This window comes from Falco rusticolus, chromosome 4, assembly GCF_015220075.1.
Source record: "Falco rusticolus isolate bFalRus1 chromosome 4, bFalRus1.pri, whole genome shotgun sequence".
Lineage (NCBI taxonomy): Eukaryota > Metazoa > Chordata > Aves > Falconiformes > Falconidae > Falco > Falco rusticolus.
The window spans coordinates 53,920,552-53,978,570 of NC_051190.1; the positions used below are offsets into that span (position 1 = coordinate 53,920,552).

Consider the following 58,019-nt stretch of genomic DNA (forward strand, 5'->3'; position numbering starts at 1 on the left):
GCTGCTCTATTTTTGCCATGGCGCGCCCCAGCACGGCGCCCTGCCTGCAGCCGCCTCCCCGCACGTGCTGCTGAGGCTGCCTCAAGGTGACGGTGCCACCGCTACGGCAGCAGGTCCGCAGCACCCGAGAGCAGCCCCGTGAGCCTCACGTTTAACTTCTGCACAGAATAGGGCGCTTTTTTTTTTTAAGCACAAAAAGCACCATTATGCATTTCAGAGAAAGGTGGTCAATGGCTTCTCTCTAACAAGGCGCTGTTTTACAGAGGCTGGCTAATGCTTCTGAACACTGTTCCACCTGCTGCCTTTGACACAGCCATTCACCCTTCCCCTGCCTTAAATTATCATTTTTACACCTTTCATCATTATAGCTTACATACACCTGGAGTTCCTACTTTTCCTGCCACCTCCTCAAAGGCAGTGCTCCAAAGTTTGGGAAATGCCAGGTTACCCAGATCACGCTAAAGACTAATATCAAACAAGGAAGCACTTCCACTCAGCCTTTTTACCTCCAACCAAGGCAATTCGCCTTTCTATTAGGACAAAGCCGGTATTTCCAACAAAACCCAGTTTTTCTGGAACACAAAGTCTAAAAACCTAATGTATTAGTTCACTGAGCCACTGCATCTGCTGACTCAAACTAATACCGCGTTTACCAATATGCTACGGAAATGATGTGGGAATGTGTACTTGGGGAAGAATATTTAGCAAAGCACTTAAACTCAGCACATTTAGAGATTTCCGTGTAGATCTGTCAAGTGTATCTTTTCACAAAGGATTGGAACCTTTTAAATATCTTGAGGAAATGGCAAGACCTCCAATCACTTTGAAATTTCAAAATATTTGTTCCTCCAATGACTATTATATAAACCCAGTACAAAGTCTTGCTGAGGAATCATTCTCTATGTAGGTCAGGAAAAGGAAAGGCAACTCGTATGTAGTCTTGTAAGGGACAGAAGCGGATACAGAAATCTAAGTGTATTTTTAATTTTCCTGCCCGTTTCCCTCAAGCAGCAACGGATTTTTCCAGATGTAGAGAAAACAGCGTTTGCAGATATGTACAAAAGTTTATTTTACAAACAGCAACTACTTTTGAATAACAAAATTGCAAAAACATAGACCAATATTAGAAAACCAGCTCAGGGGTACATTTTCTATCTGAAGCACAATTTAACAGACTTCACTAAGTAAAAATACTACCCCCCTACTTCTCTCACACCCCTCCCCAGCCATCTACCAGATGGAGTTTCTTTATAAAGCTTTGAGTCAAGATATGGTAACAACATTAGTGACACTGCAGTAATTTTGGACAACTACAATTAATTGATTTACTGTACTTTATTTCCTTTTCCTAGCCTTAGAAATAGAAAGTCAGCTCAGATCTGGAATAAGACTTAAGTCTGATTCTGGAGAAATTTTTTCTCCAGTAAGTGTTGAGCCACAACATTTGTGTTTGATTTTGTTACACCACTAGCCCACTAGTCCTATTTCTCAGTCAGGGAAAAAGCAAGTACTTAAAACTATGAAACTGCAACAAGCATTACCTTGAGTTAGCAATGAAGTATTTGTTCAGGACTCTGAAATGGCTGCTACTGTTAGAAACCTGTTTGTAAATGTATACTGACTTCAGTAATAAAAGTACTTAATGTTAAAAAGCATAAGAAGCTTACAAAATATTGATTCAAAAGGATTACGTGCACACATTTTTTCATTGAACTACAAGAGTAGCAGAGTGTGCAAGTCCAGAATTTTGGGTTCTTCTAGAAAGTGAAAAACCTGTATGACAAATTCAGTTTTAGGAACCTGTGTACAAATGTCTTACTCAGCTGTTCATGGACAGAAATGGAGGGCATCATTACAGTCTTCGAACTTCACTTTGAACTCGCTTTTCATGTTTCAGAAAAGTACCAAGAGCGAATTTGGGATAGCTTAATTCAATCAAAGACAGTATGAATTGACGTCTAAGCAAGAAATTACCACTTTTAATTTTCAAAGCTGTTGGGTCTTGATGAGATTTTTTAAAAAAATCATTTTTAATATTTGAAAACATTAGAGAAAACGAAAGCATCTCAAGATATTACAGAAAGTCAGTAATGAAAGCTATTATAATACAACAGTACTCATTAGCTGTAATAAAGCTGGGTTAGTCCATTTTTCACTATAGACCCCACTTTTCAGGTTACATTATGCCATTAAAAAACTGTTTCTTAGTACACAACTTTCTAAACACTGAAAAACTTTACAAATTGTTTTAAATTAACTCAATCAGAATATTGCAAAAATTTCTCAATGCTCTTCAGCTTAAATTGATGGGATTTTTGCAAACCATTTACCTGTAACATGGAGTAATTTTTGGTATTGAAGTTTACTTTGAAAGTATTGTCCATGCTTTTTATCAGGCATACCAGTATTTTTGTAGTCATATCACTTCAACAATATATAGTTCAATACCTGCAATATCAGTATCTGATATTCCCTATGGCAAATGGGATACATCTACAGACATTTTATAAAGGAACCATTATTGTTTGTTTTCTCAAAAAATCATCATCACATAAGTTTTCTAAAAAGTGTTTTGAACAAACTCATTATATACTCAGTTTACAACATTCAGCTTCAACATGTGTGTTGAAGTGTGCCAAGCACTGTAATACGAGCTGAACTGAAATTCAAAAAGCATTCAGAAACACTTTTTTTAGACTCTTAAGAACATTGCTGTTTATCAGAAAATTCGCTTTTCAGACAAGTCTGATATTACGATCAGAACTCATTCATCACACTTTTGCTCACTGCTTGTCAGTTTGACAATTCCCACCGTGTACAATCTCACCCTTCTCAGCAGACTTCCGTAATGTCACAGTACAGGAAGGATTAAGACAGAGTGGCACTCTTTGTTTTCATCACCTAGCTGTTGTGTATATACTGTATATAATGCAACAGTCAACAAACAAGACAGCATGGAACCCATCTTCCAGCATTAAAAAAGCATTTTAATAAACTAGAAATGGCAGCCTTTTTAAGAAGTTTTCTTCACAGTTTTATAATTGCTAGCACATATTTAATAGTGACAGGCAGGAAGCCCCAAGGTGTTGATAAACATACTTGAAGACAGTACTGATTGCTGCATCCAGAAAAGTGGTGGCAGCAAATTCAGCTAAGTGTCATTCATGGCTTGGAAGATCCAATTCAAGGAAATAAAACCTTCCCCCCCACCCATTTGTAAAAGTAGCATTTGACAGAAAAAAGCCAACCCAAAATAATAATACTAATAAAAAAAATATCAGTTGAGTTCAGTACTTCTCTCCATAAGCAGTCAGTTGAATTGGTAAAGTTTCAGCAAACTCAGTAAACATCCTTCAACTTCAGTTGTGACGCTGTCAAAAGAGTTTTTTCCTAACAGAATACTGAAAAAAAATTATTAAATACAGTTTCCATCGTCAAAGAAACCTTTTCAGCTATATCTGCTGCTTTCACTAGGACTTCGATTGTTGGAGTAACTGCGATCGCTTTCACTGTCAGAGCCATAAGATCTACAAAGAAAAGATTAAAATGCCTCAAAGTTGTATTTCGAGCTTCAAATTAAAAATCACATCACATAAAAAAAAATTGTCAAGACACATGAGACTAGAAGAAACATACAGGTAGTCTTTTACAGGATCGTATTTCATATAACCGAAGTATTCATTAATGGACACTTAAAATTAATATAATCATTAACTCTATGCGATGAGAACCCTGTGTAATTCAAGTCAAACTGTTTGTAACGACAGGATTTCTTGCCTTCTCTGATACAGCTAAGAAATCTTCCAAAATAACCATTTTTCTAAATGCCGATAGCTGACTGAAAGTATATTCTAACAAATACAGTTTTATATTGCAAGCATTTCTCAACTAAGGTAACTTCACAAATCCTTGCTTTATATTACTGCTATTTTTTGTTTGAAGAAGGGTCTTAAGAATTAGGCCCTGTAACAAACAACAGGACTGTGTGAGCATCTGCAGAGTGGAAGCTATAGATTAAAATGTTTTGGCTTATCCAGAAGAATTCCAAGCTCAGCACCTGGCCAAACAGCAAGACAGAGTCCAGATGGTTTCAGACAAGCCACAGGACATATTCAAATTACACAGAATAAAATTACACAGAATAAACTTTCATTAGATTTTTCTAGCCTCCTGCCTGTGAGGAAAGCTTTCTAAATGGAAGGTGAGTGTATCCTAATCGAACATTGTTTCTCTGAAGCTTCCCAACATCCTAAACCAATAATTTTCCAAGTCTATTTCCACACTCTGGTTAATCTCATTAATTTCTCCTTAAACACAAGATGAAAGTTGTCTACTACTGTCAGAATTAAACAGGGAAATGGGTGAGAGCAAAGTCCATTAAGATGTGGTACAAAGTTGTGGAAAAAATGAGTACGAGGACAGCAGAGGATGAAAATTTACAGTAGTCTTAAGAGATCTGCCAGATTTACCACTGACTAATGTGGGATATAATAAAAGGTACAAAAGAAATCACTGATGTTCACTATATGTAAGTGTGTGTATATATATATGTACACACACACATCCTGTTCCACTTCTGATATTTGTGAAATGTGCTCACTTATACCTATAATTATAATTCCCCCTAGACAGAACAGAATGAAATTTGTTCTAAATTCATCAGAAGCACAGTGGATTTGCAGGTCAAAATGTTCTTTCAAAATATGTTCCAGAAAGTTAAAAATTAATTCTGCATAGCACTGCAATTTTTAATTTCCCTTCCAGATTTTTTTTTTTAAATCCACTTTTGCAGTCTAAGCAAAAAACACTTTATTGGCCAATGGAATTCTTTACATACCAGGTAGCTTTTAATCCATAACAGGGCACTTGAGTCAAATCTTGAGAGCTAGTTCATTATAGTTTTTAAGAAACATTTAAAATTATAAAAAAACCCTCAAACATGCTTATTTTGAATGCATATATACAATGAACTGGACCCTTCTCAGATCTGTCTTACACCAATTTCTTCCCCATCCTCAAATTTAGTATGTCAGAAATTCCAATTTCCTCACTCACACACTTGCTCTAATTATTATTGGTTTTAATTATTACTTTTGGTAACAATGTATTTCATATGCTATGGAGAACCCCCCCACACACATTAGCCTTCATGAACATCATAAACATGTATTTAGCAAATCCTTTTGCATCAATACAGTGTCAAAGCCATGGTAGCAAAAACATACCTGGACCTTCTATCGTAACTTCTAGATCTTCGATAGCTGTCACTCCTTTTACTTCTACTTCTACTTCTGCTATAGTAACTATCATACGTGTATGACCTACTTTAAAGGGAAAAGGAAACTATTGTAAATCTACAATTTCTTGTCTAAAATGCTATTTACTATAAATGTAGGTTCTAAAGACATTTATATGCAGAGATGAGTGGCTACACAGAAATTACTTTGGAAGCAAACAATAATCCTACATTTTACAGAAGTTTAAACACAAGAATCTTCAAACCAACAGTAAAAATCTGAAATTTATCAACCTAGAAAAGACCTACTAAGCATTTCAAGTTAAGTTTAAACGCGCTAAGCTTTGTGTTCCCTCTACAAACTGTAGATGCAGTAAAAAAATCTTGTTTGCTAATACTTCTGAAAACAAGGAGCAAAGTGCTTCTGATACCTCAATTTTATTTTAACAATAAAAAGTAATAGTGAATACATTTCCCATCTCAGATAATCACCTTTAATGCCAGGATGATTTGGTTATTTTCAGCTTTTAAAAGCACCTTATGTTAATTTTGCTTTGATTCAAGTTGCTATCATGATATTATGTTTTTAAGTACCAGTGATAAGGAGTATTCTTATACTAAGTATTTTTACAGTAAGTGTATCTATTGTCAAGTTTGTATAAAACTATAATCCATACCTGGATCGACTGTGATGACCATAAGAACTACTTCTGGATCTACTTCTACTATAGGTTCGACTGACAAAAACAAAAACACAGAGACATTTTAAGTTAATCAGAAACAAGTGCTGAGAAGAACTCAGGGTAGAAGGGCAGTGAGAGGAGAGGAACATATTTTGCTCAGAATTCCTTATCTATACTACAAAATATTAAATGAAATAATTTTTCAGTTACAGAAAACATTGACGTCTGACTATTCTAGTTTGCACATTTCAAGCAGATACTTCAGACTGCAGTATGCATAGCTAAGCACATTTCCAACTTGCCCAGAGCCTGAAGCACTGGAATGCTGTGCCTAATTTACTGGTTTTGTAATACACCCCAAAACTATCTCCACTTATGTAAACCTACCTACGACTCTTGTAACTGTGGTAAGAACTGCTTCGACTTCTTGACCGATCTCTACTATACCATCCTCTGCTTCGGCTTCTTGTATAGCTCCTTGACCTAAAATCAATGAACAACTTTAAAAAGCACAAAATGGAATATAACGGAAGAGAAGAGCAGCAGAAAACAGGAAGCAAAAGTATTCTAAAGCCTTATCTTAAGCTAAACATTTATTGCATACTTGCTAAATGATACAGTGCTGTTTAAAAGAAAAATCTGAGTTGAAAAAGAAACACATGTCTTAAAAATATCAGAAACTCCAAGTTAGCACGGTAGGCTATAGGAGTAGCACAAACTTCTTACCTATATGAATATGTAGAACTTCGGGATCGACTCCTTGAGTGACTGTAAGATACGGACCTTGTTCTGTGTCTGGATTTAGACTCCGATTTACTTCGTGACCTACTGAGACTCCTGGAGGGGCTATTGTCATCTCTACTGGGAGATTCTTCCTCACTGGAACTTTCTTGGTTCCTTGGCCTTCGATTTAGCCGTGCTGTTTTTCTAACTTCATCAAACAGAGATCCAGGTCTTACTTTATTTTTAGCTTTTATTTCAATTCTTAAACCTGCTGGTTTAGGCTCTGATGCTGAAGCTACATTTTTAACTTCTGCAGCAGGACTAATTGTTGCTGGCTGTAAATTACCAACACCTTGCAACGGCTTCCATTTATTATCTGTCATATTGCTTTGCGTATTTTCAGTAACTTCACTTTTTATACTACAGTCCTTAGCACTAGACACAGGAGCAGAGTTATTTTCTTGCCTTCCTGCTTCTTTTTCTTCTTTAATATTAATAAAGTCTATAATATTGTTTCCTAGCTTGACAGTATCTTGTTCAGGGGTCTCAACCTGTAAATCTTTGTTTCTACTAGCACTTAAAGCCTGAGGTTTAGCAGAGAGAATGACAGGAGACAAAACGTCCACATCAACCTTCCCTGGTGAATTACGATCAGGAGTACAAATCTCCATGTTGTCATCTGTCTGAATAACATCTTCCAATCCGTTCTGGTTACTTTCCTCAGCCTGTTTAATCTCATTCTTGCAAGTGATCACATTTATTCCTGAGTTTAAAATACTGGTTGAAGCATTTATTTCAATGCTATCCTTATTGAGGTTACTGCGATCTGGTGAGGCACCACATGTAGTGTTTTTACCTAAAAGGTTTTCATCCGCACAAGCCTTTTCACCATTCCCCATTTTATCTTTGACTATTTCATCCTTTTCATAAACTTGCTTTTTATCCTTTATGTCCCTGGTAGGCTGCCTCTCTTTTTTATCATCACTGGTAAGTGGCTTTTCATTTATCTCATCATCATCTTCTTCACCAAACTCCAGAGGGGGTTGCCAATGAAACATTTCTTTTCTTTTCTGAACTTTGTGTTTCTTCTCCTTTTTCCCTTTTGATTTTTCTTTTGCTTTTTTGGAGTGTGATTTTTTAAGAGATTTTTTCAAGCCCTGTTTGTGTTTTTTTGACTTTCCTCTAATGTTTGTTGAGCTAGAACGAGAACTCTCAGATTCAGAAGATGACAACTGTTTGCTTGTCTTCCATGTACAATCAGAATCCAGAAAGCCTTCTGAAGAATTTGATTGCTTTTTTATCCTTTTGGTGACGCTAAGCTCTGTATCAGATCCTGATGTGGCCTCTCCTTCCTCTTTACTAGAGGAGGGTCTGGAATCTCCCCTATTATGTCTTGCCTCTCCTCTTTCAGAATTTGATTCAGAGTCCCATTTACTACCCGAATAGGATTTTCGTTTAGTTTTTGCACCACCTCTAGGCTGCTCAGAAGATTTCTCCTTAGCTGCTTTCTTTTTAGCATGATCAGAATCCTGCTCACACTTAAATTTCTCCTCCCCTCTCTCAGAACTTAAGCTATTTTTATCCTGCTTCTGAGTATCTCCTTCTAATCGAAAACGGCCTTCTTTTTCTTGGACTACTTTCATTTTGGCAGAACGCTCACTGTCAGTAGAGAAGTCTGAAGATGATAAACTGTCACTCTCTTTCAGTCCTTGAGAAGATTCATCGTAGTCTTTTGTACACTTATAAGGGAGAGTACTTTCAGAGCTCGTTTCTTGCCTCAGTTTAAGAGACCGAGCTTTTTGATCACTTGATATGGATTTTCTTTTGTTTCTGTGTCTATCATCATCACTAAGGGAATAGTAAGATGTTGATTCACTACAGCCTGACCTATCACTGTGGTATTTACTCAGTGACGGTGATCTGCCAGAAGAACGAGATTTTGTCCTAGAGCTAGATGGACTTCTGGATCTCGTGTAAGATCTTGAGTATGACCTGCTTCGAGAGGACCTGCTTCTTGATCTCTGCCAACTATCTGAGCTTCTGTCACTACGATATTTGGAATAACCACTTCGATCGCTATCAGAACTCCTTTGTTGCTTACGATATGAGGAAGAAGTGTTAGCCTCTTTAACAACTACTAAATTGTAATTAGTTTGTGTGGGTATTAAATGGGTTGTTTTAGCTTTCATCTCCTGAATTCTCTCATAAGATGGCTTCCATGGTTTCTGCCCAGGTTTCCACCTTGAAGGCGGTGGACTATCACTTAAGGGTATAACAGGGAGGTTTTCTGGGACAACTGGTGGTACGACAACTTTATCACTTGGGAGTATAACTGCTCTTACAGGCTCAGCAGTCTTGCTCAACTTATTTTCATTTAATCGTACTGAAATGTTTCGTGGAGAATTGGAAACTGTCTTTTGATGCCTAGGGTTAGAACTTGACCTTGACCTACTTCGAGAACGTGACGATTTAGAGGCTGATCTTGATCTAGAACTTCTTCGGGAATAAGATCTTGATTTAGACCTAGATCTGGACCTGTAGTATGACCGAGTCCCTCTGCTTGATAAAGTTGATGAGCTCTGATCTTCCTTATCAGATTTAGACCAGTCTCTTCTGGATGAACGTCTAGAAGACAATGAAGAAGAACGAGATTTCCTCTCATGATCACAAGATGATTTTGTCCTCCTGAGGAAGGAATGAGAAGATTCTACATCTGATGAGGCTGATGTTTTCTTTTTTTTCATTTGCTTGTGCTTCTTGAAATGCTTTTGCTTTTTAGATTTCTTTTTATGTTTCACCTTCTTTTTCTCTTTCCTGTGCTTTTTGTGATGGCTAGAATATCTCACAGTACTTAGATCAGAATAACCGTTATGTGACCAGGATCTTGATCTCCGGGATGCACTTCTTTCATCCCATCTGCTTGTACATGGGTCACTCAACCTAGAAAACAAATAAGCCCCACACTAAGTGAAGAGTCTAAAATTTTCAGATAAGCTAAGTATTTTCCCCACTTTCAATGCAGCTCAGTTTTAAAAAAATTAACATACACGCTCCCCTCCTTTACTACCAGACAACTGTGTTTTGACTGAGCTTGTCAGAGCTACTTACAGAGAGCTACTTCTCTGTAAGAAATGAATCAGCCAACATCAGCAAATTTTGCATATTGTAGAACCTGTGTAAAGAGATTTAGTGTTTTAACTACCTTAGTCCACAGGACTTTGACCTCCGCAACTACAGGATTCTTAAACCACATTTAAATACAAATTTTAAAACATCTTATTTGGTATTCTTTAAGGTGGTACACTGCAATACAGTGATAAACTGAATGCACTCAGGATATAAAAAGAACTATCAGAAACACATGCAATCATTCAATAATGATTTTTCAGTTTTCCTTTTGAGGTTTATCTATCATCATTTGATAGAAGCTCATATTTAGTATCAAGTAACCAGAAATTCCAGAGACCTGGCTTCCATCACAGAATTTGCAATTGTAGGGAGAACATATATATCTAGAACAATACAGGACTGATGGATTTGATTGTCTTGGTATCCAAAGAAGCCATATAACCAAGTTTGAGACTAAAGGAAATCTGACTTGACTAGCTCTATGGAAAGCAACAGGACACTGGACAGATCAGTTAACTACTTATTTAAGAAGTATCCAAGATGGCACCGTCAGAAACAACTCTTCTGATATTTTTCAGTGTGTGTTCATCTGGTGTCACATTAACAAAGTAGAAAGGTTTTAAGAAAGTTTTCCACTTCTAATTTTCAGAATTTAAATGGAATGTGTTAACCACAAAGATATTTACATTTTTTATTCAAACATGGAAGACATGGTATATCTACAAAATCTATTAAGGCTTCTGTAAAAAACCCAAGGTGTTTTAGATTTGTAGTAAGGATCTTACTTATCGCCTTTGCTCCATTTTTCTCCACTAGGTGGTCTGTACGTTCGTAATCTCTGCATTTCCTCTTTCCAGTGAGGAGGGGTCTCACTGCTCTCGTCATCATCTGATTCGGAACACGATCGTGATCGAGGGGGTGTGTGATATCGCTATGCAAGCAAAGACAGACAGTTGCATAATGCATTTTTCTTTAAAAAGAGACCAGTTAATTTAGATAAATATATGGTGCCTCTTAGACAGATTTTGCATGCATCTTGTAACACAGGCCAGTCAACATTATGCACACAGGGTCCACAAAGAAAACACAAGTTCTAGCTTTCCTGACAAAAACACCCAGTTTTGGTATGCATACATCCTTCGTGTGAGAGTGGATTATACAGCTAGCTGCCTTTTCATACTCTGCAAACATTTATCATAACTTGAGAGGGGCCAGCAGTTAACCCATTTTTTCAAAACACAAGAGGAAGAATCAAGGAACAGGTCATGGATTCCCTTCATGTAACCCACTTGGAAAAACACAATTATCGCAGATAACCAAGTGGTTTTTTTTTAGGATACTAAAGCACAGATGTTTCACTTCAGTTAGCAGACACTTAAGTGCTTGTACGAGTAAAGACAAGCCCTATTTCAAAAGTTACTGCTGTTCAGATCTTCAGCAACGAGAACCCAGTTTAAGACACTTCCCAAGGGGAAAAAAAAAAACCCCAAAAATTCACAAAAATGAAGTTACATACTTAAATTATGCTTAGGCACAGCATTTAAGTAGGCAATAAGAGCTACTTGTGCAGCAGAGAAAAAAACTCTAATATTGCTAACTCATTATTTTCCATTACCCAGTTGGATATACACTTAGGCAAATTCTGTGAGGAAATTAGATGCTCCTTGACTCAATAAAGGAAAACATCTGGATTTTACCAATTATTCTGAGCCATTTTAAAAGCAACTAATATTTGAAAAAGAATAACATATTGCCCCCCAGAATAAAAAAACCTGAAAGATGCATGTATTGGTTTGTTCAGTTAATTACAGGCAGAAGTCTTTAAGACATTCTGTTTATATTTAAAAAAACCCAACACCACCACCTGCCATGAAATTTGGAGCTTCCCTATCCTTTGAGCTGAAGCAATGACTACTTAAAAACCCCCGAAGATTGTATAGATGAATGGTATACAATAGGTTGTGAAGGTTTTATGGACCTCCCTAATTCTCTCATATTATACTCAGGAGTCTCTCAGAACTTAAGAGGATTCAAAACTACAAATAAGGATTCTAAAAGGCATCAAACGGTTTCACCCTGGATAGAAACTGTTGCTAATCAGACTATTAGAAATGGCAGAAAAATGTTTCTTCAACTAGTTGCTATCCCTAAATTATTTATAGTATTACTGGGTTTTCATTCTTAATTCTGCCAAAAGGGCACCAGAATTACAAAAGCCAAGACAGACACCCAAATGCCTGGCAAAATCCAATTCCACCCAGCTTTAAGCTATTTTTTCCAAAAGTCTTTATTTACATAAATATTTCAAAGCATTCAATTTAAAAGGCTTCCTTTAGTGTATTCACAAGTATTAAATAAATAAAAGCTGTCAGATGCAGCGAACACAGCTATCAGATTTAACGTCAAGGCTGGCAAATAAAGAGTTGGTTCTCGGGTGAGGCTGTAATACTCCAACACCCAGGTCCACACTACAGCCACCTAAGCTGTTTATTTTGTGGCTGAAAATAATTGCATCACAGGGCTCAGCAGAAAAGTACTTCTTAAATCCAGTGGCTACCACATAAGAAAATCATGCTCAGAGGAGTCTCAGTTACGACCATGCTAACGAAGAGTGTCCTCAGCTATACAGATATTGATCTCTATAGATAAGATTTTTTTTTTTTGGTAGGACTTCCACTTGCAAAAAAACTTGGCAGGACCAAGCCTTGTTTTGGTTTATGGTTGCCCAAATGCTGCCTGCTAAACTGCTTGAGGAAAACATTCTAAAGGGGAAGAATACTCTCAGTCACGGTACACCATAATCTGAAATACACCAGAACCAAATGCACAATTACAAAAGCTTTTACTTTCTTCACTCTTTCCTTAACTGAAAAACAATAGCGTAGCTGTGCAGTGTTTTGAGCCTTGTATTGTGGGTTACTAGAGAAGAGGCAAGTGGAACTAAGGCAAAAGCAAAAGTCTTCAGGACACGAAAGATCTGAAGTACAAATGAAATCTGCACATAAACAGTGGCAGTCCTTCAGAGAGAAAGGTAGAGGGGGAAAAGAAAAAAAGACAGAGTCTGCACATCCACAAAAATGCTTCACTACCAGCACTGCAAAGAAGCAACTTCTAGCCCATGCAGTGTCATCTGTGAAATTACACGGACTCGATCTCAGCCCGGACAGCTGACTAAATTTGACAAACTACATTAAGCAGCTAAAAAAAGGAAACAGAAAGGTGACATAAAATGTCAAAAAGTAAGTGATTCTGCCAAAGCTTACAACAAAACCGTTGCTTCTCTGCAATGTATGTGCAATCATGAGAAGATGCAAATACCAGAACTCAGGAAGACAGGCAATATAGGTCAGAAAGGGCTGTATACACTTTGGATGCTGCAGAACAGCTTTGTCTACTATTATGTGTTACAATCCTAAAGCTTAACAGAAACAGCAAGGAAATGCAATGAATGGAGATGAGTAAAAGCTCTTGTCACTTCATTACTTTAGAACTTGTGGCTCATGGAGGACAAATTTGGTTGAATTAGTTTTGATCTATAAAAATAAATAATTTTATTCTTATCTTTGAAGCATTCTCATAGCTGAGGATCAAGCATTTATTTTCCCAAACAATCTTTAAGTAACAAGACAGTTAACAAGAATGGGAAAAAAAAAAAAAAAAAAGCGCGTTATAAGATGGACTACCTGACAACAGTATTTCAGCTTCTAAGCTAGAATCTGCAACATGTCAACAATCGTTAAATTGTCACACAAAGCCTCCAAGGAAATTCAAAGATCAAGGTCAGAGAAGATACTCTAGGTGAGAAGAAAGAAAAATAAAAATTGTTACATACTATTGTGCCTCTTCCTTTTATTTTTCGTCCAGATTTAGAGACTGATGGTTTCTGGTCAGTCAGAACTGGCGTAGTATCAAGAACTTTCCTACATTAAATTAATAAAATATGAGCTTACATGGGAAAAAAAAAACAAAATTAAGTTAAGCTAATCATAAGTCAATCATGCAAAACATTCATCTTAATTTATTTTCAGATAGCAGACCTAAGAATTCAGTGAATTCTCCAAGAAATAAAGCAAGACATGCACAGTTCTGCAACAAAAGGCAAATCAACATATACTTGCTTGCAACCAAATGTGTAGCCTATCTGACTCTCTACCTGTAAATAAATGATAATAAGAAACTCGAAGTACTCTTAAGTGGTACGTGACTTTTCTAAAGAAATTAACTGGTGTTTGGTGCACAAATCATGAAGACAACACTGACAGAAGAGTTTCTTGACAGTTAAACGACGTCTTAGCACAGGGAATGGCAATTTACAATAGTCCACAGGTTATAAAACCTTGCGTCCTTCCTAAGCAACAAGAGGTAATTTGGCATCCTTTCTGCAGTTTGTGTAATATCCTCAAAAGTAGCAGTTACTAAGGCTTTGGAAACATGAGTAAAGTGTTTGAAGAAAACAGGAGACTATATCATTAACTGAAATGAAAAACCAAAAAGACACCAAACTGTTTTTAGAGATATCTGGCAATGTATTAGTTCATTTGAGTGCAAAAGGAAAGAAATTTCATAGAAAAAGCACCTAACCAAAACTTAGCAGAGGTACGAAAAAAAATAAAATTGAAAGCAACTTGTGAATTCATGACTTCCTTTGTATCAAAAGAGTATTTTCTCATATTCTCAAATATCGTAGACTGGTTATAAAATTCTGGTTGACTGATTTTGAACTGAAGTTTCTTCTTCAGTTTAAGAAAAGTGAAAAATGACCTCTCTCAATCCCAAGTTTCCCTTGCAAGCAAATATTTGCTGTGGTTTACATTGCAAAATATCTTCTGGAATTAGTCATTCTTTTTTTGCATCATCTGTAATTGAGTTGAAGGTCATAACATGCATGATTCTTATGGACCAGTGAAATTAACTCATTAGATCTCACTGAAAAACCCTGACAGGTTTGTCAGGAGTATTACAAGGAAAACTATAATAAAGACAATTAAATCACCTCATTTAGAAATTCTGACATTACAGTTATCATTTGCCATAACTAGTAATAGAGCATTAGTGGGAAAATTTTTATGCATCGTTTCCATCCAGTCAATAGTAAGAAAGCTCAATGTTCCTTACGGTTCGGGTTCTACATTGACAACAGGCACATCTCTTCTTAGCAAAAATCTATTTTCAGGCACTGGGGGAATTTCTTCAGGACGTACCACAGGTTTGTCCCTCTTTGTGCTAACATCGACTGCTTTTTCTGTTATATCACTCTTGTCAGAAAGGCTGCTATGGGGAAAAATAAGTTAATAAATCAAAATTAACTACCAACTGATGAACACCACTTTTCAAAGTGAATTCCAAAATAAGCCCACATGATGCATCAAACTAAGATGGCTTAACAACCAAAACTTGTTTCATTAACAACCCATTTCAAGTTAAAGGAAGGATGGTGCACTATTATTGGAAAGAAGGGTCAGTTCTCGCTTTACAGCAAATAATTTGGCTTTTAATCTGCCATTTGTCATGAAATATTTTAAAACTATATTCAAATGTATATCGAAGATATTGTTTGCCTAATGTCTCACTTTAACACAGGTATACCAACTCCCAGATACTTCAACATGCTGAGACTTACTTCAAAGTCGCTCTGGCTTCTATAAACAAAGATCTTAAACTCACACAAAAATCTACTTGCCAAACTCAGCTTTAGGTGGTTTTTTTTGTTTAGTTTGTTGGTTTTGTTTGTTTATAAAAATAAAGCATCAAAATCCAAACTTAATAAAAGCATTTTCATATTCATTGCTTAAATACTTCATGAAAGCAAACCAGAATTTCTGAGATTTCTCTGAAATTCTTAAATTTAAGGCTAGTCACCGTCTTTGGTTTGAGGTTCGCTTGCACCTTGGATCCTCTTTCCTCCTCTCTTCTTTTCTTCTTTTTCTTGATTGTTTGGTTTTAGCTCTTCTTTTACGCTTTCTCCTTCTGCTTCTTTCATTTTCAGCTTCACTTCCAGATGAAGTTTCTGAAGAGCTTGATGCACTGGAGGAGGAGTCTGAAGCTTCTGAGTCAGAACATACTTTCTTCTTCTTCTCCAAAGCTTAAAAGAGATATTTTAAATTTACATTGTGTACATTTGTGTGTGTAATGTGTATATATATAGCATAAAATATACAATTTTGTATATGTGTATATATACACACACGTACTGCTTCAGAGCAGCTCTGTGAACTTTTTTTTCACAATGTGTTGCATTAAAATACAATAATAAAAATTTAAATAATTCTGTCTGGTCTAAACCCATACCATTAAAATTATACAAGTATTTTCCAGCAAAGATAGTTGCAAAAAAATTCCTTCAGTTCCTATGAAGTAACTGTAAGAACTTCCATGCGCAGCTTCCACCATGTAAGAACACATATCACTGCAAAACCAAAACCTTTTTAAGTTAATATACAGTAAGTTTATAATTGAAGCTGAATATTAACTTGTGCCAAGCTAATATAAATGCTGAGGAATAAGAATTTTAAGGCAGTTTCCCCCCCTTTTCTATTTTGAAAATGTTATTTTAGGTTATAACAATGAATTCACACCTTTGGGTTACAACAGAATACGCAAAGATCATTTATATTAAAAAAAAACTAATTTCTTTAGAAAGCAACACGCAGGTTACAAAACAAAGTTTAAGACGGTTAATCGCAGCCTCGGTTGTATATTTCTTATTCTAAAACTTCTGTCATTCTCTCCTTTCTGCATCCTCATATTTTTTACACTAGCTATACTCTTGACTTTCTCTAAAGGATGTAAATAACTACATTATCCTTAAGAAAAGTCAAAAGTGAAGTAGCAAATGCAAACTTATAATACTCCACTACTTTACAGTAAGTGTCCAAACATATATTCAAGATAATTTATTTGCTATGAATTCTCATGAAAACTATGTTGACTACACATACAGCATATAGTAACGTTACATGACCTTTAAACAAACCTTTGGAAATTGCACAAAATTCACCTTCAAGAAAAGCATATGTTTATGTCTCCATCATTCAAATTCAGAAAAATAAGTTCTAATTACTTTTTGAGTACATCACATTAACGTCAAACGTTAATTAACAAGAACAGGAAGCAGGCGTATGTTTTCCAAGGCACAAAGGTTTAGGTCAGAAAACCTTTGCCCTTGCTGTGCCTTCCTCACCTATACCAAGACTTCATTCTTACAAGCTTTTCAAACTTAAGATTCTACAGATTTACCATATGATTTTTAGACATTAGCAGAATTTTTATACTCTCCAAAAACAATGCCAACATTCAATTAACTTCAGGTATATGTATGCTTACCATCTTTTGCCGATTTTGTAACAAGCACTCCACAGTCAATAACTCGCACATCTGCATAGGGCCTACTTGCAGTATCAGTTTTCAGATTTTCTATTTGCTCTATTACTTCAAAACCAGAAATAACCAGTCCAAAGACAACATGTACACTGCAGAAATAAAATATTTTGAAAGTACAAACATTTATATATTGCTGTAATTATTTTCCAGTGAATGTCAGATTTAAAAAGTCATTCTGAAATAGAAACATACAGCTCTTAAAAATGTATTAAAGTAATAAAAATCGTATTTTTGAAGTTTTACATTTCCAACAATGCCAAAATTTCATGCAACATGAAACAGAGGCCCACTCTGCCTCAATTTGAAATACTTGATGTTATTGTATTCTCTTTGACATAGGCAGTGTAAACGTCATAATTTCTAATCTATCCTTCTATTTCTGAAATTTTATGTAATAGAGAGAGTAAGAGTCTATATATAAACATGACAAAGTAGTGCAGTTTTCCTCAGAGAAGAAGCATTTATAGGTCTTTATAAACTCAGCGTACAAACTTGCACTGGCATTGCAGGGACAGTAATAATTAAGGAATCCCCAGTTTTGTTCTACAGTACCATACTGCTCTTCCCTCCTTCCACTTGCCCCATAACTTATACTTCCAGGAATAATAGATTTGGGGGATAAAAACATGCCACAAGTACTATCCAAATACATTAAACCTGACATTTTAACTCACTGATTTATGGACTGAGGGCAGCAACCAGCTTTAAAGAAATAACCATAGGATCTAAGACCTTCCAAGTTTTTGGCCAGATTTAGGAAGTAAGTTGTGACTTGAAAATTTTATAGAACCAGAACTTGTTTTCCATCTTGTTTTGTTGTATAATCTTTCACAGAAATAAGAATTTTCCTCCATTGTTGCCTACTTTTAATATAACGCATGAAGACTTGCAACCTTCAAATTTTAGCCATCATTGGAGAAACTATAAAGGATTCTTACCCATCGAGATGAGGAGCAGGTTTTGTTGTTCTGTTTGACAAACAGCAAGATGGTAAGATGGTAAAAAAAAATAATCAGGGATTCAGATGAAGTAAAAGAAGAGAATGGCACAGAAAAAAAAAAAAAGAAGAGGTGAAGGTAAGACAAAAAAATAGTGAAAAAATCCAGTTACATACATGGAATTAAAAAAACTTTACAGATCATAAACACAGGCTTTTTTAAACTTTTACACGGAATTTGTTTTTAGTTTAGCTAACTGCATAACTGAAAATTGTACCAAGTATCATTTTAAGCATGCAATAAACAATTTTCAAATAAGTGTCTTTATATACATATTCAAATATAACTCATGTTTTTAATCACAAAGAAGATACAATTTGGCAATACATATTGGGTAACTAATGGAATTTAAATGTTTCTGAAATTGTTAGGTTATTCCATTACAAGGACACTTTAAAGTCAGTTTATTTAAAAAAAAAAAGAAGAGAGTTATGTGACAGATTCTCTGCTTCACACCCCCCTCTCCACCCGACTTCTTTCTTACTCTCCATTTACTTGACTGGCCTCATGACTCTGAATACAAAGCAATACTTCTACGTGTAACCATCAAGACCTACAGCACTTCAGCTCGTAAGCTCCCAGGCTTCCCAAGCCCACAGCAGCACAATGCAAGCAGACATTACGTGTGCTACCCTGCAGTTTACTCAGTTGATAAATGCAGATTTCCTCCCTGTTTTTTGGCTTCCCACATTTAGCCATTTCTAGCCTGAAGGGGAAATGCAACTGCGTTACATTTTGTACGCTATCCTAATAGGCAGTTGGAGTTATGCCAAATTTCTGAGTTGACTTCCAATTAGAATATTCAAGGCTGTGTATATATAATTATACGTTAACATTCACCTTTTTGATGATAATGCTATGACCTAGCATCTCTCTATATCCTCTTTCAAAAAGGACAGAAAATTACTTCTACAAGTAAGCCTGCACTAAAGTTGCACAGGGAACCTTGCTATGCAGACAAATTCAGTAAAGAACATCAGAACATGCTTATATATTGGGGGAGAAAAAGACACCATAGAAGACAACATAATTTGCATTTGAAGTTATTTTGATATTTGAAAACATTCTTCATCTCTTCTCCCCAAGCAATATTTTGCCATTCTAGCCTTCTTCCAATAAACTCCCTTCTCTCAAAATGAGTAATCAATCACAGATGCTTTTTCTAAATTTATAGTAACACAGATGTGGTACAATGAAGTCAGTTTTTCACTGCTCTAATAAAATACTACTTGTTAAGCACATATCTTCACTCAAGCTCTGAACTATGAGGTCACAAAACACTGCAGTGCTGGAACACATGCCAAAAGATGGAACTGTGAACCAGGAGTGTTTACACTCTTCATTTTTTTTAAGCTCCAAATGTCAACCAGACATTCCACTTCTGTAATACTAAATAATACAGAAAACTTCTTTGGTTTAACACAGGGAAAGAAATGCTATCAAGACGATATTTAATTTCTCAGAGGTAAGGGGTGTTCTTTGCTCTTCCCTTGCTAATACAACATATTGCTACAAACAGAAAAATTCTTATAGCTTTCAAAGTTCTTTAAGCAAGAGTTAACTGCATTTAACAACCAGTGGCCTTAATTATAAAGCTGATTTAAAGCAGTGAAAAAATAGAAGTGGGTTTCCTCAGTGAAACCAATAATAAACAAGACTTGGTGTTCAGCATTAGCTAGAAACAGCACTAGGTTCAAACACCAGCATACGGATGCTGTAGTCATGTGCTCCTGCCATACAGCAGCAGCGCTCGAGGACCAATTGAGCAAATTACCTAAGCATGTCTTTCCTTTAGACTAGTCCTCAATAAGCAAAGAAAGGGAGAGTTGGAACATTAAAACCCATGTAGAGGTTTCTTCCATTATACTGGCAATTTGATAAAACGGATAGGATTTTCCTCATTTGCTTGTTCATAAAGTGAAAACAGAAGGGAAATCATTATCCAAAAAGAAAACTTTTCAGATGCATGACAGAGTTAGGAGACTTAACAGACTTCCTATGGGAAGCAGAAACCCAACTCCTCATGGTGCTTTTGAAATTTTTTTCATCTCAATGTTACAGTTGGAACATGACATTTATTCTGCAAATGTGCACTTTAAAAGACCACTTCAAAAGTCTTATGCTGTGTTCTGCCTTTTTTTGCTTTGGCTTCAAAACTTAATCAGGAGAAAACCTACTTACTGCCTTTGCACTACAGATCTAGAGTCATGATGAGTGCTTTCCCCCAAATAATATTTTAACAAAAGTTTTCTAATACAACACTTTTATAACTTAAAACATTCAAAATCTGCCTTACAATATATACTGTTATCCAAGTTATTTACTGAAGGACAAATACCTTTCCTCGCTCAAGTTTAAAGTAAATTGGTAGTTAAACTGCTGAAGAAAAAAGCATCTTTTTGATAAAAGTGTGTTATCACCCCACCCACCCCAAGAACCTCAGTCCTAACAAAGGATTCAATGCACATAACAATATGATCAGAAAAAACAAGATAAATAAAAACAGAAAGAAAAGGAAAGGACACAGCCTTAGAGGAATGAGACATTACCTTTGGAGCGCACGATGTAACACTGTTTCTGTAAATTTTACACAAAAATGGCAGAAATAAATTGTAATACATTTTCAGACAAAACTGAGTCTATGTTTATTAAATACAAGTTTAAAATTAATATTAATCAAGTTGTATGCAGAACAAGGATGCCTAAAAGAGGGCTCTAAATTTTCTTTAGAACACAAGGTACTTTGAAAACTACAGTAAGCTCTCCTTAAAAACAAAAAGAAACCTATGGACATAACCTGCTGGCATACACTATTACAAAGATAAACAGTTAGAAAAGAGAATCCTCCCGCTCCCCTCTAAGTCTCAGTCTGGCAAAAGCCTTAGAACACATACACAACTTTAAGCAGACGAATAACTGATTTCAGCGGGTTTATTCACATGCCTGCAGTTACATAGGTGTTCAAATGCGCTACTGAATCCAATCCTACATATATGCTTTGTAGGATGGCATACAGTTTAAATGTTTTGATTTACAAATGAAATGTGTTAATAAGTCTATAACTTCAGATGTTTCATACTTAGCTGACATGTTCCTTGTATTATGAAGTGTTTCTAGAACTAAGAAAAATAGGTGTTCTCTCCGATATGTGCATTGCTATTGTTCAGAATCATAGAACAATGAACACACTGTAGATGCAAAAAAGACAAAAAAAAATTATGCACCAGCTAATATCATACTTTTGGTCTGGTATAATTCTGCACAGCAGCAATGTTTTAGAAATGCATTATCAGTTTGAGCTTATCCATATTTTCCCCTTCCAAATAAACTACTATTTCTTAATTATGCCTCTGCATATTCGAGCTTTGAAATGATCTGTTTGTTACTCATTACACATAAGAGCAGCATCCTGTGAATGCTTTCACACGGGCTGTGCTTTTACATAAACTTTTGATCAAGCCACTGGGACCTGCCTGTGTGATAACTTCATACAGACCACTTCTGCTCAAACACAACACAACATCAGCTCCTTTCATTTGAATTTTTTAGAGTTCTGTATTACTGTCAACTGTTCAATTAGCTCAAAGGTATTTCATTCACAGTACACACCCCCCCCCCCCAACTGTTTATTAGAAAAATACCTGTTTGGGACACCAAAAAGACTTAGAAATTAACCACTTTTAATAAGCTGGTAACATTCAGAAATTGTAAAATCAAAACAAGAGAGTCCTCACTATTGTATCCTTCATTTATCAGATCAAAGTTGTTTGTTTGAATTTAGTAACTAGGCATGGCACCACATTAAAAACATTTTTAAAACAAAAAAGCTATTCAGTTTTGAGCAAGAAAGCAGAGGCTTGAGACACATTAAACCAACAATATCCTCAATATGGAAAAAAAATAAATCTAGCAGTAATAACAAAACAGCCTCAAGTTTTAAATAGCTTTTGAACACAGAGACAAGAACTCCAAGCATTTGAACCGATAAGGACCACAGCCTAGGACTCCTCTAAGTTGTAATAAGGACATATTCCTCAGTAAACTACATGGCTAAAAACCAAGGCAATAAATCAATTATTACACAAAACTTCCCAATGACAAAGAGGGTGGTTACTTTTTTTTTGCCTCCTACTGTTTTCTTTATGCTTCATTCTGCAAAGCCGCTTCTATTTCTCTAATAAGTGTAGCTTGACAGATTTTGGGTGACAATGGAAGCAAAGTTAAGCCCACACAAGCATTTGTAGGATTAGGAGTCTCATTAATTTTTTAGTACTTTATATACTTATTTTCACATGATTTGCACTTATTTTGTATTGCGACTTTCCTTACTAGCAGGTTGGGTATGGCCACATGCATGATGGGAGGTGCACTAAAGAGACAAGATACCATTATCAGATCCGCTCAACTGAGAAGCAGAATACATTACTCAAGAAGAACATCACCCAACAATACAGCCAGTGAGCTGGAACATCCAAGAACAGGCTGACTATTCCCCTCCCAACTCTAAATCAGGGACCTAAAGACATTAGCTGCATTTGTGCAATGCTCTAGATGCACTCCCCCAGTAACCAATAACAATGAACCTTTTCGGCAGCAGTTCAAAACAGATATTGGAGTATATAGGAAAAGGAAGAAGATCCTAGAGTGGTTTCTGTCAACCTCTACCCCATCCTAGGGATTCCATATATGAGTATCAACATGGAAACAGGACAATTAAAAAGATTAACACCCTCAGGTGGTGGTTAGAACACTACCGAAATAACTGATAGTTCTAAAAGAAATTAGTCCTAGAAAACAATCAAATTAAGTAGCAGTGCTACCTGAAAACACAAATAGCCAATTTATAACCTGTGCCTTACAACCATCTTCAACACAAGTCTGCAATAAAATGCTACAACAGATCCCTTTAGTAAAGAAAAGTGTAATTCCAGTATTTTTCACAAATCCAAACATTATACAAGGATGGTCTCTGTGTCTTTTCTGCTGGATTTCAACAAGATGCATTTCTTCAGACTAGAAAATGTTTCTTAGACATAAGTGTAAATAGACTTGGCCTATTTAAAGTACATGTGCACAAAACCCATAATTCTTCCTCAGCTAAACATTCTCCTTTCAATCCAACTGTTACTCCTATTGGAGTAACAAAAAAAAGGTGGGGAAAATCAGTCAACTAGCATTAAACAGCACTTCTGAAAAGATACATACACACATCTCTGACTCTTTATTCTACTTTTGCATCTTGTCAGTTTCTACCAGTGCTTTAATTTATGTTCAATCTTTTACTGGTCTCACTGGAGCTTCCTAACAATACTTACACTGTCTCTTCCATGCTCGGCTCTCTATTGTTGCTTATAAATGCTGCAAGCTCACTCATGCCAGAGAAATTCCTGATGAACCAAGGCAAGCTGATGATACTTTAGGATTGGTCAGATGCTTGTTTACATTAAATTTAGTCTGGAGCTTCTATTTCAAGTAAACCTGATCATTTTAGCTCAACTTTTAACAATTTTTAGGCATTGCATAGAGTCTAGTTGTGACCAGTTAGTGCAGTCTGCCAAAAAAATATTCACTGCTTGATTGCGCTCTGTAAAGACTGGTTGTTCCAAATGACACTTTTCTGTGGGGTAATTAGGGAAAGCACTTCTGATTGAATAAGCAAAACTGTTATAGTCAGGGTTTTTGCTGTTATCTTAGTCCTGCTTGGACAAATACTTATATAAAAGAAAGTAACTTATTTACATCTCTTATCTGTTACATTAGACATGTACAACAGAAATAGTTTTCTCATCTCTGAGGTTACCTATGAAAAAAATGCAAACTGTTCTAAAGAAGGTCAGCTGGAGATGAACTACTTCCCTTTCTAAAATTCTAATCAATAAAATTCAACACGTTCAAATCAATAAAAAAAAAATATTTAAAGGCTGCCACTGAAGACCGCCTTTCACACATTTTCAGGTTATATTTGAAGAACATTTTTTCCCCAATGATAAATGACTGAATAACTGAGCATTCTTTCGAGTATAAGAAACATATTTGAACTTCAGCTTAAAGTGTATCACTCAAGGATGCAAACATATTATTAAAGAAAAGCTGTATAGATGCACAGTACATTCCCTAAAGTAATCAAACAAATGTCATGCAAGACTAACTGCTTTAATATACTGCATTTTAAAGTTCAGTCAGAAACTGCCTAAATAAAATCCTTAGTAGTTGTTTCCTACTTTGAATCTTGAAATCCAAACTCTCCATGTTATGAAGCAGAAATGAAGTACCACCATTAAAAAAATCGGTACAAAAAGATTGTTGAACTATGGGTTTCACCACCCATCCTTGCCTATTTGTAAACCAAGTTACTAAACATGAACCTGACTTTGTAACTCACTGCATACCTACACACATGCTGTAACAAGCAGCCTCAGTGGCTTCTGTACAGATTCTGGAATTGTATGGTATTCATTCCGAGGATCAGCTGCAGTACCAGAAGCCAAAAGTGGGATTCAGCTTAAATGCTTAAACTTTAACAGAGTAAAAGCATCCTCAGGTGAGGTAGGCATCTCAGCTGCTGGTCAGATCCAAGGAGAACACTCAGCTGCCAACACATAGGCATCTTGAACTGTACCCTGTCTGGCTTCCAGCCGCTGTTTCAGGAGTGCAGGGTGTCTTACAGGGGCTACATCATATTTGCACTCCCTGTCTTGGAGTTCCCAATGGTGTCTCAAACACTAGATTTCTGCATGCGGTAAAATGAAAAAAGCCCTTGTCAAGAGGGTCACAGAAGTCAAGAGCATTACATGCTTGAAAGACCTGACAGCAGCCTACCTAAACCTCACTGGTTATACCAGGAGTTTACCTCTGGTCTTGGTTCACTTGCCTGACTCTAGGGCAAGCTGGTGCTGTTTAAGACATTACAGGATATCCATGAAATCTGCATGGGGCAGGCAGGTAAGACACAAGACCTTCAGAACATCTATATATACTTCTCCCCTGGCAGCTGAATTCCAGGTTGGACACCCCAGAACCCCGAGGTCAGCTTTAGACTCCTACAGGCAGCTAAAGTGAATCTAGCTTACATGGAGACAATTATGTTTAGCTATCTTACTCTGCCTGAGTTCCCACCAAACTAACACTTTCTCTTTAATGGTGATTTTACTAAAAAAAACCTCAGAATGTTTGAAGAAATCTGAACCTTTCAAAATACTTCTGCATTCGATGAAAGTGCTCATGAATACTGTTCATTTTATGTCCCATGTAAATTACAATTTAGCATCCAACACAACCTTAGGTTGTTTTAGTATGTGGGGAGAGAAAGTGTTTATGTCTGATCAATCTAATTGAACAAGTAAGCAGAGTCTACTAGGCATAAGGGAAAGAAGATGACTTCTGAATCAAATCCAAGAAAGAAAAGAAACTTTAGAGCCCTCAAATGATAGCTTCTTGACAGATGTGACATCCATTAATTTTTCATGTATGCTGTTCAGATAAGCTTAAAAATGGAAAATTATGACAAGCAAACCAAAAGATAGGTAACCAAGTAGTAAATAGTGAACCAATGTCTTGCAGAGATCTTATTAAGCCAGAGGTTGGTTGGTGGGTTTTTTTTTAAAATATAGATTGTTTTCCATATGAATGTATATAAATACCCATTCAGATTTACTGTAAGGAATCACATAATTTAAAATTTAGTTTGAAGGTAACAGAAAAGAAGCTTTTGAGATTATTTCCTCTCTACGGAAAGTCAAGACAGTGGTAACTGTGAAAGCCTTCCTCTTAGGTTCCTATTAATTTTCCATTTTTAGGGCATTCTTTAGGAAAAGACCTAAAAATGTCTCATATCTGAACTTCATATCATACTGAAGATCTTTTTCAGGCAAAGAAAAAAATATTCTTGAGGACAATTTACTCCTTTACTGAAGACAGTGAAGCGCCATTCATTCTTATCCCCCAAGAAAGATGGCAAAGAAAAAATAGTTTTTCCAGTTAAGTAACTACACTATAATTTACTTTGGAAAACACCAGTGTTATTTCACAAAGTTCTTCTCAGCACAAGCCCAAAGTTATAATCCCAATTTTTCCAAATACAAACTGATAAACATTAACAGAAGACAATTTTTGAAAGGGAGTTACCAGGAAGAATAAATCACATAAAATTAGCAAGTTTAACAATACTAATACTGAACCTAGAATGTACCTACTTTAACCAGACGACCCTGGCATACCAGACCTGAACATTTATTGATGGTAGAGTCATGCAATTTCTACAGTTATAACAGAATATGGCTACACACTAGATGACTAGGTTTATTTTTACGTTTTTTTAAGGTAATGAATGAAAAATCTGATTGTCAGCACATCATTTTACACAGTGTTGGTACCAAAGTAGTTGGTATATATGCACAAGTAAACAGAACTATGCAGCAGTATAGAAGAAAAGCATGTCAGGAACAAGCACTCCAAAATAAAAATGAAAACCCAAAACAATAAACAAAACCCCACTCATCCTCCCCATACTTCCCCCGAAACACCCAACTCCCTGCAAAACTAAATCATGGTATTTTAAAGATTTATATGAATCATTATATTTTAAAGAGCAAATGCAAAACCATACAACCAACCTCTAGATCTCATTCCCTTTTGCATACAATGCTCAACACTAATCTGCAGATAATCTGTTAAGATTTGGTTGTTGCACACACAAAGCCAAAGAATCTATTTTCTGGACACTAAAAACTTACTACATAAGTCATATTTTTAGGGTAAAAAGCAACTACCAAGGAACATCCATGTAGTACCAGCTTCTAATCCAAATGAATGTCACAAGCAATTTGTGATAACTAATGTTTCCTATTATAGCTTACATTGCAGGTGCTCACTTAAACCTATTTAAAATAAAGCGGGTAACATTGTTATAGATAATTTAGCAATACCATCTTTCTCATGAACAGCGCTTCTCTGTTTAAGAAAAGCTCAACTGTCATATTACATTTACTCACATGAAAAATTGGGAACCATTGGTATGTTTCCCTCGGTTTGCCATTGACAAAAGGAACGCTCTGTCATGTTTGAGAATAAAGTTTTCATCTGTTTGAAGAAAAAATATGTTTGTCAGATTTTCCCTGACAAGGAATGCAAATCTAATTTTCTTAGTAACTTATGGATGCTATAAGGAGAAATTCTGCTGCTGCTGAAGAAACACAAACAGGTTGGAAAACACCAAAATGAAGTTTAAAAAAGCCTCTCAAAAGCTACAGTAGAAGCAGTTATGAGACAGAAAGCATTCTTTCTTAAAAAGTTTCAGATACAGTGCAAACGTTGCTAATAAAACCCTTAAAATCATTATTAGTGTCTTAAAATTTAGATTCTCATAGACCTGGATTTAAATCCAGTATTTTTTGAATAAGAACAAGGTTGGTGGACTTACTGACACTCTAAAACAAGACTTTACATTCATGATACTGTTATTTACACAGCCTGCACCTCAGGTACACAGATCAAGAGAAAGAGGCATTTCCCTGGTATAGCACATTAAAAAGACAAGACACCTATCCATTCAAAACTGGAAGTCTCAAAATGTACAAGGGAAAAAAAAAAACACCTAGACACCTGAATGAGAAACAAAAAACCATACTCTTCGTGCAACCTAAGTATAAAATCAATTAAGACTAAGCTAAAAGTGCATTTGCTATTCCAGTGAATTAAAGAGGACTTCTGGTTATACAGCATAATATAAAACCAGATCTTCTGAAGTTCATTTTCAAAGCTAGAAATAGTAATTTGAATGTAGAAATCCTTTTTGGTTTATGTAATCAAACCACAATGCTATCTGTTCAGCACTCACCACCTTTAGAAACAAACCCTAGTAACTTCTTAGGAAATGGAACTATTCAAGAGTTTTGTTTGACTGAAGGCTGTAATACTCCAACAGCAAACTATGTCTCTGTTTAAAACAAACTTAATGATATGCACTTAACCTTGCAAAGCTACTTGCAAAACATACAGAACCTTGGGCTGTTACATAAATACATATACTGCCTTTATTAATGATGAATACCACAGTAAGTACCTGGATTCTTTGCAGTAAAGAATTGTATGTCTTTAAACAAATACTTTATAAACTCACCATTTTCCTTCCAACAACAGATTTTTAAAAAGAGGTAAGTGTACATTTATTTACAAATTCTTTGCAAATAAAATAACTTCTGTAGCATACAAACAGAGCCAAACATTTTTAGAAGCGAACACTAAGCATACAAACCTTCAATAGGGAAGGGGAGGAAAGGAACATTAACAAAAGAAGAAATAACTGTTTAGAGCTAGAAATTATGCCAGTATTCTTTCTCAGAATAAGTCATCAACCCTCAGAGAGGTTAGACACAGAACTCTTCATTTCTCCAAGCAACACAGATATCCATCTACAAACGGACGTATCAGTTGTCTATATATTTACTAGGGAGGGTACAAGGGAACAGAGTTTGAATGAATGTGTGTTACTGAGCTTTTGTCTCTTACCTTTTCATTTTGCAAAAGACCACATTCTCTATAAACAAAAGAATATGTTGACAGTTTTAGGCAGGAAGATAGGAGTTTATTCATGAATAAAGTTGCCTAACCTCCATGCTGAAAGTCATGTTTAATCAATAATGTTAGCCTTAATTGTCAGCTAAAGTTAAATATTACAAAAAAAATTATCTGAAAGTCATGCATATATAAAGAATTCTCATGCAACATTAGTTTCATGCAAAAGGTGATCTATAAGTAGACCTGTTTTCATTAAGTAGCTCAGGAATCAAGACTTATCTCAGAACTGCATAAAGAATTTGCAAAGACATATTTCCTCTTACCTTTAAAATAGCCACCATAAATAGATTCACCTCCTTTTCCGTTACCTATGCATTAAAAAGCATTAATTAAACCTTTTACTTTGTTTATGAAAAAAGCTGTATGTAACATTCCGCTAGTTTATAACAATAAACCAGGATACTCTGAGCAGTTACTAGTATCTGAGCATAAGCTCCTTAGTTAAGAAGTCACAACTGTGCATTATCCCATTGACACTGAAAATACTGAGAATAAAGATTGCCTTAGTGCTTCCGAACACTGTAAAGTCTGAAACAGGGCTCCAAAGACTAATTCTCACTGGTACTTGCTAAAGCAACAGCAGACAGCAAAAAAACTGCAAGCAAGAAAACCACCCCAACCCAACAACAAAACAAGGAAAACCCAGACAACAAGTAGATAAGACCAACAATCTCTCCTGGCTCAAAGCAGCTGAGCTATCACTAGCGTGGATGAGGTAAGAGAGTAGCTAGCAGTTTTAAAGACAGTTCTACTTGACTCTCGAAACAAGGTATCCCCTCACCATGTTTTTTATCAGGTACAAGGTTTTAGGACACAGAAGATGCACATTTTGGTAAGGGAGGGTATTTCAGAGGGGGGCAACGGACTAAAGCATTATGTTGTATATATACTGCAGGGAAGGAAGCAAAGAAACTCTTAGAAGATCTCCTTTTAGAGACTGATCCATTAAACAGTTCTAGCTCATTTACTACTTTATTATTTTTAAACTTATTCAAACAGTTATGTCCCTGTATCAATACAGCACTACTAGTATCGCCTCTACTGCAGACACAACAGTGAAAAGCAGCTAAGACTACAGGTTGGATTTGAATTGTTTTAATAAGATAGGTATTACCAACTCCAGCAAGGGGTTGGTTTTCTTCTTCTTAACACATTTTTCTAAACAAATATCACTTCAGTTGCAACATTTTAGAATTTCAAAAACTAACACAAAATGGGTGATCTATGCTGTACCTCACAGCAAATGAGGAATTCTTCTGACATTGTAATACTTCCACAGCATTTTCTAAAATTAAATTACAACCACCTAGGTTATAACATTTCTGTTCAATTTCAAACATTTCAATTTTAAAAGCATACTTTACCTTCGCTGAAGTCCCCACCCTGAATCATGAAGTTTTTAACGACACGATGGAATGTAGTGCCTTTGTAACACAGCTTCTTTCCAGTAGTTTTGCCAATTCCTTTTTCACCTGCAAGGTTAAACAAAAAAGCATCTACAGACTGTCACTGAACAAATTCCAAGGGTTTTACCTCCCTAGTGCTAATGGATATGAGAGCCATCAGAAGAGCACAACTATAAAAGATAACACAGTCCTACCTGTTGCCTTTCCACCGTCCATTAATAGCAGAAGGGACCCCCTTTACAAGGGGATTCTCAAGTGAAAATTAGGTTTCTTCTTAAAAAAAAATTCCTCCTCTCCCAAGGAGGAGTGTATTTATTAGCAATCCACTCAGGAGAATTTATAAGAAAACAAGAGTTCATAACAACTATGGGTTAACCATTTTCTGTGGTTGTATCTATGCTGCTATGTTAGCTGAAGCTTATAGCAGAGTCCTTTTCAAACCACTTACACATCTGGATATGCCAACTGAATCCCAGGACAGAAATCTGGGCTCAAAACAGGCTTCAACTCAGTTTCAATGCAATCCACTTGGAAAAGTGGGATTGGGATACTCCAAGCATGTGCCACATCTTCAACAATCCATGTGGTGTCAAGCTACCCCTTAATGCCAATCCGCCTGGCACCAACGCTCACCGTCTCAGTAGGAAACCTGCACAAAACAGACTCCCATTTCTGAAGAGACTGACAGAACAGGGGAACAAAATTGTTTATACAAGAACCATTCCAGGATGAACTGAAAGAGAATTGTAATGGGGGGGTTGGGGGGGAGGAGAAATCGCCCAAACCCTGAATTGGTACCAGGGCCATTCTTACCCAGCAGCAGAGGCTAAGCCAGGCCACGATACTTGTTAATCCCTTCTGAGCCTGAGATTTCCTAAGAGGCACTCAGCGGGGTCCCAGTGCAACTGCAGTTCAAGCCTACTGGTGATTTTTCAGAAAGACATCCCAGAACCTCAAGCTTCACTAACACTTCTTCCAACTTTTAGGAGAAAAACTGCACTGGGCATGTGGATGAGGGTACTATAACTGGCAGGGCAGAGGTCCTACACAGTAGCTTCATGAGGGGTTTATACTGGTCCAGCCAAGGGACATACAAGAGACACTGACTTCAGCTTCCAAGATGAGGGGAGCTGGCAGAACATGACGATTAAAGAGTAATAGGTATATTTCAGCTGTTGCACAGGGTATAATCTGATGTAAACCACATGTGCATAAGGTATTCTGCAGTGATACAGGTCAAACAACCCAACATTCAGTTTCATCCCACCACTGATTATGGAACAGGCATTTGACACTCAGTGAGAGGACATTTAACCAGTGTGTATTGTATCATGTAGTGCCCTTAGAAACGTATGTGTAATACGTACGTGTACTTGCTATCCACAGCCAACACTCCCCTTTTGCCATCTATTGTTCCTCCACCCAAAATTAACTGATGGCCAGCTCACCCCAAATTTGTCATTCCAAACAGCCCATCCCCACAAGGATGAGGGCAAAGAGCAGTCTGCAGCACAAAAACCAGTCATGACATTGCTGTTTATCATACTGCAGAAGCCTTCACTCTTGAAAATACAACTTGTTTTCCATTACCTAGACTCTCCATACCCATAACCCATGCCTCCTCCTACCCCATTTTTATTTTCCACAGAAGTTACCTGCTATGGTTTAACCCCAGCTGGTACCTAAAGTACTAGCAGCTGCTCACTCAATCCCCACCACCAGCTGGATGAGAAGAATCAGAGAAAAGGTAAAACTAATGGGTTGAAATAAGAACAATTTAATAATTGAGATAAAATATAACAACAACTGTAATGAAGAGAGAAATAGAAAGGAATAAAACCCAAGGGGAAAAACCACCAAGTGATGCACAATACACTTGCTCACCACCCATTGACCAATGGCCAGCCAGTCCCTCAGCAGCAATTGGTGGCTCCCAGCCAATTCCCCCCAGTTTATACATTGAACATAACATTCTATGGTATGGAATAACCCTTTGGCTAGTTCGGGTCAGCTGTCCTAGCTTTGCTCCTTCCCAGTTTCTTGTGTGCCCTGCTCACTGGCAGAGCACTGGAAACGTGAAAAGTCTTTAAGCACTACTTAGCAACAAGTAAAAATATCAGTGTGTTATCAATATTATTCTCATACTAAACCCAAAACACAGCACTGTACCAGCTACTGAGAAGAAAATTAACTCTACCCCAGCCAAACCCAGGACATTATGCAAAGCTATTCATTACACTTCATTTCCCCCCCAAACATGTACCCCTCTGCTACAGCAATGGAAACCCCATACCAATCAATACCAAGAAGTACCTGCCTACATTTTTGGTCATGTTTCAGCACATCCCTCAGGTTATGGATAATCCCCTTACAGAATGGGATTCTGCATTGTACTTGACCACATCATTGAGCTGATACGTTGAAGTGAGTGGTGAGCTTTAGACTATGGTCAGAAGTTGCAGTCCCTTTTTTTACTCTCCTTTATGGTATCGCCAAGACAGCATAGTACCTATCATAATAAATAGCCCCACCTGTAATGTTCCCTTCCTTTCATGCATAATATAACTGTGGGCAAAATCACATAGCTCCACTACTCATTCCCCCATAAGCCACAGAACTTCAGACAATGCACTGAAGCTGCTAGCCCAATGGCAGATGGCTAAGTGGCTGCACAAGCTGTACTATGTCATTCTGATTTGCAAAACCAGTCCTTGAACTCCCAGTCAGGCAAAAGACAGAGACCAGTTGTTTCACTGGTTAGAGCTGCAGGCCTTCCCTAAGCTCTGACATTTTTCTGCAACAGCCAGTACAAAGCCCATATGCTGGGCTTCTTTTTTGTTTATGGCCAAATACTAGCCTTATTCTTTTTGTCCTAAGTGTGCTTGAATTTTGTCTGAAAAAAAAAGGAAAAAAAGTCTTTGAGCCTCATGTATTTGCACTCTTCCTGCCTAAGCTGTCCTTTCCATATGCTGCAAATTACTTGGGAATGGGATGGTGGAGAACTGACATAGTGCTTGCCAGGGATAACCCATTTAGCTGAGGAAGGCACAAACACAAGGGCCGTTATCAGAGTGCCCTTTCCCTTTGGCTGGTAAGCTTTGCTCTCATGTTCGATTAAGACCCTGCGCTGCCAACCCCATCTGAGGTATTTTCACTTAGGTGCCCAATAGTGGTCTCAGAGATTATGAGAAAGGAATCTCCTGACAAAACAGCAAGGAGCAGATGGGCTTGTGCTTATTCAATAGGTGGACTGACTGAAGGACCTGCAAATGCCAGTTTGCAAGACCAGATGTTTTAGTTTAACTGCAAAGAGCCTCTTGCTGTCAAGGCAGACAGCGTACTTTCACAGTAGCCAGGTCTATTTCTGACAACAATGTCAGGCTGCAGGAAGGCAGCCAGAATCACCCTGTCCTCCTCCATCTGTTTCTGACAAAAACATCCTGGCTTGCCTCACAGAGCTTGCAGAGGGAGCAGCAGACATGACAGTGGTCACAGTGTTTCAAACACTGGACTCCGGTCTTTCTCTCAGGGTGTACCACCTTGCCTTGAGACAGGTGAAACCACTCTTCACAATGACACAACAGAAATGCACAGTCCAAAACTCCCAGCATCAGTCAGGACACATGGTACTCTGCAGCTGGGATGCCTTTATCAGCTACAATGCTGATGGTTACCCATACATATCTAAGGAAAAAGAACATGCCAGATTGGTCTAGCACACCAAATCCTGAATTTATGTAGTACAGAAGTATACAATACCTACAGTCTGCTGCTAAGATAATCCATTACCCAGACTATATAGTCCAGAATGGCATAGCATGCCCTGTCTACTACACAGCTATACATCTCTTAGATGAGCGCAAACCTCGCATACAGCTACGAGAAGGTGTCAGCACCAGAAAGTGATGCTGCATTGAGTAAATCTCCAGTGATTCAAAGATTCCTTGCAAAGACCAAAAGATGAAGACAAAAGATATACCTGATAGGAACTCACACTTCTATAATGACTCAGGTTCTACCAATGGATCTTGCTGTGAAAGGTGGCAGGAGTCAGAGGAGCCCAACCTCTGGAAGCAAATGAGTTATTCAGTCTCTGAAGATGGTATAGTAGCTCAGAACTCTAAATATTTAAAGCAACCCTTCACATCTCAGTTCTGGTTGCCAGAGATCAATGCCAGTATAGCTTCATCTCTCATCACAGAACTGCTGCTCTTCTGAAGACAGGCTTTGTAGGTCCTCTAACAATCTAGGCAAACACAGAAGCAGTAGCCCAACCAGAATCCTACATCGGTCCATGGGGACAGGGGGAAAGCACCTACCAGAGAACTGCTGGATCCTACTGTGAAGAGTGTGGATGACCCTAAGCCTGGCCTGCCACTCCTGGCCACAGTTGTCATCTGTGGTACCATGCAGGAGACTGCATCCTTGTGTAGATTATTCATTTAGATGCTGACGCAAGTTGAGGTTCTAACAGCACAAGGCAGGAGGGCAGAGAAAATTGCATGCATAATGCAGGTAAACTAGCAATAACAAGTGCACTGGAAGAACTTGTCAAGCAGAAGCAGAAAGGCAGAACAGTTGATAAGGAAAAAACCCCAACACCTCAGGTGTACTGAAAAGTAACACAGATGTGATTAGTGCAAATAAGAAAAGAATTAATGTTAGCCACGCAACTCTAGCCTCCAAGCGCAGCCACCTGGAGTCCAAGTTTGAGAACTACCAAGGCAGAAAAGAGACGGCTTCTGGCAGCAAAAGAAAGGAGCATAACTTAATTCTCTTAAACATTATATTCACCAAGAGAAACTACATCAGGTTCTTCTGTATGTTTTCTCTCCCCCCACAGAATTCAATTATCATGGGTTTATTAGCAAATTTTTAAAGATATCTGTCAAATCACTGTTCTATCCAATGAGTACACAGTAACAAACACAATTTGCAAGAAAAATGTTTCAGGTAGCTTTTAAGTTTGTGGGTCTGGCCTCAAAAACAGACCCCCTAAGTTTGTGCTTACTTTCAAATATCCTTCCAATTACAGACAGGTTCCAGCTGAAGACATCAATGAAACCTGTATAGCCAACTATAGAACAGAATTCAAACAGGGATGAAATACAAAGAAGTCAGACTTTTTTTTTTTTTAAGCTGTTCTTTTTTTCTGCTTGTTTGTTTCATTCCTCATCTCCAGCACCTTTTCCCTCCTTTGTCTCCACCTCACATTTTTCTAGCAAGGCTCCTGTAAGGTTTTCAGCAATCCTTCAGAGCTACAGAACATGAGGCTCAGACATGATGCTATTCAGTCTGCTACTGCATGTTATTTCTTATCTTTTATAATCTATTCCGATTAAGGTAAGCTTCAAACGAGTTCCCATTTTCCTGATAGTTGTATCATTCTTTCCTATTCTCAGTCTGCCCTTAGGAATCTCTTTAGTAAGCATAAGTGATAAATGAAATCAGAAAGTAGAATCAAAAGAGGGGGCATCAGAACACAGACCTCAAAAAAAACCCAACAAAAACCCCATACTGTACCTTTCACAAGTTTATAGTATTATAAAGCTCTTTAAATTTTCACAGAGATTATTCCAGAACACATCACATTCTGGGATTTGAGCTCTAACAAGATGCATTTTAAGAAGTTAATACATAAGGATATCAAATTTGTTTAACATAACCAGTTAGCTAAAAGCTGTTCACTAAAGCCAGATTTTTAAATGCTGTCTGGAAAGTCTTGCTGGAACGTTTTCATTACTTGGAAAAGAGTTACTTCATATACAAGGTAGAGGACTCACTGGTGCAGTTAATTCAAGGTATATTGCAAGCTGCTGAGCATTCAGGTATAAAATACCAGGAGATCACCAAGAGACACAGAATGCATTCTTTGCATAAATAACACCAATTTCTCTAATAACCTAATCAAGATTAATCTTCAACTTTTTCAGCTGAAAAATCCCTGAGGAACACTGCAGACCAAAAAACCCCACCAAACCCTTACTACACTTACTCTTCCAATCATCAGAAAACTTTTGTAAAAAGTTGTCCTGCTTAAAAACCAAGGGGTTAGAGGGTGCTACATTATAACCAGACATTCTTTTGATAATGCTGTCCCTTTCACTCCACAGATCTCCCCTCTCTCCCACTAAACAATCGCAGGATCTCTAAGGGACCATCTTATTCCCTTTTAGTCCCTCATTTAACTTAAATCTGAGAACTCTCATTTTTAAAGATGCTCCTGTCCTCTGATCCCTGTGTAGCACTTCTATGAACCTGAAATGCACTCAAAATTGCATTATATATAATTATCATTTTATATAAGATACAATTTATATATATTCAAAGTTGTATGTAGTGTCCCAAATTATACCTCACCCATACACTGTGCAGTGACATTAACACTTAATGTCTCTCCTGAAAAATCCTAAAGAATTGCTTGCCTTTATCACATTGGTGTAACTTAAGTGATCAATAATCCCAGCACAGTCTCAGCTTTGTCAAGTACTTCTACCTAAAGGAGCCCTATATTAGGGACAAAAAAAAATAAAAAAAATTGTTCCATACTTTCAGTTTTGCATTCTGTAATCATGTATTATCTCCACTACTCTAGCTCAGTCACAGTTATAGAATACTACACTATTTCCTGCTATGCATTATTCAAATGTTCTTGGGGCTTACAAGTCACAGCTCTGTTTTTACCAGGAAAAAAAAAATAAATGATCAGCACTATTATTATGCTGTGGTTTATACTTGCATCAACAAATAATAATTGTAAGAAACATTAAAAATCTTAAATATAATCATGCAACTTACCTGAGCACAAGCAAAGGAAGTTTTTGCAAGTCTTCGGACATATGTCTGAGAAGAGCTGAAACATAATTCGGCCAACTACAACATAAAAAAAAAAAAACCCAAACATTTTATAACTCTTTATAATGATATAAGAAAAACTGCATATAAGTAAATCAGCATGTTTTGAAAATATTATTTTCTGAGAAAAAAAAATTTACTGTATCAAGCAGAATAAGAAAACATTTCACATATGCATATATTAAAACAAGTGTCAGGAAAGAACAATACCATATTTGTAAAGAAATGCACATCAAGTAGTACAATTACATCTAATTCATGAAAAAGCCTAATGATTCCATTTTGATTTGAACCTGGAAGGCCAAACTGATTTACTAAAACAGTTTACAATGTCAATTCATTTCTGTCTTGGGAAAAAAAAAAAAAAAAAAGAAAAAAGATTTGCCACAAATACAGGCCCTCAAAGAACTGGAGTAATTCACTGCCCCCTACAAGTACTATTGATGCAAGAACTATTTCCTTTAAAGAAATATGTAAATATCTATAATGAAAAACAAGAGGTCAAGAGAATTTAAAACTCTTTCTTTAAAAGAAAATAAAAAAATTAAGAAGGATGTTAATCAACCCCTAGGAACAGTTAACAAGACATGGCCTTGGCAGAAGGAATAGTATGACACCATAAATATGTCGAGCTAGGAAAAAACAAGATAAGCTCAAGGAGAACCAAATGGTTAATAAGGCCAAACAGAAATCTACTTGAACTGTGTGTGAACTATCCTAATTAGCATGTTAAAAGATCCACCCTCGGGTAGAGAAAGCCCCTTCCAAACAAAGCCCCCTCCCCACAGAACATGCGCAGTGAAAAGAGAGAGCACTGTACCTTTAAATGGAGCCGAGGCTCACAAGAACCAAAGCGCATAGGAATCACTAAACGTGATTGTAAAAGAATTGATGATAACGGTTGCTCAAAATATATAAAATGTTTTACCACGTGTTTGTTAACTGGTGCGCTAGCTGTGTGCAACTACCGCCTAGCATCCATCTCGGCTCTGTGTGCGGGTGGGCTCCTGACACCGGGCCAGGAACCCAGGTTTGGGACAACACTGCTTATACAAATACGTTAGCAATTATATTTCCACAGTTTTCCCTGTGATCATTACCTAAAAAGTCCAGCTGACTTAGCTCCATACTGTATTAAGGATTAGAGATGCACTGGCACTCTTGGCCTAAAATCCTTTAATTTTAAAAAAATAATAATTAAAAAATAGATGAACCAAATAGGGGAGATGAAAGGCAGGCAGGACAATACCAGCAATTTCAGGATAATGTTCCACTTGCCAGATACTATGAACCAAATACTACTTGAACTGAGTCAATTCTTCAGTTCTCACTCTCAGTGCAGCAACCCCCACGCTGTTGGTGGCAGTCACGCTATGTACCTTCCAAAACTATTAAAATACTGCTGAAGAGTCCTTTAATATAAAGACAAAATAGTTTACAACTGATCCCCATTTTCTTTTATATTTTCCAAGATACTGGGATGTATAACATTAAAGAAAAAAACCCACCAACAACCCCCCCCCAAAAAAACCCCAAAAAACAACACACAAGAAATCTTTAAGAAATATATAATTAGCAAAGAAAAACTTGTTATCTCTATAGGTTGTGAAATAATCCATAAAAGCCATACTGTTGGCCAGCATTACAAGGAGACCAACAATCTGTCAACGAGCACTACCCTCTAGTGGTGTACACTGGGAAGACTTCAAAATTAATTTAAACAAGTAACTACTCCAGGAATTACTTCTCTTTTCCTTTCCTTAAAGAAGGAAAAAAATAGAAACTGAAGTTCAAATGTATTTTATTCGATACTTTGTCACTAAGAAAAGTTCTGAGTGGCTCCTGAGAAGCTGCATTCAATTTTAAGGCTTGGTCCAAACATATACAATTGACAACAAGGTGAATTATTTGTTCAAAAAGGGGAGAAATAAAACAACAGAGAGACCATCTGTATTTTGTACTCTTAGATAAAAAAGCAGGATGCCTTCGGCTGTTGATATGTCTGCTTTTCATTAACTGCAGGAAGAATGTTCTCAGCATTCATCATTACAGCAGAAAAATCTAAAGAAAATGGGGAGGGACAGTCTCTAAAGAATGAAGGAATAGTGAATATTCAAAGACCCTGCATTAAACAGTGGCAGGTGTAACTACCACTATGAAAACATAGCTACTTGCAAGCAAAGAAACCATTACAAGCTATGTGGGTTGAAGACTATTACAGAGAACCCAAGAGAGAGACAGATTAGTAAAAGAGTCAGCAATTTTCATTATAAGCACAGTAATTCTGGAAAGAAGTCCCATTCTTCCACTTGCAAAAGCGCTGAACTGAACTACGGGCTTTAGAAAGCCACCTGCAGATAGCCTCTTGCATTTGCTATGTGCACTAACACACAGCATCTTTCAGAGAAAAAGTTGTCACTAAACCCATTCTACTAAGAGTAGAGAAATACAGACCAGCTGGTGATTTACACCAAGGTGACAGCTGCCAAATAACTAGTAGTTACTGCCTATGGGCTCCAGGAGGGACTTTTGCTGTCACGCATAAATTGGAGAAGCCTCCTGGTTGGAAGTCCCTGTCCTACATCTAAACCCCACAGTTTTTAGCACCACTTCTGTTTTCTGGTGGAAGAAAGTCATCTGAAGTTCTTGAAGATGTCAAGGCAGAACATGGAAAAAGACCTTAATAACTGAGGTATGATGATTTCAACAGTATCTTTCACTAGTGCTTTGTCAATAATCTCCGCTAGCTTCTCATGCCTTTCAACTCCTACAAACTGTTTGCAATGCATGTCTCCAACATCAAAAGACTACAGATCCAGTTTAAAAGATAAAGATGTCTCTCCTCCATATAACCTAAAGTACTGCTTACCCGGTTACAGCCAGCTATATAAAATGTTGCAGTGTGCTTATAAGACACAAACTACATACTGTGCATCCATCTGGTGGGTTACTATTTGTATTTTACCTAAACTGCATGAATGCCATTATCACTGAAAGGTGGTATTTTCCACTGACACAGTCAATTAAATGTGCCACTGAAAGATCAAACACATTTTCAAACCTTGATCAGATAAATACATATGAAATAACAGCTGTTAATAAAAAAATATAAAATTCTATATAAAAAGTATGCTTAGAACCTTTGATTTTTTCTCTTACCTCTTCCCTAAAAAAATAAAAAATAAAATCTCATTTTAAACTTGGAGCTGAGGTATATGCTGACATAACAGATAAAAACGCCTTTGAGATGCTACTAATTTCCTTAGATTTAAACACCTCATCTGAAATGACCCACTTTCACTGCATAAAGAAAATTTCCAACACTTTCTTCAGCTTCCTTTTCCTGATATAAAGGTTATCTGATGACTAACTATAAGGCTCGAATAGTAAATTCAAACAAACAAAAAATTGCTAAGAAGAGTTATTCAAGTGGGTGAAGTCTGCTCAGAAACCTACCCAGGCTCCTCCGTTGGCTTTAGCCAAGACACCAGCCTGCAGAGATGCCTCACTTCTCACCTGCAGCAAAACATGCTGTGATTGTATTTTTAACAATGAAACTCTCACCTAACTAGAGATGCAAATCTTCCAGTACCACAAGTTATATGAACAAATAAATTCTTCATTTTAATGCATCGGCAGGCAGGACATCTCTGTAATTTTAATTTAGTGCTGTTCTCAATAGAAAACTAATTCTCACCAGCTCACAGCGATGAAGACACGTTTGTCTGTAACAGCGTAGATTTTACAGCCCATTACTGTTATGTTTTGTGCTAGCTAAAACCACAGTAAATTATCCAACCATAACTTAAATCTGTCTATTATTTGTAAAACAATACTTAAAGTATTCTTATTTGTTAGCAGGCTTTAAACTTGTTTTTTAAAGATATTTTTTGATAGAAATTGAAGCAAGTGATGAAAGAAGTATTTACATTACTGGTAATTCCATACAGGAAGTGATGCATAAAGTCTAAGATGTTTTGAAGTTTGATTTCATAAAGTGCTATCTGTAGCTAATGAGCTACACCAATTAGAGAAACTAGAAGGCATAATGACCAGAAATAATGCAATTTCAGAACTCCATTTTCAAACTGAAAGTTGAAAACTTTTCTTCTTTTGTTTTGTTTTTGAACCTCTGATCAATTTTTCAGCTGAGTAAGAACTAGTACTTGATTCAAATTCACTGGTAAAAATTCAGGGTAGGAATATCCATGCTGTATTGTAATATGGGCTCCCGCTAGCAAAGTTTGTTAAAATGATCATTGATTTCAAATGTTTATCCAGTGAATTTTTCCAAGGAAACAAACCTGAGATTTTAGAAACAACCTTGGGAGTCAAACACATATGCTTGAATGTATTTTCCATGTAAGATAACAATGCAGCAAAACAGTTTGGTTATAGATCATAAAGGTGTCAATTTCAAATCGACAGTCCCAAAATAAATGTCATTATTCAAAATTAAATTTATATACATTGGTTTTGATTGTCCCAATTTCTTAGAGCAAACCAAATAAGAAGCCACTGCAACACTCTTCCCAGTATAGCAACAGGAATACGTTGCCGGAGAAAGCAGGGATTACAGCCATAAAGACAGTGATGCATACCCCTTACAGACCTAGACCAGGATGCCTGCCAAAGGCCCAAAGGCTTAGAAAGATCTGCGTACAAGTTTAAATAACAGCTTGCTAAAATGACCGTATTTTAATTTTATAAATTTATTTATCCCTATAGTTGTGAACACTAAAACATATAAATTTAAAGAGAGTGCTTTAAAGTAGAAATGTGGCTACAGTTTTCAGAAAAATAGCAGCTTACCGTGGAAAAAGAACAGGTTTTATTTAAAACATCAGTTAAAAGCAATGGGTATCTCCGCTCCCCTGGGTAGGGATCTACAGTCTTGACATATTAACACTTTGTTAATACTTTCTTACCCCACCCTACACACTTTGCAAGCAAAGCCTCCATAAACTTCTTCCCCCAGGTCTCTACTAAGCCCAGTCTTCCACAAATACTACCTGAAGCTCCCCCCACTCCGATCTTCCGTGGTCTCCACAAAAGAAAACATATTTCAGTACTGCACACAATAAAAATTGACTGTCTTCAGTTTCACAGAGATATGCAAGTGAGAAACTACACTTCATCTTCTCCTAGCAGAAGAGACTGATGTGTTCAGTTTTCCATTTACTAATCCATTTTGTTCTAGACCTCAAGGTAAGTCTTTGGGGTATTTCATTCTGCACTGACAATTCTATATGATTGATTAGATCACAATTTTTATTAAACCAGTTCCCTCTGAATCGGTATCTTACCCCCCTTACACACCCCCTGATAGGGGTGCCCTGTATCACATGCCGCCTTGGCTCCTGGTTGTATCGTGCTCGCCTGGATTGCCAGTTGGTACCTAGACAGAGTCGAAGTGCTGATCTGTTTTCTGCCAATCTACAACTTTTTGGCTTCAAAGGGCTAAACGTTAATATGAAGCCAGTTGAGAACAGTTTCTGTTTTCAGGAAGGGTAACAAAACCCCCGTTAAGACATCCCTGGTTCTACTAATGCAGGCACAGCACGACAGTGACTTTTGTAGTGCAGTTTATTTCACATAAATTCACAGCAGCTGCAATCCTAAAACACACCGAATTTTAGGCAAAAGTGACTAGAAGGATAAAGGTAACGAAAGAACAGACTGACTTATAAGGGAAGGGACATACCCCAGGAAGGAAGGAAACTGAAATGGAATGAAAAGGTGAGCAAGGGGTGAAACAATAACAGAAGACAGAAGGAAAAAAAGTTTAAAAAAAGATGAGAAGAAGGAAAATCCTTCTGTGATTTAAGAATAAAACAAAGCAAAAATTAATAAATATAACACACTTTATGATGGATAAACCAGCCTGAGGGGTGGGAAGATGTGTGAAAAAAAGTCTTGGATGGCCACATGAGCTGCTACAGCAGCAGATTACGTATGTGACATCCTAGTCAGACATCTGTTCTAATTATCACGGTACCTGAAAGACTGAAGCTCCACACAGATTTTGCATCACAGAGTAAAGACAGAATTATTTAAATAGGCATCTGCTGCCATCTCAGATTCTTGGAATACTGTAAGTAGTTTACTTGTACGTGCATGCTGTATGCATCCAAATCCATTGGTGAGGGGACCCAAAAGAAGGGAGAGGTACTGTCTGTGCTAATATCAAAATAAATGCTTATTGCTGATTAATTCTCCATTCACTCTTGCAAAATGATGAACCACAATGTGCATTCATAAAAATAATGCTTAACAGGCAACTTATTAAAAGCAGCCTATATTTAGACTCAAAAACCACTGACAATGCCTATGAAGTTTGACCCACTTCAAGAGGCAAACACAAGCAGACATCAAGTTTTTTCCCAAGATTCTGTAACTAAAATATGGACACAAAAGCTATAACAAAGCTTCTGAAAGCACAACCTAAGCTACAATATCCACTCCTGTATTTTCTCAGGGATCTAGCTGGAGAGAAACTAATTCAGACTCTGCAGTCCCCTCCACTTTCGCATACATGCGCACCACCTATTGCTGCTCCTTCTCTTCTAGTCTGTGCGCTGCTCTCCGTGTTTTTAACTGCTACAGGTATCTTGACAAACATTGGGTAAGCAAAGTCTGTAAGGGGAGATCTAAGAGTTGGCAGCTGCATGAGGGAAGATTTTTGGACTCCCAAGCATTCTACAATGTTAAAAATCACACAGTTTTGTATTCTGCAGGCAGAGATGTCCCCAGTACCATGACAGGCATGCCCTCTTACTCCCTGCATTTTGTGCAGAGACATTAGTTCAGCTTTTCAAGTGCAGACAGGGTGGGGGCAATGTCTTTATTTCTTGGCTTGCAACAGCACGCAGGGTTGTTCTTTTCCCCAGTTCTTTCTCCCTGCAGCTAATAAGAATGATCACACAGGTAGCCTTATTTATCAAAGTAAAATAAGCAAAGCGTTAATTTAAAAATCTGCTGGCAGTGTAAAAGTTAAAATTAGTATCTCACTAGTATCAGCAGGAGAGTAAGTATATCTCCCCGAGTCAGTGCTCCATGTCATCTGGAAACACTGCTTTATCATTCACACTTGATTCAGCTTTTGAAGGTCATCTCACAGCTTAAAGAGCAACATTTAAGGTTTTCTAATACAACCTTAAATCCCGAGACATAGTTGCATAGTGAATTAATAAACAAGATTATTCTAGAATAAAGTAGTATAACCAGATTACCCACAAGTCCCAGTATCAAACTGGCCCATTTTACGAACTGGCCAGTTTTCCTGCAAAAATACAAAGCATTAGTCAGGTGCAATAAAAACAGTAGGGCTCTGAATCTGATATACAGCTGTGAAATTCCTGTTAAAGAGAAAATAAACACAGCCAGCCACGAACAGAGCCGAAGCCCTGTGTCTACCCCAAATAACCAAAGCTCTGCACCATCAAGAACACCAACGCTGCAGTTCCTCTCTGACACCACTATCAGTCATCAAACCCAAGTAGATGGAAGGGAAAACAAGGTAATCCACTTTCACTCGTAATGCACAGCACAAGGCCAAGGAGGGGACAAGGCAGGCAACAAGAGGTATTATGAAATGGGATCAAGAACGTGCATGTAAAGAAAAAGCAGAAGAAAACACCGCAGGGAGAGATTCTTCAGACGGAGAGTCAAAACAAAAAAACCCTAACAAAGATTAAAAGGAAATGAGATGAAGAACAAATTATCTTTGCTGTAAATCAATCTCATCAAGCCATCGCTCCTAAATGGGAAACCTACCCCAACCCAAAACAGTTTTAGTAGTCTCATTCCACAGTAAATCTGAATTTAAAGCAACTGAAAGTGTTAAAACTGCATTTTCATAAACATTTTTCTCTTCAATAAAAGTACTCAGAAAAAGCACTGCTAATTAAAATAAGCAGGAGTTACACTAGCAAGAAATTTATAGATATGCCCTATCAGGTCACTGAAGTTAAAATTGAATCGTTCTTTTGAGATTTTGGTGAAAATAAAAATAAAAAATAAAAAGGAAGCCAAATGGCAAATTACATCTGAATGCAACTGAAAACTTGAAAAAAAACTGAAACTTGAAAACACAGAAATATAAACCCTGATTTCAAAGGCTTTCAGAGAAACATTGAAGCAGAAAATGAAAGTGAAAGCATAATGAAGCCATCACATTTATTCATTTTTCTGAGACAAATAGTACCAATATAAAGCACTGAGTATGTGAGACAACTAATATGCCTCGATAAATTCATGTTCAAAAAGATGGGGAAGTAAATCTGTAAAACCATTTTTACAGAGTGGGTAAAAGAGAAGAGGGAATCAAGTAGCTGTTCCAGGATTAAAACTCACAGTCTACCACTTATGGCTGATTACATTTGCCATAGGGAAAAATGTGAGTTAAGCGATTGATTTATTTTAATTATTATTTTTCTCAAACAGACCACCTGGTGAGATATTCTGTGATTCTATGGCCAGTTCTCCATGACATTCACAAGACTCCTTTTGAGCAGAAGGAAAGATGCAGACGAGATGACCTCCTGAGGTCCCTTGCCAGTTTTAATTACTGCAGGATTAAAAATACTTCTAGGAGCAACTCTCCAGTTTCCTCGCGGCTTGCCCCAGTTTTCCATAGTGTGTGGGGCTGTAATGGTATAACAGGTAACCTGACAGTACTTCTAACACAGAATGCTTTTTACCTTCAGGAGGGTGTTAAGTTAGGCTCATCGAACCTCTCTCCTCATGTACGGAAACAAAAATCAATCGCAAGAGAGAAAAAAAAGGCATCCAGCACCTCAGTAAACATCAAAAGTTACTACAAACTCACTCAAACTGCCCATCAACGGCCCAGCTCATTGCTAACGGCTCGAGTCAGTTATTATGGTAAAAACATGGTAAAAAAACCCCAAACAACCAAGCAAAAAAACCCGGCCACAACTCCCAAGCCCAGCACTGTAGCCGAACGCCGGGGCAGGAGCCGCAAGCCTTACCTGGCTCCCGGTTGATTTCGATCTCGAAGAAGCACTGGGGCCGGTCCTGCACCCCCATGGCGGCGGGCAGCCCCTCGCCACCTGGACACAAAGAAGAAGCGCCCTGAGGAGCGGCCGCGGCCCGCCCGCCCCGCCGGCTGCAATGACACCGCCGCGGCGCTGCCCGGGGAACTCCGCGGGCACCGGGCCCCTCAGTCCCGGCGGGGCGGCCGCGGCGGCGGGGGAGGCCGGCGCTGCCGGAGGAGGCCGGCGGGGGGATAGCACCCTGAGGAGACTGTTCCTCTCGCAAACAGCCGGTATGGGGGGGTGGGGTAGGGAAAGGGGGGGAGCCCCGTCAGCGCTGCCCGCCCTCTCCCCCGGGCAGGGGGCAGCAGCGGCCGCGGCCTTACCTGGCAGCTCCGGCGCTTTGTTCCCTCGTCGCGCCGCGCCCGCCTCAGCCCCCCGCACCCCCACCCCCCCGCCAGGAGGCGCCGCCGGCCCCCAACGCCATTAACAGCCGGACTCAACGGCCCGGCCGACCGCCCCGCCCCGGCACGGCGCGGCACGGCGCGGCCCCGCCTCCCCCGCCGCGGCCCCGCCTCCCCGCCACGGCCCCGCCTCCCCCGCCGCGGCCCCGCCTCGCCCGCCTCGGCCCCGCCCCTCCACCGCGGCTTTGCCCCTTCCCGCCTCCGTCACGGTTTCTCACCGCCCACGCAGCGCTGTGACGGGACGAGGCGGGAAGCGGCGAGGTCGGCTCTTTCCCCTCAGGGCCGGCCGCTCTCCCCCCTCAGGGCCGGCTCCGCTCCCTCCTGGGCGCCCCGGGATGAAACTCACCCAGCCCCTTGCTGTGGCAGAGGGAACCGGCGCGGAGAGGAGGAAGATGCTTTACAGAATAAATAACATCGTGAGCCTCCTGTAAAGTGGGCATTCTTCCTCACCGCCCTGACCCCCAGCCATCGTGCCCCTGCAGGGCTGTGGAGCTGAGCAATCCACTCTGTGCTTCGCCCCTTTAATTCAAGAAGCCTGAGTGGTTTTGCAGAGATGTCTCCCCTCTGAGGGGAAAATATTTTTATGAGCACAAAAAAACCTCAGAAGATTTTGATGGGAAAATGTTCACCACAATGCTTTTGTCAGAGCTGTGGCAGGACTGCTCTGGTTCTTAGCACAGAAACAAGGCTGTTCCAGGGGCCAGCCTGCAATGGTCCTCGGCCCTGCTAAATGTATCCAGCCTTACTTTAGGAGCCCAAGAAACTTTAAACCAAAGAAATGTAAATTGTTGCAGCAGACTATAGGTTATTTTTTTCAGAGTTTGGGATGTTGGACCATCCCAGAGTGTGGAAGTGGTAACTTCAGCAAATGAAGTGTCAGACTCTTTAGGAAGGAGTATTAAATCTATGAATCCTCAGTCTACGACATCCTTCGAGCCAAATGACTTCATGCTGGGGATGTACAGCAAGCTTAAACCAGCTTTTCGTGTAGCCCCTCATATTAATGTAATTTATGTAATTACTCCTGTGATAGTAACTTCATTCTTATCCTTACAGAGATGGGTTTTTCTGGGAAGGCAGAGGAAGGCAGCACTTCCAGCATGGTATACACCCTGCACACACTGCACCATCCCTACAGCCCTTACATAGTTTCCAGATAAACCAAAGCCTCACTGCTTCTTGCAAAAATACGTCTTTTATTACTTCCAGAAAGAAGTTGTTGCTTTCTAAGCAGTGAGAATGCTCTCAGTCCTCACCACCTGAGAAGCAAAACGTTTCTGAATGCTTTCCAAAAGTTGTACAAACCAGAACTCATTGAGGTAATTTTACCTGGCAGCAGTATCTGCAGTTACTCCTTGTCCAAGGAGAAATTCAGAAGCCTTAGATTAAAGAATAAAGAGTATAAAAATAAGAATAAAAAGTAGCAGTATTTAAATCAAAGGATACTTTAGAAGTTTGGAATGCAGCAAAGTGGGATTGTTGTGATTTACCTATAGCTTTAATGGCTGCTGTCATGACAGGATCTGAGCATGTCATGAAGTTTAACAGCCAGGTTCTGTCATTCTTTATTACCTCTAATAACACGTGATTGTGCAAGTGGTCCTTAAGGAAGCCTGTCTTCAGAGTTGTCAGATAGGTTTACTGGTCCTTTGGGGATACTTGCCTGGTAAGCTATCACACAACGTGAAAAAAATGTAGCACAGTCTGGCCTTAAATTATTTAGCTGTGAAATGCTCTTGTAAAGTAGAAGGGTATTATTTGCTTCACCTTGAAATAGTAAACCAAGAAAGAAAGCTACTGAGAAGCTGGGTTACAGTAGGTCCACAGAAATTCCTTTCCAAAATTAAAATCTGAAAACACATCTTGAGTTCCTTAATCTTCCCAAATAATAAATATATGTTTGAGGGTTTATGGTTATGCTATTTTTTTTCCTCCTGAGCTGAAATAAACTATTAATTCCCTTTTACCTGCGGTCTCTTTTATGTTTTCAGAACACGAACTTGCTAAAGGCAGATGAGCAAATAAATAAGCAAAGGTCTCAAAAAAGACATGGAAATGTGCTACTTGCTCTTCATGCAAGTACCAAAGATTGTGAGAAATAATAAAAAAAAAGTTAATTTCAAGCCCTGATTATTTTAATAAAGAAGCAAATTAGAAAGAAGTTCTGGTCCCCTGGGAGATAAGCTCTTAAGATCATCTCTAGAACTAGAGCTGATAAATATGCAGCTCGGTGGAAGAAAGACATGCCCCAAAAAAGTTTCCAAAGCACATCTGAGGCCAGTCTTTTGAAACATGGAACAGTTAGTTACAAATGAACATTTTTCCTAGGGTTCTTATCTGGGAACAGCTGCGTATGCTGCTCTGGTGACATCCTGTGCCCATTGAAACCAGTGACAAAGTCCCCATTGATTTCACTAGCGGTGGATGGAGGCTGTTTGAGGGGGGTTATGGTCTGCCTGGCAAAGCAGTATAGTTATGAATGATTGCTTCTGTGTAACGCTAGTCTTTGATAAGCCATAAATTTGCAAAATGACCCTTTTTTAGGCTTAAGTTTTCCCCGACTATGTTGCAACCTTATAGACAACTTTTGCATGCACCAAGACCAGCAGGCCCACTTTATTCTACCTCAGATCAACTTTAGAGATTTCTTAGTGGTGCATTTTATGCCTAAGAATTCATGTTGATAGATCTTGGCTACAAGTTGCATTCTTTTCTGAGATACAGTGTGCTTGGCTGCAGAGGTTTAAAAAGTAGGAGGGTGCAAAAGCTACTGCTGAGCAGTTATGCAACCTACGTGCACATCAGGGTAAAACTGCTTAAATTAGGACGCAGTATTTTCCAGTGTGTCTTTGATTGCCTTAATAATTATTAGTCTACATGTGGCCATGAAAGCTTAAGCTAAGCAGCTTTTGTTTAGGTATTTATAGAGGCTCTTCTTTATCATTTTTGCAAATTCCATACATAGAAGCTGCGTCTGAAGTGGGAAACAAGATTTTGTGTTTAATGAGCAACAAGTTGTTGGTCAGTTCATTCTCACGCTATTTTAGATGTTGCCATTGCAGTTACACGTTGTCAACTGTGATATTCTAGAGGTCCCAGTGTCTGAAAAACCTCTGGTCTGCTCCTTGGATGCTGAATATTTTCTTCCCTAATTTGTGATTCTCACGAACATTAGTTATATAAGTTGGAGAAGGAATTTTCAGCATAGCTTTTCTTTATCTGGGGCGTTTGGGTTGGGAGGTGGTGCTCAAAATACTTCTGTGAGACAAATTCAGGGCTGCTTATTTGGGATCTCGCTCTGAAACTGCTCCGTGCAGATTCTGATCTAGCAGGAACGGATGTGAAATGTTGACACCAGGAGAAGAAGTGACTCAGAGCTGTTCATGAGGGTCACTGAAGTTTCGAACACTGAGACACAGTGGATAAAAGAGCCAGAACGTTCTACAGTTAAACTTAAAAACTTGTGTCACTGAAGAACAGATGAGCACCTTCAATCATTCAGTCATGTGTAAGCGTTTCTCTGGTATTTTTCCTGAAGAACAAATATTGCAGACCAGAATAACTGAGAAAGGGGTTTAATTATAAAAAGCCTCACTGCTGAGCAAACAAGAAGTTAAAAGCTGACAGGCAGTTCAAACTTAAACAGTGAAAAGGTGCTTAGCTAAAAAACACCCATGCCAGCATTTGAGTGCAAAGTTTAGAGTGTTACAGGGAAGTAAATGGCTCAGGGATAAGCAATGAGCAGTAAAATCTGTCAGCTCTAGGCTGCTGATCAAAATCCACACCACGGCAGTAATATCGGACATTTTTCCACACATTGAGTGCCAAGATGTTGAAGATCTGTGCATGGCTAACGAGAAGCTCCTGTTCCAATGTCATGGTTTAACCCCAGCCAACAATTAAGTACCATGCTGCTGCTCGCTCACTCCCCTGCCACTGGTGGCATGGGGATGGCAATCAAAGGTAAAAACCATGGGCTGAGATAAGGACAGACTAATAATTGAAAGTAAGTGCATGATACTATTACTAGTACTAGTATTAGTACTAATATTATAGGATAATAATAATAAAATAGTAATGTAAAGGGAGATAACAAAAAGAGAGAGGAATAAAACCCAAGGAAAACAAGTGATGCACAATACATTTGCTCACTACCTGCTAACCGATGCCCAGCCAGTCCCTGAGCAGTGATCAGCAGCTCCCAGCCATCTTCCCCCAGCATGACACTCTATGGTATGGAATATCCCTCTGGCCAGTCGGGCTCAGCTGTCCTGGCTCTGCTCCCTCCTGGCTCCTCACTGGCAGAGCACGGGACACTGAAAAGTCCTCGGTTTAGAGTAAGCACAACTCAGCAGCAACTAAAACATCAGTGTGTTATCAACATTATTCTCATACTAAATACAAAACTTAGCTACTGAGAAGAAAACTATCCCAGCCAAAACCAGGACACCACATTACCAAAACCACTAAAACTCTCAGCTTTTATTGAGCCTTGGAAGCAGTTAATTGTTCCTATTTTAACAGGACTGCATAAACTAGGAACTAAAGGACATAGAGAAGTGAATGGACCAAGTGCAGCAGCAAGTCTGGGGGCTTGGACAGGTAGAATTTCACTAGCACCTACCTTCAACAGCAGCTTTCCCACTTGGCACCATGCGCTAACAGCTACTTAGTGAGTCTGTGAAGAAGGTTCCTCAAGAAACTATCTGTTACCCTTATGCTGCCCCTGAGCCCACGTGTGAGCAGTCCAGCAAGCCTGCCTGTAGAAATGGAAAGCCAGATCCTTGAAATCACCCTTTCACCAAACATGAACTTTAGGTAAAAGTAAAGGAAGATTTTATTTACTGTAATTAACATACTAACAAGGTCATTAATAACTCCATAGAGAAAGGGGCACAGAAGTAAAATAAAACCAGATTATAGTCACCCATACACTGGGCCAGCTCCAATAAAATCCCATCTCTTTTGCTCCCTGACAAACTCTGAGGATGCTTACCCAGCTGTCCCATAGCTGAAATTCATGTCTCAAGCAAAACCTTTGTTCTAGGATTTGCTTTTGCTGAAAAGGAGCATTGACGTGGGGGACACACATATCCTCGGACAGGTTATGCAGATATTTGTAACCTCATACATCCAAACACTCCCTGCAGTTCTCTTCATTCACACTTCCCTTTGCCTAGGGATTTCCTGTGAACTGTAACCCAATTAATACCTGAACCATTAACACAGTTCCTAAAGGATTACTGAGCTTTCCCCCATCCTGCCCTAAAGCTTTAGGAGTGTTTCCATCCCTGGTATGAATAGGTGGAGCCATCTGCTATCCAGGCAGCAAACAGAATTTCTTAATGACTGCCCCAGCATGACAGAAATATAGGCAAACCATCAATCCATTATGTTGTAAATTGTTTAATGGGACAGAGTATATTCCTGTACGTACAGCTTCTTTAGCCCCTGAAACCCATATTTCATTTAAACCAGTATATTGGACTTTAAATGGCCAGAGTGCATGCAGGTTATTATTAGCAGCTTGCTGAGACTAGAAATAAAGTCAGCCCGTTGCTGAGAGGCAGGTCAGGTTTGGGAGACTTGCAGTCTCGTCCTCCAGCTGCCTGTGCTCTCCCTGGATATATAAACAGCTTCAGTCTCTCTGGCTGATACAGCATAAATCTTAACAGTGCCAAAATCTCATCCAGAAAATATTCAAAAGCAAATGCTGTCAAGAAACCTGAATATGAGTGAGTTCAGAAGCTAGAACATAATTTAATGTAGTTTTCTGTATAATTCTCCCAGCTGCTTCAGACTGATTCCTACTGCTACAATCTTCCCATATATCTAGCTGCTTATTTGCTCCCCTTCATCAGTATCTGAGCTCTCCCCAATTTTACAAAAATATCTCCATTTCGCTCTTCTTTCACTGCTTGTAGAGAAAGAAATTGATGATGTTATATTTCTTTAACCAATAAATGCCAGATGTCTTGACGTGGGTTGTGTACTGTGTACGTCTCAAGACCACATTTGGTCTGATCCAAACCCCAATGCAATTAATTTTTTTCTTTCATTTACTTCAAGGATGAAGTAATACTCCAGGCTATTGAAAGAAAATGATGTCTTGCTAGTAATCAAAACCATTCTTTATCCAAAGTGTGAAGCCTACTATTTGATATCAGACTTAATTTACCCATTCAATAATACTTAAACTAGGTCAAAAAAAAAAGAGATTAATGTATACGGCACATGATTAACTGGTGAAACTTGGTGCCGCAGGGAAATGCAGAAGTTAATGATACGTTGTCTGGTTTGGCATGTGGAGTCTTGTGTTGAAACCAGTGAGTGGGCCACGCTACATAACAGCAACACAAGTGAGTTTTTTCCCCTCACAATAAAATTAGACTGTTTGTGTTACCGTGTTCTTGCAATCTCCCATCTGTTTCTCTGTGTCTGCTGTCTCTTGTCTTGTATTAAATTATGAGCTCTTGGAATGGATGACAACAAAGGTCTTTTGGTAGGTACTTTGACAACCTATATCGGTCTTAAAAAATAAAAACCAGCACTGAAAAAGTAAAAACAAAAGAAAAATCATACATATTGCTGAAGGCAGCTAACTGACCCTGTAAGAGGCTTGATATGAAATGTAATATCCCCAGGTTCACTCTGATTCAAAATAATGTTTAATTAATGGCTTTTTGAGGGAAAAATGGCATGATGATTCCTTTCCTCTAGTTTTTTTTTTCTTTTTCTTCCTTTTTTTTCTCTAAAGTTTAGTTTCCCTTTTTACCTTTGCATTAAAGATGTATAAACCTCAGCTCAGCATTCCCACCAAGCACCATCTGAGAACACTCTGTTATGCAGCACAATAAGCTTGGAATGCTTGAAACTGAGTCAGCTCAGGTACTTCAGAGCTTGTTAGTTTTAGCTCAGACAGTTTGGATGTTTCTGCACTGTTGTTGCCAGCACTGTGGATTGCAGGAGGGTTTTTTAATTCAGCTGCGATGCAAATGTATGCAGCCAGAAGAGCTTCAGGGCCCTGCCCATGCTGGGGACCGTGGAGCAGAGACATCAAAGTAGCTCTGCAGACCAGTCTACCACCAGCAGAGATTCATCGGAGACAATCTGCTGTGCTGAGCCAGAAATGACTCCGTATACTGCTGGTGGGACACCTTGTCACTGTCCTCCCAAAGTTACTGTTTCCAGAAGTGTGACATGTGGCACAAAGGTGCTTGAGCTGGTTCCAGGCAGAACCAGCTGAGCTCTGGCAGGGGTTTACTAGCCTAGGTTCAGCACCATTTCAAGGCAACTGCATCACTCCTAGACCCAAATTAGCCCCAGAACAAGTACAGCTCCATTTGTATGCACTGCTGTTCCTGAACCAGTAAATCATACTGAAGCCACGCTGACTCTGCACAAAGCCATCTCAGGTACATCTAAATCTGAACAGCTGGCAGTGCTTTAAAAATAAAGAATTCAAGTCACAATGCAAAGGTAACTGGGTGAAATGTAGTGGCCCCTATGAGCTAGGGGGTCAAACTAATTGATACAGTGCTTTGTTCTGGTTTTAAAGCTGTGAATCTGCAGCTGAGGCTCCAAAGCAGGATGACGATAATAGCAAGAACAGTGCCAATAAGGATAAAAGCTGAGCGGCTGGCAGAGCCACAGCTGCAGTGAGGCAGGTAATTCTCAGTGGATCTGAGTAGGCAAAAGTGAATGGCTACCCATTCCCATACCCATACCAAAAGAACAGAGGGCCCTGCAAACAAAAGAGGGCAGAGAGAAATTCTGGCTTGGGGATAGGGCAGAATCATTGGGATGAGGGAGGGGGATGGATTCATGCAGGGAGTTCCTGCAAAGAAGGGGGAGGTTGGGAGGTTTCTACAGGAGAAACTTGCTGGGGAACAAAGGATTGCCAGGAGTCCCTGGTAACAGCATTAGTAATAACCATCAAGATTAATGTTAATGTTGATATAAATAAAGCTACATGCAATTATGATTTCATAAGGTCAGGAAGATACTGTTTTTCTGGATTGAACAATTAAGTTCATTGTGTGCACTTATGGACAGAGAAGGTTGGAAGGGGAGGATTTATATTCTCCTCTGAAACATTCAACACTGACCACTGTCAGAGACAGGATACTACATCGATCTGTCTGGGAATGATGATTGTTCTTTTCTGCAATAACCACAAAATATTTGTGCCTGGAGTTCAGAGCTTTGGCCTCACTTAATTTGATACTAAAAGATTTTGGTGGACAGAGATATATAAAACTGCCACTGTGATCTAGTGAGAATCTTATTTATGCGTCCGCACAGGAAGAGTTTGTCTTATGATAAGGCAGGAGCTTAAAGTACAACCTGAATGTAAACATATAAATAAAATGGCTTGGTATTTACCCTAGCTCCCACTTGAAATGCAGGCTAGAACACCATAAGTTTGTTCTAGTTCAGTGGCATGCTAATAACTGCAGATATACCATCAATTGTGCTGGCATATTCATTTAATGTATTGCAACTGTTGCTGTAAACAAATGGTAATTGCTTGGGATTTAAAATATACTGCAATTGCAATTTTAACATTGAACTTTTGTGATATAAAGATGGTAATTACAGCACCTTTCAGTTTGATTGGTTTAAAATATGGGGGCAAGGGCAGTTTTGCAAGGAAGACCAAGAGAAATAGCAGAATGCTTTAAGTCAGGGAGCAGCTAGCCTCCAGTTCTGCTCCCCTTACAGTGCACAACAAAACTCCCCTCCCAGTGCAAGAAATTCGGACTGGCCACATATGAAACCACATAAGAGATTTCCAAAATGAAGCCTTCACGTTTCTGCACATAAATCAAGACTTTGGTTGGTATAACCACAGTGGATTTGCTGGCAGAGGGCACAGAGAGGAGGAGGCTGATGCCAGGTTTACATGAGGAGAGTATGGCTCCAGTTGCAGCGAAAGTGTAGGCAGAAGTCTCCCCGAGCACTAACCTTTCCATCGGTCAGGCTAGGTTTTATGTGGATAAATAGCCTTTGCCTTATACCCTTTCTTCTGATACATCTGAAGCGTCCATGAGACGAGAAGGCGGCTCTTCCTAACTTTCTGCACTGAACTGAACTCATCCTGTAGTAAAGTTTCCTAAAATGGGTGAGCCTGTCTAATGTCACCGGCACCTATGGCATTTATCTGACCATGAATAAATAACTTAAACCAGCAGAAAACTGCTAAACCAAAAGAAATAAAAGATAAAAACAAACCCAAAAACCTACAACCCCACCAAAACCAGATTTTTCTTTGCTATCTAATGAGCTGGGAATGAAGGAGGAGAGAGCAGGACCACCACTTTTGGCACGAGCAAGCTGCTAGAGGCTCAGGAATGTCACAAAACTTCACCTATAGGTGCATCAGGGAGGTTAAGTGGGATGAACTTGAACCACAGGGGTGTAATCTAGGTGAGGTACCATGTACCTACAGCTTGGCAAAGGAATCCCGATTGACTTGTGTGCATTTGTCAGTCGAAGAAAGAGAAATGTTGCTCTTCTGATGGAAGATTATAGATCAGCTGGGAAATCAGTTGTGGTACATTCTGCTACACCCTATTAGTTTTAGTCCTGGTGCTCAAATCTGTCAAGTATTTATCTGGGGTAACTGCCTGGCCTTTGTGAGAGAAATAACGAATAACTAAGCTTTTTACTGTCACAATAATAATGAAGTATTAATGGTGAGTTAAGGATCAGAATGAGAAAAAATCCAGCCAAGCAGCCATTGCTGCTAGTTAACATCTAACTGGATAGTCAGAGGTGGAAGTGTTAATGTATCTGGGTAAATGAAGAAGGGATATAATCACACAGTGTCTATAAACATAAATCAAGACCAATAAAAACACTGGCTGTACAGATTCAGCCTCAGATTAGATTCAGCGGCTTCAAGGCTAGGAAATTTAATTTCCTGGTCACCTGTACCTTTAGCATCCTACTTGTATATCCTAAAAATGCCTCAATACCTTCCTGTACCAACGGTTGCACCAAATTTCTGAAACTGCATACATGTATTATAGGATAAAAGATGTTGAGCTGCATCAAGGATGGAGTGGGGAAAAAAAAAAGCTTTACAAGTTAGAAAACCTTTAACTTCAATTTATCCATTTAATGTTCAACTTATAATGGAAAGCCACAACAAAAATCTATAAATCTAGTTGGTATAAGCTAATCAAGAAACAGCTATGAACCTATATTCTTGGGCTTTCAGATCTTGGCTGCACTAGGAAATGTTTCTTTCACATTCTGTAAAGTTGAGCTTCAGTGCTACTGGCCAACATCTGCAGAGCTGGCCAAACTGAGGGCCATGCAGTAGAAAAAGGTTTTGAATATAATTTCTGACCCAATCACTGAATACACTTAGGTCTCGTTAAAATATATGAGCCTATGAGCCAAGGACAATCATTGGAAGACTTCATTAGAGGGTATTTAATCACATCTCCATGGCCATGTTTTCTTGTGCCTGCCCTGCTGGCATTGACAAGCAAGATTCTGCTAAGTCAGATTCTCCCGGCACTGTAAATGGGAATAGACAGTGTCCCCTAATTCTCAGGTGAAAGCAATTCATTTCTTGAAAAAAACCTGTGTCTCTGCCTTAATTTTCTTCCTATTTTCCCTTCTGCAAGGGTACTACATCAATCATTTTCCTTCACTAAAGACAGCCTCTGCTGTTGACTTGTCTCAAACAATTGCAGGATGAACTTGCTGTCAGAAAACACCTTCTGATGCCTGGCTCGACTGAGCTGTCAGTGACCCATCACATCAACTCCATCACACCCTCTCTCTCCACTGCTTTTCTGCTTTTTTGTTGTCCTGCTTACAGGGAAATGAAGGGGAAAACCATAAAAATAATGAGCACGTAAGCAACGCTGCTGGGAAACAAACAGCTTAGAGAAAGAGTGGTGAAAAATCATACAGAGCAGAGAAAGTCTCCTGAGATAAATGTGAAGATTTAGGGCAGCCAAACAGTAATTACAGTGTTTGTAAAAGTCAGTGTGCATGCACCGCATTATGTACAGCAAACATCACGTTCAGTCGGCACAGCCCGTTCTCTGTTCCTGAGACCAGAGATTTTCTTTTCTTTTGTTCTCTCCCTGTTTGTTCAGACTTCCCAAATAATTTTCCTGACACTTTGGCCTCTCATTTGCAGTTTTATAGGCACTGTTGATACCTGATGTTCTAAACCTGAGACAAGTTAGTTAATTTGGATTAGTCATAACAGGAGTGCTATAATGCCACAGTTGGGTAAGCTTTACCCTAGAAGGCAGGTTTCTAGGACAAACAACATTTAGGAGCACAGGCATCATTTGCTGAGGGCAGTGAAATGTGGGCTCTTTGGAGGAAGACTGAGGACACTTCTGAGTCTGGGTCCCTGACTTCTGGAATTTGTGTAAATGTAAGTGCATTGTTATTTTCTACATTCTCCCCTGCTTAATACCTATCAGGTATCCTCCTGTTTGGCTAGTATTTGTTCTGCAGCATGCAGGTGGTGTGTGGGTATCATTCAGGAAGCAGCTGGCTCCATCAGACTACGCAGACATCTTAACCGATGCAGAAGCA

At 38.5% G+C, this 58,019-nt stretch overlaps 1 protein-coding gene across 8 annotated transcripts; it reads right to left on the bottom strand.

Annotated features, from left to right (window-relative positions):
- Window positions 1-1,044: 1,044 nt before the first annotated feature.
- On the bottom strand, window positions 1,045-46,415 carry NKTR (natural killer cell triggering receptor). 8 transcript variants are annotated; one of them, XM_037383494.1, is made up of 17 exons: window positions 46,368-46,415; window positions 45,979-46,059; window positions 36,929-37,003; window positions 30,089-30,196; window positions 28,988-29,032; window positions 27,140-27,227; window positions 18,090-18,119; window positions 17,095-17,240; window positions 15,658-15,853; window positions 14,887-15,039; window positions 13,604-13,691; window positions 10,557-10,702; window positions 6,646-9,582; window positions 6,307-6,402; window positions 5,914-5,973; window positions 5,226-5,324; window positions 1,045-3,527 (listed from the first exon to the last, which is right to left on the bottom strand). In XM_037383494.1, exons 2-17 carry the CDS (start codon window positions 46,034-46,036, stop codon window positions 3,449-3,451), a joined length of 4,404 nt encoding a protein of 1,467 aa, XP_037239391.1. In that variant the 5' UTR covers window positions 46,037-46,059; window positions 46,368-46,415; the 3' UTR covers window positions 1,045-3,448. The 8 variants fall into 8 exon arrangements, with proteins under 8 accessions (XP_037239391.1, XP_037239390.1, XP_037239387.1 ...); XM_037383493.1 differs by having other exon boundaries at window positions 5,226-5,321; window positions 15,631-15,853; XM_037383490.1 differs by having other exon boundaries at window positions 15,631-15,853.
- Between the last annotated feature and the right edge of the window lie 11,604 nt (window positions 46,416-58,019).

Bases quoted from the DNA above. Each gene is read 5' to 3' on its own strand.
- NKTR (XM_037383488.1), bottom strand. From the start codon at position 46,036: ATGGGGGTGCAGGACCGGCCCCAGTGCTTCTTCGAGATCGAAATCAAC. The intron at 6,403-6,645 runs GTAAGAAGTTTG...CATTGATTTTAG, and splicing joins AGTTCTACATATTCATATAG to GTCAAGGAGCTATACAAGAA. The intron at 5,325-5,913 runs GTATGGATTATA...TTCCCTTTAAAG, and splicing joins GGTCATCACAGTCGATCCAG to TAGGTCATACACGTATGATA.